Raw genomic sequence first — 72,089 nt, forward strand, 5'->3', positions numbered from 1 at the left:
CAGATATCTGTAAAAGTACAAAACTATTTTTGGACAATACAATGTAAAAATGGGCTATAGATCGCCAACAACTGAAGGTAGATCACCATACTAGGAACCATGGGGACTTACATTACTTTTGCTACCTGCATGGATCCTAGCTGGATTTACACCATCCCTTCAGCCGCTGGCGATTGTAGGAAAATTTAGCCAACAGTTAAAATAACAAAACTACTACGATTAAAATGTGATACTTTATATTTTACTTTGAAAGTTTTGGGGCTTACGAACCCTCTCAGGAGGACAATATTTTTACGCTACTTCAACCCCCTTTGAGGGTACAGCCACTAACAATCTCAGTTACTAATCTAAACTACCAATAATAAAATATGTATCTATTTACAAATCAGTTAACAAGTTTAATTCTTTTAAAAATGCAATAATTAAATGAGAACTTATATTACTAAAAAGATCCTTCATAGTTTGTGATTTGAAATAGATATTCCTTGTGATGGAATATTCAACACAGTCAAGCAAGACATGCTTGACCGTGATTCTTTCATCACAAGGGATACAAAACGGAGGATCCTCACCTTTAATAGGTACTCGTGAGTGTATCTTGTGTGGCCAATACGACATCGTCGTATGATGACCTCTTCAAATCTGGACTGACAACCCAAGTAGGTGTAACCGATAGTTGGTTTTATTGCATGTAATTTATTGATACCTACTTGGGCATCCCACTTCTTTTGCATCAGATCACGGATGTAAGTTCTAATGCTAGCTTTGTAATCAGAGTATGGATCAGAAATGGTGTCACAGATTTGTTGAGTGCTGCCTTGGCAGCAAAATCGGCCATTGTATTCCCAGAAATGCCAACGTGGCTGGGTAACCAACAGAGGACGATGTCGTATTGGCCAGTAGCAAGATCATTATATAATTCTATAATTTCTAATAAAAGTGGATGTTTACAAGAAAGATTTTTAATAGCCTGAAGGCAAGAGGAAGAGTCGGAAAATATTATATATTCTTTATATTTAGGATGTTTATGAATATACTTGAGAGCTGTTAGTATTGCGTTAGCTTCTGCTGTGAAAATTGAACTGTCATTGGGTAATCTGGAAGATATTGTTTTGGACCCAATGACAGTGGCACAAGCAACCGCGCCACCATCCTTGGACCAATCTGTAAATAAGGATTGATATGTATTATATTTACTTTTTAATTGATTATATTCTTGTTTATATTGTAATTCATTAGTTTCTGCTTTCTTAAACTTAGTCAGTGTGAGGTCGACCTGTGGCCTCACCAATTGCCAAGGAGGAGAAGAAAGAAGTCGGGAAGGAGCTATATTTTCAAGCTCAATGCCGGCAGCAGTAATGAATGGCTTAATCCTGAGCCCAAGAGGCGGAACAAGAGAAGATTTCTTGTTGTACAAGTCCTCATAAAGAGGATTAAAGATGCAGTGAAACGCAGGATTAGACTCGTTAGAATATAGCTTGGTAATATACTGTAATGATAATTTTATACGGCGTTGGATAAGAGAAGGCTCATCTGCCTCGACGTAGAGACTGTCAACAGGAGATGTTCTGAAGGACCCAAGACAAAGTCTCAGACCTTGATGGTGGACTGAATCTAAAAGTTTTAAGTTGCTTTTGCAGGCTCCACCATATACGATGGAGCCATAATCAAGCTTCGAGCGGACAAGTGATCTGTAAAGGTGTAGGAGCGTAGCTTGGTCCCCTTCCCACCTTGAATTAGACACGACTTTCAATAAATCGAGTGCCTTCAGGCATTTAGTTTTTAGGGATTTAATATGCGGAAGAAAGGTTAAATGGGAGTCGAAAATCAGACCCAAGAATTTGGCCTCTTTTACAACCTTGATGGGAGTGCCATTTAAAAACAGTTCTGGGTCTTTATGAGGCTTATATTTTCTACAGAAGTGTAGACAATTAGTTTTTGATTTAGAAAATTTAAAGCCGTTTTCAAGACACCATTTATTTAATTTATTTAAACACAACTGCAGTTGCCGTTCAATAGTATGCATATTCTTACCGCGACAAGAAATGTTAAAATCATCCACAAAAAGTGATCCATCAATTGAATCGTTTAAAACCTTGGATAAACTGTTGATCTTAATGCTAAATAAAGTGACAGACAAAATACTGCCTTGTGGGACACCCTGATCCTGATTATAATGGTCAGACAGGGTTGAACCCACTCGGACTTGAAATTGCCTGTCTTTTAAAAACTGTGATATAAAAAGAGGTAAACGACCCCTTAAACCAAAATCATGTAAATCCTTTAAAATGCCATGCTTCCAGGTGGTATCGTACGCTTTCTCGAGATCAAAGAATAGCGATACTGCAGGTTGTTTATTGACTATTGCATTTTTGACAAAGGATTCTAATCGTACCAAATGATCAATGGTACTACGATTTTTCCTGAAACCACATTGAATATTTGTTATGAGATTATTGGTTTCAAGATACCATGTTAATCGATTATTTACTATTCGTTCCATGGTTTTACAGACACAACTCGTTAGAGAGATTGGTCTGTAATTAGACGGATCTGTATGATCCCGGCCAGGTTTTGGTATAGGGACTACAATGGCATTACGCCACGAAGGTGGGAAATTCCCTGAAGTCCATATTGTGTGTGTCAAAAAATATTTAGAAGAGTTTCCAAACATGATTCCGGTAAATGCTTCAAGAGCTGATAGTGTATATTATCAGCTCCTGTTGCTGTGTCGTGAGCTTGCTCAAGGGCAGTGTGGAGCTCATGTAATGAAAATAATTCATTATAGTCTTCGCCATTGTCCGAGTTAAAATTTATTGTCTTCTTCTCCTGTTGTTTCTGATATTGTTGAAATTCAGGGACGTAATTTGACGAAGAAGAGTGTTTGGCGAGTGTTTCACCAAGCTTATTGGCAATGTCAGACTTACCAGTTAATATATTGTCACCATCCTTCAGATGGTGAACAGTAGATTTGGAACCTTTGCCCTTAATTCTTTGGATCATGTTCCACACCTTTGAAATCGGTGTGCGTGAATTTATTTTAGAAACATATTTCCTCCAAGACTGACGCTTATTCTGTTTAAATGTACGTCGAGCCTTGGCATTTAAAATTTTTACTTTATTCAAATTATGGACAGTGGGATGTCGCCGAAAATATTTTTCAGCTTTCTTCCTGCTCTTTCTGGCCTGTTTACATTCATTATCAAACAGTGGCTTGCGAATATGTGGAACTGCAGAGGACTTAGGTATAGTTTGGTCAGCAATGTCATTGAGTAAATCGGAAAACAACTGTATCGGATCTTCACTGTTCGCAAAAAACATCATGTTTTAAGTGATCAGCACATAATGTCTCATAAAATGGCCAATCAGCCCTTGCGAAGTTTCTTCTCGATAAAGGTGGATCATCACCAGGGCTGATTGTCTTGAGAATGGCAGGGAAGTGATCACTCCCACATAGATCATCATGTACCATCCATTCGAATTCATTATACAAGATGGAGTCAGCAAGTGATAGATCCAGGGAAGAATATGTTCCCGTAGCTGGATGTAAATAAGTGGCTGAGTCATCATTAAAAATACATAAATTATTATCGGAAATGAATTCCTCAAGGATTTTACCTTTAGTGTTGGTATGGACACCTCCCCAAAGTGGGTTGTGTCCGTTAAGATCGCCCATGATAACACATGGCTTAGGGAGTTGATCGTACAGATTTTGAAGATCTGTCTGACGGATATTAGAAGAGGGAGGCATATATAAGCTGCATAATGTCAGGGCAACGTGCAGAGTCAGGCGAACAGCAACCGTTTGAAGATCCGTATTTAGAGTGACAGGGCTATGAATAACGCTGTGATGTATCAAAATAGAAGCGCCTCCAGTTGCTCGATCCTCCGGAGGAGAAAAAGAATGATAAGCATTATACTGCCTCAGATTAAAAGTATCTGTATTTTTAAGATATGTCTCTTGGAGACAGAATGTTGACGGGTGATGATCTTGTATGAGTAATTGTATCTCGTTGAAGTTATGTTTAAAGGTCACATAAACCCTAGGGGGTAAAAATACATAAATCACTAACTGGCATCGTTATAAATGAAACCCCGTCATTAAAACTACTCATTTCGACCATTAATTGACTTAAATCGACCTTTTTGACAACAGTGCACAATTCTCACCCGCGAACGAAATTTCAACCAATCAGAGCGGCGCGACTCTGTGACGTCATATGAGGAATAGCTTTGAGGGCCAATGCAGAATTCATCTACATTTTAGGGGGTAAATTATCTTGTTTATAGGCTTGTATAAACCTGAAATCGTGACAATTGTTGTGGAAAATGAAAGCTATATGTTCTCACAATCTACTGGCATTTAATTTTGTCTCCTGCTTTGCCTAGTTTCCGAGTTACAACTTGTTTTCATAGACGCTTCTGTCACAATTGATTGGTGTCGTTAGGCCCTATTTGTATAATGACTGATCTAAATTGATCCCATTTCTGTGTTTTTTTACCTCGATATTTAATCATGTCATGTAAAAATCTGTTTGTATTCTCAAAACAGTGTCGGCCCATAAGTTTTCACATGCAATACAGCAATTAATACTCCCTTGTTGTAACCCGTGTTAGGTGGTATAAACCTACACATGTTATTTGTCATCATTCACTTGATGGTCAGTTAATGAATTTATAACAGGTATAATTAGTGGTAACACACTTAGATTACCCGACAAAGGTTCCCATTTGGCATTTCTTGTGTCTGGAGTAAATATTCAACATTATAAACATTGATCAAAGGATTAACCGATAACACGCTGATTGATTAATTACTTTTATCTTACACAGCGGAATTGTCAAAAGGTAGTGTTTATGTATGTAGATTTACTAATCTATACTGAATACACTCTGCCGTGTCGGTGTCTGTGTAAAAACAACGTCCTTCTTTCAAAGGATTAACCGGCAATACATTGATTGATTGCCCATTATTGGCTAACTAAATTACTGTTTTTAATGAAAGGCGGACATTATGCAATTAGTTGCCAGGTGTGATATCTTGGGTGACCAATGAGACTATACACCAATACCTGAAAAGGTTTATCACTTTTTCGTATATTAAACTGTTAAAAGACACATCATTTGGAACAGTTTTGTGGATATTGATGGATACATTCCTCAAACAAGGTAATGGCCTGATATTGTTCCTATAACTTTAATCTGTTTTAATTTTAATATTTGCATTTTGTTTTTTATTCATTTGTCGTAGCATTCAACAGAATCATTGTTTTCGCCGTGAAGTGTAATCAGACAGACAACATACACTAGGGTGTGTGTGCGAATTATGATTCACACTGGCAAACTATAAAATGTCTAGATATTACAGTTCTGTTATAAATTCACTATAAGTATCAGCAGATCGTCAGCTTTTTATTTAGTTTCAAAATGCATAAAAGTATGATAATAAACTAATTAGGATTATAAGACCAAATATAAAGACGCACATTGACTAGTATCTACATACTGGTGAGTGGACATTAACCATGTGAATGTAGCAAGAAATTTATCGCAAGTAGTATGTGACTCGACCTTCACCTCGCTTCCGTGGAAGAAATCGTTATGTTATAAGTTGTGTCATGCAAAATCCTTTTGGTTATGATTCCAATACATATTTAACTACGAGTAGAAAGTAGTTTTGATTTTCTAACTTGATGAAAACAAACTATAATCTCATTAATTCTAACAGACTTTACGATTTTTAAAATGGCGGGCGCCCTGTCGGGGAACATCCGCCAGTCTGTGGATAAATGCTATTTAGGTCTGTTTTCACCGAGTTACAAAATCAAAACTACTTTCTACTGGTAGTAAAATATGTATTTTATTGATGGCCAATAGGATTTTGCATGACATACATATAACATAACAATTCTCTCCCTGCGCAGCTGCAGGTGGGTGTCAATATAATACTACTTACAATATTATTGTTACTTCGACCACAACCTCACTTCCGAGGAAGAAATCGTTATGTTACAAGTTGTGTTATGGAAAATCTTTATGGTCATCAATCATATACATATTTTACTATAACTAGTAAGTAGTTTTGATTCTTTAACTCCGTGAAGCGATCTGAACACAAGTAAGATATCGTTTCAGGCTTCCACAACGCTCGCTTCGCACTCACAAACATAACCCATTTAGCACGAACTGCGGGGTCCTGTGGAAATCTGTGCATGGTGACACCATCACCCGACCCCCTAGGAGCAATTGACGACAACGCAACGATTCGGCATGTCGTCGTTCATGTCGAGAAATCATCAAATGATGAGCGTGCTACTACACTTTCTATACAACTTAACTGAAAATCGTTCCTCATATGACGTCACTGCAGTGCTCTGGCGACAGAGTTACGTAACCTGTCTGTGGTTTCGTTGGCGGGCGAGAGGGAAGCAGCAGGCGACTTTGGCCACTTTTAATCGCTCGGTATTAATTAACCACAAGTTTTTAAAGAATAAATTTGGTGTTCCGCATAAGACTAACCACCTCTGCAGTTCCATTGGAATTATCCATTGGCCAATTGACTCATGGTGGCTCAATTGGCGATCTTTCACGAGAATGTGAGGGGGGTAAGCCCCTCTGCTTATCCTGTGAATACAGGGTCACCTCCATGTCTAGAGGCCCAAAAGTGTTCTGTAAAGGAACCTCTAAAGGTAAAGGTACGACAGGTGTTTCTTTCCTATTTAATTGTTTTTTCCTTTCTTTTTTTTCACTAGATCAGTGGCTGGCTGTGATGACACTATTTGCGAAGCAGTCATCTGTGATGACTCAGACTGAATTTCTGTCTGAGACTCAGACGTTGACATAGTTGATGAGGCAGTAGGTTTTTTAGGTGGGGAAGAAGGTTTGTTAGAAGAAAACACAGGTTTGTCTGACTTGACCCAGGTCAAGTCAGTCTGACATGCAGCTGAGGACATTGCTACAGAGCGTTTAACTGCAGCGGAATATGTGATGTTTGATGGAGTTGAAGATTGACTGGTGAAAAGGTTTTTGGCTTCAAAATAGGAAAGGTTTTGTTCACATTTTATTTTCATTATCTTAGAGTCCCTTTGATATACAGGACATGACCTAGAAGAAGCAGGATGCGTCTCCTTACAGTTGACACACTTGGGATCATTCTCGCAGCCTGTGCCGTCATGGTGATCTCCACAGCGATAACATACTGCAGGATTACGGCATGAGTAAGTCCCATGACCAAACTTTTGACATTTATAACACCGGAGTGGATTGGGGACATACACATCCACCCCGATATTGAAATAGCCTGCTTTTATAGATGCTGGAAGTGAAGAGCGAAAAAAGGTCAAGAGATAAGTATTGGTTTTTGTAATAATGCCCTCTTTCTTAAAGGTGAACCGTTTCACTGCTGAAACGCCCTGATCCTGTAATTCTAAAGCAATGTCCTCCTCAGACATATCAGCGAAGCAACGTGCCCTGTAGCGGATGATGCCACGGCAAGAGTTTAATGTCCTGTGTATGGAGACACCAACCACTACATTTGCAAATGTTTTGATAGACAATAGATTTTCAGATTGTTGTTTTCTTAAACATTCGACCAAAAGTGAGCCACTACGGAGACGAGTAACATTTTTCACCTCTCCGCAAATACCAGAAATAGCCTTTGAAATGGCAAAAGGATTGAGTTTGAGAGGAAGAAAATCCGCAGCTTCTATCACAAGAAACCGAGCCCATGAGTCAACATTTCTCTGAATGTGTTCCGGGGAATGATCTATTTCGTCAAGACGTCTCTTCTTTTCGTGACGAGATGAACCAGCTTGTCAGCATCCTTGCTCCCCACCCACCATGGAGTGTCAACGAGGACGATGTCAAATAGCACCGGATATCCAAGATGCTGACACCAGGGATACAAGGATGTTATACTCCAGCGAGTATGACGCAAATAGCAATATTTGTATACCAAATTAAATGTCAGGGTGGTTCTGCCCATGACAAGAAATAGGATACATACTGAATTTGGAGGTCAACGTCCCCAGATTGGCCCATGAGCCACCGCCTTCTGGCATAGGACTCTAGGCAATTAAACAGATCAATAATTTATAAATACAAATCAAAATGGCCAAAACCCAAAAGAGTTAAATGTGCAAAAATATTCACTATGCACAGGGCATGGCGTGAACAGCCGATTGGTAGAACCGGGCCAGTTCTAGGTTTTCTAGGCTTATCTTATTCGAACCAAAATGGGCAGGATAGTATTACTGTTACACAGTTGAATGAAGTTCGGTTAAATTGAATTCTGCGCCATGATACTTTCATGTATTTTAACCTTGTACTTGCAATATAAAGAAAAGCGGAAAAAAATGAAAATATTTTCGCTCATGGGCGAGATGTTTTAATAACGCTCTACATCTGTCGAATCAATTCAAAATGAGTTGAATTGTGTGCGATGATACTTATAAAAATACTTTCATTCATTTACAACACCAAAAGCATGAAAAACATTCGTAATGATATATCTCACCATTTTCCAGACAATCATGAAATAAACGAATCAAGATTAACAGAACGAATCTTCTTTTGACAGGAAAGGGGATGTGTTCAAGCCAAGGGTTTTGATTACAATAATATAGTCCTGGCTTGTGAATTGAGACAGGGATGTATTCATATACATATTTGATGTAATGCCAAATTGTATAGAACGGGAAACGCTTCACATATTTAAACCCTGAATCATGCTGTGAAAATTATGTAATAAAGTAATGCGGGCAGCAACTGTCCTCTTCCAATTATGTACCAATTCTTCTTCAATTGCATGCTGTTGTTAATGTCAATCTGCTGTTTGTCATAACATACCATGTATATATGCATCTCCCCATTTGGTTGTATCCACTTTCAGCTTTATAACGATATAGGAATCTATGTCAAAACGTCGCTCTATGCAATAAACAAGAAGTTGTCATCCATATAGTTGTATGTTTGACTCACAGACTTCTAGAATGGCGATCAAACACCGTGGGCGAGATTTTTAATACCGCTCTAAATTAGTCGAATTAACTCAAAATGATTTAAATTTTTCGGTCATGATACTTAAGAACATACTTTAATTATTATTTACAACCATTTACAACATGAAAAAACATGTATTGTGAGCGAATGTAAATATTCTCGTCCATGGTCGAGCGAGTTTAAATTTTGAGTTTTTGAAATATTTTATTTTTCCTTTTTTTTCATCCTTAGCATATGTTCATGATAACTGCATGTTGGAATTTATCAAATCCTTTGTCAGAAGGGGTGTTTCTGCAATTGGGATTTTCCAGAATTAATTTGTGACGTGTTAATACTTACTATTCAAAACAAGAAACGTATAACCAAGAAATCTGTTGCGAAAATGTTGTATTTTGCAACATGTATAACTCGTCCACAAACAGATTTAGTACATCAATTTAGAAAATAGGAAACGTTTATACAACTAATTGGATAAATTTAGATAAACTGTCACAAGTTTCGCAAGCCTTCAAAGAAGTGTCAATACCTGTTGTGCCCACCACGCGCACGAGTAACAGTTCTCACACGCTTTGTCATAGACTCGATCAGAACTGCCAGGGGAATCCTCCGCCACTCCTCCTGCAGACATGCAGTTAGCTCCTGGAGGGTTTGGGTTTGACGTTAACGCTGACAGAGACGGCGACCAAAGGTGCTCTATTGGATTAAGATCCGGAGAACGAACGTTAACATTGGTAGCGGCAAAAAAGTCCATTGTGACACGTGCAGTGTGCGACCTGGCCTTGTCCTGCTTCCTCCTCCACCAAACCTGTCCACTTCAAGCACACAGTAAGGGCCATAACGTTCATGGACCCGTGTATAGACCCTGTTCATTCCGTCACGTTTCTGCAATAGGGACCCGGATTCATCACAAAAGCAAATGCATCGCCAGTTCGTACCCGTGAAGATCCGGGTTAGAATTGATCTTCAGTAACCAATGCTTGTCATAAGAGGCGACTAACGAGATCGGGTTGTCAGGCTCGCTGACTTGGTTGACACATGTCATTGTATCCCAGTAGCGTAGATCGATGCTCATGCTGTTGATCACTGGATTGTCTGGTCCAGACTCGATTATTTACAGGCCGCCGCCATATAGCTGGAATATTGCTGATTGCGGTGTAAAATTAAACTCACTCACTCACTCAGTTCTGTAGGTTCCGGGCAGTCATGCTGTTACACCAACGGAGACGTTGAGTGCGATGGTGACGATGTAGCACGATCCTCCAGGCTCTCAGTCCAATCTCTCTCAACTTGTTCCGGACATCCTCCGAAGTCCAGGCACCCTGGCTGGTGTCCTTTTACCCGTGGCAGTACGATCATGCAAATGTAGTACCCGAATGTAGCAATTTTGGGCTGCAATGGGGACTCCAGATCTTCCTGTACGGGTAAGGCCATTACTTATGCCTGTTTGGTTGTAGAGAGCTGCAAGCCGGCATATCGTGCTCACACTATCATTCAGACGCCTGGCAACAGATGATCGAGACTCTCTAGTCTGCATTCTTCCAATGGCGACGTTCCGTGTCGCAGCGTCAAGACGTGATTTGGCCTTGAAACTCCTTCAAAACGAATGTCGATTTCCGAAAGTAAACTGACTTTTTATAGCCAGACACTGCAACCAAATTCTTCCGAATGTAAACTGAAGACTGTTCGACCGTAAAATTATAAAATCAAGACAACAAATATCTGTATCATAGCCACCTTTACGTATATCCCTGACCATGTCGCAGTGTTCGACGCCAGGAAACTCCTCAGAAAGTCCGCAATAAGTATACAGACCGACCTACCATCCTTCTTGAAAAAGAAACGTGCGATCCTGAGTCGTCAGGCTGATTCCCTTCGTCAAGACACAGGCGTCTGGACACGAGTCAGAGTTGTGTCCTCCGAAGTGGTTCTGGAGACGCGTGACCCTAAGAAAGCTGGATCTCCATGGACCAGACATGACAATCAATAGATTATCGGTGACAATCATCCATGTTTTTGTTGACATTCTGGAGGATACTATTTTCCTCTTACTATCAGTTCTAAAATACAAACTGGAGACTTATCCATAACGGCAGCAATGGCGTGTTGATAGTATTCTATAAATTTAAAGATAACAGCTCTATCCCGAGTCTGCTTTCTATATTAAATGACAGAGCTTCAAAATCCATCATAAATCAGTTGTACTCCATGCCCTCTGAGCTATTTTTAGAATCTATACGCGTCTGAGTGTGTCGGGTTTACCGAGTGCGCGGGGCTAACGTGAGCACGTGAAACATGTCCTTGTGTGGGACATTGAAGCACGTGTTGGTGTTCGTTTTGGATCCTCAAGTATCGGAGTATGTTTTAGCGATTCGTTAAGGATTCGCAAACTGTAAGTAACTTTGAAAACTTACTTTGATTGTAAATACTTACCCATTCTAGCACCGATATATACTAGGACAAAAAAAAAGTGAAAACATGTCACTGTTACAACTCTCTCGAGCCATGTCATGCAATTTCTATACTTTGAATTTTATAAAATAGATATCATACTATGTACTTGAACTTTTATTTCCCCAAAAATAAACTTGAATTAGGTTTGTTTCACGATTTGATCTCCTTAGTTCCTGGGGGAGGGGAGAGCGGAAGGTCGCGGGTTCGATCACCGACCGCGTCATACCAAAAGACGTTAAAATATGGTACTTGTTGGTCCCTGCCTGGCGCTCGGCATTAATGGGTACAACAAGGACTGGTCGGTTCGGAGTCAGTATAATGTGTCTGAGTGGGGTATTCATGCTTCACTGCGGCATGGTATCTCAGTGGGCTAGCACTATAAAACCAGCTTCAGTCTGGGCTAGTACAAGCAGCCGCACATACACATACACGCATGCACGTCGTCATATGAGCGAAATATTCTCAAGCACGACGTTAAACCCAATTTCACCTCACCTCTCACCTCACCTCACCTCACCTCACCTCACCTGGGGGCGGGCGATGGCCTAGTGGTCTTGGCGTTTGATCGTTCGTCGCACCGAGGAGCCTGAGTTCGGCTCCCCGCGTGGGTGCGGCGTGTGGAGCCTATTTCTGGTGTCTCCCCGCTCGTGTTGCGGCGTCGAGCTAAAACTCACTCAATCTTCACCTACTCACTTCTTAGTTCTTGTGTTAACCATGGGGGAGGCAGAGCCTTCTGCTCCTTCAGAGAAATTGCTCGTGGCAACCACGGAATTTTCTTTGTTCTTATTTTCTTTATTGCCTTATGTTATAATAAAACAAAAAAAACACTTTCACTTGGATACAGAAACACCATTTACGACCAGGCAAGTTACGATTACTCTAAGATTCTTTGACTATGGATACAAATAACAAAATTAGCATAGTTTCAGGTAATTGTAGAGGCCTAGCCGAAAAAGGTAAACGTAAAGAAGTCATGAATTTATATAGAAAAAGAATTTATATAGAAAAAGAAATTCTCAATCCTCCACCAACACAGGGAGCAACCCACGGCAAACGGATTGGTGGACCATGGGTACCCCCGGGTCCACAACGGGGTTGAAGGGCGCTTAGCGTTGCAGCACCCACCACGAGGTGGTTTACAAGACATACATATTTCTGCAGAGTATGAGAACACAATGAGAAATGAATGGGGTTTAGAATGTGTCATTGCTCCATATAAGTCAAACTCAAGAGGTGTTGCCATTCTTCTAAATAATAATTTTGAATATGAAATACACAATGTTTCTAAAGACGAAAATGGAAATTACATAATTTTAGATATAACTGTTGATGACATAAGAGTAACCCTTACAAATGTATATGGACCGAACTCTGATAGTCCTTACTTTTATATATCTTTATTTGATAAGATTGTAAATATGGGTAACGATTCAATTGCAGTATGTGGAGATTGGAATCTTGTCTTAGACCCATCCATAGACCTTGAAAACTATAAACACATTAATAACCCACAGGCTCGTAAGACTGTCTTGGACCAAATAGACAATTTAAACTTAATAGACGCATTGAGAGAGTTAAACCCTAAAACAAAAAAGTATACATGGTGGAAAAAGAATCCTCGCCAACAAGCCAGATTAGATTTCTTCTTGGTAACTGAAGACCTCTTTAACATAAATAGTAATATATCCATCATACCTGGTTATAAGTGACCATTCTGCTGTAACGTTATCTTTATCAACACAAAAAAATAAGGAAAAGGGACGCGGCTATTGGAAGTTTAACACATCATTATTGAGACGAGAGGAATATATAACACTAGTAATTGACTTATTTAATTAATGAAACAAAACGAGAATACGCAGACCCTACATATTCAGATGAAGAATTAAACGAGATTAATGATGATCAGTGACACTCTATTTTTAGAGACATTTTTAATGAAACTTAGAGGAAAATCCATCTCATACTCTTCATATCTTAAGAAAAGCAGAACTGCAAAATATAAAGAACTAGAGGAGAATATATGTCATATAGAAGATGAAATAAGAAGTAACTTCCAAAACGTTAATGAAACACTTCTTGCTGATTTATCTAAAAGTAAAAATGAATTGGAAAAAATAAAAGAAGAAGAAATAAAAGGAATCCAAGTTAGAAATAGAATCCAGTGGTATTAAGAAGGGGATAAACCTACAAATTATTTCTGTCATTTAGAAAATAGAAACTATACAAACAAACTTATTAGCTCCCTTATTATTGATAATGGTGAAGAAATAGCAGATGGACGAGAAATAATAGTGGAGCAAAAGCGATTCTATGAAAACCTGTATAAATCAAATTGTGACATAGATGAAGACATTAAAGCTGTATTCGAACATATTGCTACTCCTTCTTTAAATAAAGAACAGTCAAATGAACTAGAGCGCGATATTAGTGTTGAAGAACTTTCGCATGCTGTTAAATCAATGAAAAATAACAAAAGTCCAGGTTTAGATTGCTTCCCTATCAAATTCTTCAAATTTTTCTGGAAAAATCTGAAAATTTGGATTCACCGATATATAAAAGAAACTTTCAACCAGAATTCTATGACTACGACAATGAATAGAGGAGTAATTACATGTATCCCTAAGCCAGGTAAGGATAGAAGATACCTAAAGAATTGGCGACCTATCTCCTCTCCTTGTATAAAGTTATAAGTACTTGTATAACAAACAGGATAAAAAAAACTTTGAATTTTCTTATAAACGAAAATCAAACAGGATTCATTCCAGGAAGATGCATTACGGAAAACATTAGACTTCTTTATGGCATTATGTTTGAAACTGAAAGGCAAAACATAAAAGGTTACTAATCTTAATTGACTTTGAAAAAGCTTTCGACACCTAGTGTAAAAATTATTCATTAAGATGGTCCTAGACAAGTTTGGTGTTGGAAGTAACATTCAAAGATGGGTTAACATATTGATTTCTAATGCATCAAGAATGGTCACTTGTCCACGTTTTTCGATAATGAAAGGGGATGTAGACAGGTTGATCCCATATCTCCATATTTATTCTTATTGGTAGCAGAAATACTAGGAATAATGATCAGAGACAACCACGGAATAAAAGGAATTGTTTTAAACGACATCGAACATGTTATTGGTCAATATGCAGATGACACTGAATTATTTTTGGACGGTTCCGAAACCTCTCTTAATGAAGCTATGAAAACTTTGCTTTCCTTTTACAAGATGTCTGGTTTGAAAATAAATATTGATAAAACAAAAGCAGTATGGCTAGGCTCAATGGCAGGTAGTAAAATAGTTCTATACCAGGACTATAAGCTGGATTGGCATAATGAGAATTTCGAAGTATTGGGAATCAAATTAAATGCTCATTTAGAAAACCTATGGGTAATCAATACAAAGAAGAGACTCGAAAATATAAAAAGAATTCTACTGAATTGGAAAAGACGCAATTTAACGTTGATAGGGAAAATAACCGTCGTTAAAAGTTTAGCTTTATCCACGATTGTCCACATCTTCTCTTCTCTCCCTAATCCCCAAAACATTTATTACTGATTTGAACAGATTATTCTTCAAATTTATATGGAATGATAAAATTGATAAAATAAAACGAATTAATTTAGTACGAAGAAGGTGGTCGAAGAATGGTCGACGTGAAAACCTTTATCGACTCTTTAAAACTTTCATGTTTGAAGAGATATATTTCAAAACCTAAGAACTATGCTCTCGTCGGTTTCCCTCTAGTAAACCTTCTTTTTTTAGGAGCCAACATCACAAAACATTATAAATATTAAAAATCCATTTTGGAAAGATGCTCTTGATGCCTGGCATAGATATGTTAAAAGATCGGTATGTAACAATAACGACATTAATGAAATACTCATGCAGCCACTATGGTTAAATCACCAGTGTAACCAGCCAAGTTTGATCATTCATAACTGGATTAAATGTGGAATAGTTTATATTAAAGATATTTGTAACGACCACGCATTTCTAACATTTGCAACATATATATCTGTGATAATCTAGTTGTTTTACTGTCCTTCGTTGGCAGAATTTTATAATTTCACTTAAATTGTTAATATATTTATAACTTGCTTTAGTCACGATATGGCTGAAATATTGCCGATGTGACTTAAAATCTTAACTCACTCACTCACTCTAACATTTGCAGAACTTAAGGCAAAATTTGGTATTAAAGGTACTGTACTTGACTTTAATCGTGTTCTCCTTAGTATACCCAAACAGTGGAAAGAAGTTATACGAACAAACAACAATTTTAATATACCGTCGTTATCTATGTGCTCTCCTTGGAACGATTTGATTAAACCTAGTAAAGGTTCAAGGATATTCTATGATAATTTTATATCTGACTATAACATTCCGAATGTGTGTCTCAAATGGAACGGGGAACTAAATGAGTTGATAAATTGGAAAATCATATTTTCACAATATAGACAATGCACTAAAGACACGAAACTCTTAGATTTTCAATATAAGTTTTTGCATAGAGTCATTTACACTAAACGAGAATTACTAAAAATGAAATTGATAGATAATGACCTATGTACATTATGTGGTTCAGTAAGTGAGGATATTTACCATGTACACCTTGATTGTCCAACCATCAAAATGTTCTGGTCAGAATTTAACAATTTTATAACTCAAGTCCTTGGTAAAACGCATGAAATGTCAAACCATGATATTCTATTTTGTTGCAGTTGTAACCACTTACTCAACCACATGATACTATTAGCAAAGCGCCACATTTTCGTAATGAATATAAAAGGACACAAACTTAGCTTCACCATCTACAGAACATTATTAAAAGATGTCTATGAGATAGAGAAATTTATCGAGAAGAAAAACGATAATATGAAACATTTTTACAGAAAATGGAATGTCCTAGATGCAGTCCTGTAATATATTTTTTAGTCTTTTAATTCTCTGTAATATTAGCTAGCATCTCAATTGTTAATCTATATTCCCAGTACCATATGTTATACATTGTCTGCTTTCTATTATGCAACCTGTACCATTCTACTCCACCCACATATCTTGTTCAAATGTAACCAAGTAAAGTGAATAAAAATACTTTACAAAAAACAAATATCTGTATCCTTTGCTATTTTTTTGTCATTGTATGAATAAGATCAGCCTTGAACTAATACCCAGAAAACGAACCCTTTGGTCTCAGTGTAAACGCCAAACCTCGATGATGGCCCTCGAATATATACTAGCCACATAAAGAAACTGTGCATTGTCAAAATATTATCCCAGTTGATAAGTACGATAACAATGTCAAAGGTACATATAAACTTGAATGAAGGGATCATGAGACCATAACAAGTCGGGAGAATTTCAATTGAAAAGTCAATTACAATGACGTCACGAGTCACAAATGTCTCCACCAAAACAAAGGGTATGAATAAGATCAGCCTTGAACTAATACTAAGGATGGTTCCAGAAAACGAAAGCGGGAGTACGATAACAATGTCAAAGGTCCACAAGCTGGACAGGGGTCAAACGATCTGATTGCAACCAGTCACTAATCCTGAACACTCGCACCATGAAAAGGCCGTATTAGAACAGAGGTTCGTAGGAACAAGTAACCTCTGTGGGAAGAGAATGCATGGTGGGTGGCTCGATATATTTTACCTGTATATTTTATTAATGTATATATTCACTATTGATATGTATCGAGGTGAGACTTAAATAAAAAATCTGTCTGTCTGTCTGTCTGTCTGTCTGCCTGTCCGTGATATTGCGTGACAAGCCGAATGGCGTTTACTCAAAGAGGCGATTGGTGGCGAATGATAAGAACCGTTCAAATGGCACGCCGAGACAAAGAAAAGAGTTGCGATTGAGAACAAGATAAGCTATTTACAGTGTCAATGCAGGTAATGGCTGCAACATTTCGAGTGAAATCAACTGATTTGTACATAGAATGTCAGTGTTTTGAACGCTGCCAACTCTCAACTCAAGTGTGTTGAACAGAGGTAAACTCGCACGACTCAAGGCGTGGACTCGATACAACACAATGATGGACATTCACTCAAACCTTCACTCGCTCAGGGCCGGTGCACTGGATGACTTTGCGATCAGTTGATCGGTGCGAGTTTTCGTCGTTGGATATTGGTCTTCCGATACCCATTGCCATGTTTACATAAATATTGCCAGTTATTGTGTGACAAGATACCGGACAGACAACTTTATTCAACTATGAAGTAGTTCCGGGAAAACATGTCAAATTTCTGTCACTGCAGTGAAAATATAACTTTTCTCAAATTCCGAATTTAATGTATATGGGGCGGAGGGGTAGCCTAATGGCTAAAGAGTTCGCAAAAGACCCGGGTTCGATTCCCCACATGGGTGCAATGTGCGAAGCACATTTCTGTTGTCCTACGCCGTGATATTGCTGGATTATTGCTAAAAGCTGTGTATAAATGATAGAAGTCAATATAGTAACATTCAAAACAATGCGACAATTTGTATGCTCATTGATCAGACATGGACCTATATTAAATACCCCTTAAGACCCGGATTTAGAGCTGGTCTTCAGCCACTGACGACAAACGGGATCAGGCTCACAAGTTTAATAGCCCCAAGTTTATGAAGGACTTCGGATATCACTTGCGCCACGTGAATCGTGTCGGACATTTTACATCCTACATTTGACGTGCACGTATTATGGCCCACTGCCACTCTCACTGACTTACTTACACATGTTCCATGTGTTACATAAATGTCATAACCAACCAAGTTGGTTGCGTGGAGCAAGTTTGGCATGCATACGTTCATGTGGCTTTGGTCTCGTTCTACTCCGCTCCTTCTGTTCCGTTGTTGCATGGCAACCAATGTAAACACTAAATCGCGTACACTAAATGGATTTCTGGCATGCATTCCTCGAGGAATAAAACAGTGGTAAAAAATGATTAATTTCCAATTGAAAGACCATTATTGAATAACAGACACAAATACAGACGTTAGTCAATGGAGAGCCGTAAAATATTTTACACCGGGCGTTGGAATGGAAGGGAGGCAACTCTGTCGTTGCTACTTCTTCATGTAAGTTACACAAAGAGAAATATTTCCCCATTGAACACGATTAAATAACAGCCCAAATACATACATTATTCAATGGAGAGTCGTAAGTAATTCGCGTTGTTATGGAAGGGAGGCAACTCTGCCGCTGCAGCTGATTCATTTAAGTTATAATAGTCCATTTGACTTCATTTTAGACCGATGAATCGCTATGTCTTACGAGGGAGGACCACTTGCTTGTAGAACAGCCAGATAATCAACAAGCGTGTGCAGTGAAATGTCACACGTACATCTCGCACATAGCGAAACGTGGCAACAACATAATGATCGTTTGTTAAACAACTTTTTTATTCGGGTGTCCAAAATTATGAGACAAATCATCAGAGTTGGTCTGTCGATTTCATGTAACTGTGCAAAGTTTGATTTCGTTGCATTTATTAGATTTTGTGTTAGTGAGCAATTCATCGGTCTCAAATGAAGTCAAACGGACAATACACAAAACCAAATATTTTCCCATTGATTTCTGTAGTAACGTTATAGATTTTGTTGATTAACTAAGCTATCAACAGCTATTACAGGTACATGTGTGCACCTTAAAGAAACAATAATATATATATTAACACCTCAGCCAGCTTCTTTTCCATGTATAGGAAGCTGAACAGACAAACCCAAGTTCCGCACATTCAGTATAAGTCATCTAATTCATCATGCTAAAAAAGATAGCACCAAATCTTAAAAAAATATGTTCAGTTTTAAATATGTTCAGTTTAATTATTGGCTGGATGTTCATTTACAAAACACACAAAAAAATACTACGCAAAATCACCCAATCACAGCTGTCAGGTGATTCCGTCGGCACTGAAGGCTCCAAACGATAAGTGCCTGTTAAACTACGGGTTTGGCATAGTATAACCTGTAACAACGACCGTGAAGACCCTCATCGAATTGTCCACAGATATAAAACATTCACACTATCTGTCCGTCTGTCTGCTTATCTGTCTGTCTGTGATGTCAACGGGTGTGTGCACCCGATCCATTTTGTCGACTCATGCAACCAGCATAATTTCTTGAAACACGCAATTCATGGGTCGTCTAACCGATCAACGTCACCCTCATATCTTAAGAGAGTCATTGTACACGACCCAACACTTGATAGCTCTTTACTTCTGGTGGCTAGTGGCTTGCTCTGGTTTGTTCAAGGTTAAGTTTAAACAGACACAAAGCCAATGTGCTCCGGTCGCATTGAAGCAAAATACACGATCTTGTTTCAGCGTTACTGCATTTACAGTTTAGTTGTTTGTTGAGTTTTGGCACAAGGCCATAACCTTGATAAGGAACACACACGCAAATCTCGCGACGCTCAATTTGCCTGGGCTAGTAAATAAACCTAGAGATATAACATCGATAAGTTTGACTGACTTACAGAAGCATTGATCTATGATCAGAAAGACCACAGAAAGAAGACCGAAATGATTATCTGATTCTCGGCGTAGAATTTGTCAGCACTTTACGTCTATTAGTTCGTTCATTATATTGAACAGAAAACATAATTTCAAAATCATGAGAGGTCACTTTATCGGAGGAGTATTGTGAGTCTTATCTTTAATGACACTGTTCAATGCTGAAAAGTAGGTACATGGTTTTATAGTTACCTCGAGGGAGCAACTTGATACGGATGTTGAATGATAGTTGGTTGTCTCTCACTTCAGCCAGCAGGATTACAGCTATGACACCTCAATACATGGCCCTATGGCGATGGGTAGCATAGTGGTTAAATCGTTTGCTCGTCATACCGAAGACCAGGGTTCGATTCTTCATATGGGTACAGTGTGTGAAGCTAATTTCTAGAGTCCCTTGCGGTGATATTCCTTGAATATTTCTAAAAGCGGCGTAAAACTAAACCCACTCACGCACTAATACATGGCGCGTTATACAAAGCAATGGGGCAAAGGTGATCGTAACTCCCTTACTTTGATACAGACTTGCGATAGTCTTAACGCTGTTGTCATGATTTCTCTCAAGGGCGCCCAAGAGTGAGTGAGTGAGTTAATATTTAACGTCACATCGGTAATATTTCAGCCATATCGTGACGAGAACACTTGACATTGAAATAGAATATATATAGAGATTATAAAACCTGCCGACGAAGGACAGTAAAGCAACTGGAGTATCACAGATATATATGTAAAACTAGTAATTGAATCTAAAACATTTTAACTATAGGGGACAACACAATATAAAAATGGGCAATAGATCGCCAACAACTGAAGGTAGATCACCATACTAGGAACCATGGGGACTTACGTTACTTTTGCTACCTGCATGGATCCCAGCTGGACTTACACCATCCCTTCAGCCGCTGGCGATTGTAGGAAAATTTAGCCAACAGTTAAAATAACAAAAATACTACGTTTAAAATGTGATAATTTATATTTTACTTTGAAAGTTTTGGGACTTACGTACCCTCTCAGGAGGACAATAATTTTACGGTAGGGCGCCCAAGACTGTAGATAGTCAATCTAGTGGTAATAAGCCCCTATCTTCATGACAAGGAAATAAGCCAATATGTGGTATATGAGAATGAGTGTGAGTTCAGTTTTACGCCACGCTTAGCAGTATTCCAGCAATATAACGGCGGGGGCACCGGAAATGGGCTTCACACGTACCCATGTGGGGAATCGAATCCAGATCTTAGGCGTGACAAGCGGACGCTTTGACAACTAGGCTACCCCTACAATCCAGTTTCGGTGTAGTTCACATGGCTTGCGTTTTGTTGGACAGATATGTACACGAACAAAAAGCTGAAATTACGCAGAATGTAATATATACTACTCGTTATGTAGAAACTGATTATCATATTCTGATTGCATATAAAACGCACAAAGGGTTTCTCAACTCTATCACTGAAATATGACCTACGGATACTGTTATGTGTTTACGTTCTCTTCAAATGTATCCTCCTCCTGAGAGGGTACGTAAGTCCCAAAACTTTCAAAGTAAAATATAAATTATCACATTTTAAACGTAGTATTTTTGTTATTTTAACAATCGCCAGCGGCTGAAGGGATGGTGTAAATCAGCTAAGATCCATGCAGGTAGCAAAAGTAATGTAAGTCCCCATGGCTCCTAATATGGTGATCTACCTTCAGTTGTTGGCGATCTATAGCCCGTGTTTTATATTGTGTTGTCCCCTATAGTTAAACTGTTTTAGATTCAATTACTAGATTTACATATATATCTGCGATACTCTAGTTGCTTTACTGTCCTTTGTCGTCAGGTTTTATAATCTCTATATATATTCTATTTCAATGTCAAGTGTTCTCGTCACGTTATGGCTGAATTATTGCCGATGTGACGTTAAATAATACTCACTCAAATGTATCCGTCTTAGTGACAAAGCGTGTTTGGTTGTGTGTTGTTGGTGTGCTTACTACAATTTGGGGGAACTAGCAGTAGCAGAGCGGTCAAGAACGATGTCTACTGCCTCTATATACGTGTGACACTCGTGAAGAGCAATCTCTCCGTGGTGAGTGCTGGGTAGCGCTAATAGCTCTTCCCCCGTGTGAACTCGGGATAGAATATGTCCACAGCACCCCATTGCTGTTTGTAAAAGGCGACCGAGATGGGCAATCTGTTTGCCATGGGTTGTGCCCCTGTGTTGGTGGAGTAATGGATTCTGGTGGTTGAGGGCACTGGTTCTTTTGCCACTTCGACCCTTACTTCACCTGGACGGGTAGTAAAATGGACCCGGTTCTATCAATCGGGTGGTCACGTCAAGTCCTGTGCTACAACTATGTAATGTTGCAAAAAAAATGATAAAAATGAGAACATGAATTTTTTCGTTCTTGGCCAAATTATGTTTATCTCAATATTTCAGAAGCATAATTTTACTTCTGCCTTGAGTCGTATCCCCAAAAGGCGGTGGTTCATGGGCCAATCAGGTGGTGTAGTGGTTAGAAGGTCGCGGGTTCGATCCCCGACTGCGTCATACATCAGAGAAATTGTGGTCCATCTGAGAAACATTTTGATTGTGAAATCTGTTCCAAATCATTCTTGCGCAGTGATGCATTACAAAGACATGTAAAAAGTCAACACAAAGACGGCCCACTCAGCACAGCTTCACGACAATCATTTAAATGTCATCACTGTTCAAACACATTTCCCACAGTGAAAGGTCTCACCAAACACACTAGACAGAATCACAACAGCAAGTGGTGGTGGGTCAGCTAAACGTAGGAGAGCTAATGGTGATAATCAACAATCATGCTCTAGACAAGCATTGAATGGGACTGTGAGGGAATTTGATTATATTCCCGGGGGTCAAGAAGGAAATGATCCGTACTATTATTTTGTGAAAATTCAACCTGATATAATTCAACAGTTGAAAACAAAAATTGAAGCAAAACGATCCATCAAGTGGGGACTTTGTACTCAATTTAAATTCAGCAAAACCATGGTCAAACTTCTTATTCTGAGAGGCACCCGTGAAGAGCCACCTCCTCGTGGTGGGTGCTTGGTAACGCTAAGCGCTCTTCAACCCCCCGTTGTGGACCCGGGGGTATATTTGGTCCACCAACCCGTTTGCCGTGGGTTGCGCCCCTGTGTCGATGGAGGACGGGAGTCTGGTGGTTGTGGGCACTGGTTCCAGGAGCAGTTCTCCTTTGCCCAACACACCACTTCGACCCTTACTTCACCTAGACGGGTGGGTGAATGGGCCCGGTTCAACCCATCGGCTGGTCATGCCGAACCCTGAGCACTAAATTTCTTTGCTCTAATATTGTTTGGCTTGGTTTTATTTGGACACAATATTGATATGTTTTGTTTTGTGTATCTACTATGTGATATATGGATTTTCAAATTTGTGAAAATTTGCCTAGATGCCGGTGCCAGAAGGCGGTGGCTCATGGGCCAATCTGGTAGAATAATTGATTTTTCATTTTTTCTGCTTGAGTATGTCATCCGGGTATCCCTGGTGCTGCAAGTCGGAGATCCACTTATTATTAGCACTGTCTTTATGATACTCCGTGGTGGGTGGGGAGCTCGGATGATGAAACAATTACTAACTCAACATGGCTTACCAAACTCCCTCGAAAGAGACCAAACGACAACTCGACAATGACAATGAAGAGAATGAATCCACACTAACAGAAAATTGCCCACGTTTCCTTGTTCTTGACACTGTTGACAAGACTCCACTCAAGTTGAACCCTTTTATTATTTCTAAGGGGATATAGGGCATTGCAGGCGACGTTAAGAACTACAAACGCTTGCGTTCAGGCTCTCTATTGATTGAGTGCAATAGAAAACAGCAGGCATCTAACCTATTGACAATGCAAACTTTTGCTGACATCCCTGTTTCAGTCACGGCCCATAGAACCTTGAACACCTGCAAAGGCATAAGAGACAGAGACCGTTTGTTAGCTGACATGTCAGAACTGGACATCGGAAATGAAAGATCAGGGTGTGACATATGTCAAACGATTTACCACCCGCAAAAGCAACGAACTGATTCCGACAAACACATACCTATTTTCATTCTCATCTCCAAGTCTCCCTCAGTCTGTTAAAGTGGGTTACTGTAGTATCACAGTTGCAGTCTACATCCCAAATCCATTGAGGTGTTTTCGATGCCAAAAATATGGTCATGGTGTTAACACCTGTACAAAGCCAGTGACGTGTGCTCACTGTAGCGAGACGTCTCATGTGACGGAAGACTGCACTAGTCCTTTAAATAAAGGCACAAATTGTTCAGGCAATCATTCATCCTTTTAATTTCCAAGGGTTGTAAAACATGGCAAAAGCAAATGGAAATAAACAAAGTTAAATTCATTCAAAACATTAGCTTTACTGATGCTAAAAAGATTGTGGAATCAACACTACCTAACGAAACTTATGCATCAGTCGTCAGATTACCTTCCGAAACCATGCCTAAAGTATCCACTTTGTCGATTCGTTGTCAAACAGACCTGACTTGGGTTAAAAATGATAACCCTAAACTTCTCACGCCTGAGCAATCTACTCAGACTTCAGAAGTAAGTGTTAACACTATGATAATATCTACAGTTCAGGATGAAGAACGCACAGTGTCACAATCTACAGAACAGACTCGTTCTGAAACAAGTTCGAAGTCAAAAAGTACAGCCAAACCGAGAACGGGAACTGGGAAAACGAGTGGCAGACCACCCAAGGGTTCAGAAAATCGAATAAAATTATTCAATAAATATGGTTCACTCGAGGAGATGGATGTGTCAGAAAACATCCATCCCAGGGCACATAGCTTGTCGCCATCCAAAAAAGTGAGGGGTAGGTCCCCTATCAATCCACCTAAAAGATAGGTCATTTTACTAGTATCGTGCAGTGGAACTGTAGAGGACTACGGACAAATTTTAACGAACTACAGCTATTAGTCCAGGATTTAACATCATCAGCATCTGTCTGCAAGAAATATCTGAAACAGACAGATAATTTAACTTTACGTCAGTTCAATGCCTGTCATTATTTTTCTCCTCTGGGTGACAGGGCCACTGGAGGATCTTCTATCCTTGTGCGACAAGATGTTATTAACAGTCCTGTTGTACTTAAAACTAATCTCCAAGCTGTTGCAGTGAGACTTACTCTGGATGTAGCATTTACATTATGCTCTCTGTATATTTCGCCTTCCTCTGCACTTCAGCAGACTGAACTTCAGTCACTCTATGATCAACTTCCGAAGCCCTGTGTTATTATGGGCGACCTTAACGGTCACAACCCCCTCTGGGGTAGTAACAACACTAATACTAAAGGTAAAATACTAGAAGATTTCATTTCTAATAATGACTTGTGCATATATACTAGGCACATAAATTAACTGTGCATACAAAAATTTAAAATCTAAATTTATCAAACCTGTGTAGACACATAAGGATTTAAACTCAGAGATTAGTGACATGTATCCAACATGCATGCACGTGCCACGTTCCATGACGTCAGTGGGTTCGTCCTTGAGACGTGCAATACGTTGTTGCACGTGCATTCCGGGAAAGAGAAACAGACCTAATGAATGCCACACAATACTGTCACTTTGGAAAGCTCAATCCCTGCCCTTGCGATCGTTCAAAAAATTAAACGGCTATTGAAACGCATAGCATGCCAAGGCTCACGTCTGCACAACGTCATGAGGCCATTGGGATGGTCCGTGGGTGAATGTCTCAACGACAAGTGGCTGCACATTTCCACTGCCACCGTAACACCATTTCTGCACTGGTGAGACGCTACCACAACACAAATGACGTCATCGATCGGCCACATTCTGGACGTCCACATGTAACAACGCCAAGACAGGACAGGTGGATAAGGGTGACCCATCGTCGCCACAGGTTTCAGACTGCAGTGATGACTGCCCGATCCATCCCAGGACTTCGCCGTATCCACCCCAACACAGTTCGACAACGTTTACGTCATCACGGGATCAGACCACGACGCCCCGCCATACGGCCTATCCTGACACAACGTCATCGGCAAGCTCGCCGAATGTGGTGCCGAAATCATGTCCGCAGACCCTGGTTTTGGTGGAGAAATGTTGTTTTTTACAGATGAGATCAGGTTTAACATTTCCCATAGTGATGGACGTCAACGTGCCTATAGACGCGTGGGAGAACGTTATGCACAAGCCTGTGTCTTGGAGAGGAATCGCTTTGGTGGTGGTTCCGTGATGATTGGGGGGTGGAATAACAGCACGCCAATAACCTCCTTTGGTGATTGTTCAGGGCAACTTAACTGGTGTGGGCTACAGGGATAAGATTCTTCGACCTGTGGCAATTCCTTTTCTGCAACGTCATGGCCCTGGGTTAACATTCCAACAGGACAATGCCCGCCCTCATACGGCAAGGGTTGCTATGGATTTCTTGCAACACCACAACGTTGACTTACTGCCTTGGCCTGCAAATTCACCGGATCTCTCCCCGATAGAGCATGTTTGGGACGAGATGGATCGACGTCTACGCCGTCTTCCTCATCCGCCAGATAACGTCCTTGACCTTGCAACAGAACTTGAGAGAATCTGGCGTGACATCCCACAAGCCTTCCTTGCACGTTTGATAGGCTCTATGCGTCGTCGATGCACTGCTGTTTTCAATGCCGATGGTGGACATACCCGTTATTGAGCTTGTGACATGGTTGTTTGACTTTTCAATTGAAATTCTCACGACTTGTTATGGTCTCATGATCCCTTCATTCAAGTTTATATGTACCTTTGACATTGTTATCGTACTTATCAACTGGGATAATATTTTGACAATGCACAGTTTCTTTATGTGGCTAGTATATAATGATGATTCAAACACTTATCTACATCCTGCAACTGGCACTTACTCTTCTCTGGATTTGTCTCTTGCAGATTCTAACATATTCAATCAATTTTATTGGTCTGTCCACAATGACCTTTGTGGAAGCGATCATTTTCCAACTATCCTTTCAGAAATAACTCCATCTGATTCTCCATCGTATACAAGATGGAATTTTTCGAAGGCTAACTGGGGCTTATATCAAACTTTCTTAAAAATGCTATAGTAAATAAACAACATGCTGTATCAATTTTCTTTGAACTTCAGAAAGCTTATGATACGTCCTGAAAGCATGGCATTTTGAAGGATTTACATGATTTTGGTTTGAGAGGCCGTTTGCCTCTTTTTATATCACAGTTTTTAAAAGACAGGCAATTTCAAGTCCGCATGGGTTCAACCCTGTCTGATCATTATAATCAGGATCATTATAATCAGGATCAGGGTGTCCCACAAGGCAGTATTTTGTCTGTCACACTGTTTAGCATCAAGATCAATAGTTTATCAACGGTTTTAAATGATTCAATTGATGGATCATTATTTGTGGATGATTTCAATATTTCTTGTCGTGGTAAAAATATGCATACTATTGAACGGCAACTGCAGTTATGTTTAAACAAAATAAATAAATGGTGTCTTGAAAACGGCTTTAAATTTTCTAAATCAAAAACTAATTGTATACATTTTTGTAGAAAATATAAGCCTCATAAGGACCAAGAACTAACTTTAAATGGCACTCCCATCAAAGTTGTAAAGGAGGCCAAATTCTTGGGCCTAATTTTCGATTCCAATTTAACACTCCTGCCACATATTAAGTCCCTTAAAGCTAAATGCCTGAAGGCACTAGACTTGTTAAACGTCGTCTCCGATTCAAAGTGGGGAGGGGATCAAACTACCCTCCTTCACTTATATAGATCATTGGTGCGATCTAAACTTGATTATGGCTCCATCGTATATGGCGGAGCCTGCAAAAGCAACCTTAAACTACTTGATTCTGTTCACCACCAAGGTCTAAGACTTTGTCTTGGATCATTTAGAACTTCTCCAGTTGATAGTCTCTATGTCGAGGCAGATGAGCCTTCTCTTTCCCAACGCCGTATTCAATTATCTTTACAATATCTTACTAAACTATATTCTAACGAGTCTCACCCTGCATTTAACTGTGTCTTCAATCCTCTTTATGAGGATTTGTATAACAAAAAGTCTTCTCTTGTTCCGCCTCTTGGGCACAGAATTAAACCATTGATTTCTGCTGCCAGCATTGAGCTGGAGAATGTATCTTCTTCTCGTCTTCTTTCTTCTCCTCCTTTGCAATTAGTGAGAACACAAGTTGACCTCACAATGACTAAGTTTAAGAAAGCAGAAACTAATGAATTACAATATAAACAAGAATATCATCGATTAAAAAATTAATATAATACATACAAATCCTTATTTACAGATGGATCCAAGGATGGTGGCGCAGTTGCTTGTGCCACTGTCATTGGATCCCAAACAATATCTTCTCGACTACGAAATAACAGCTCTATTTTCACAGCAGAAGCTTACGCCATATTAACAGCTCTTAAATATATTAATAAACACCGTAAAAATAAAAAATACATCATCTTTTCCGATTCTCTTTCGTGTCTTCAGGCGAGAGAAAAAATATTTCTTGTAACCATCCACTTTTATTAGAAATTATAGAATTATATAATGATCTTGCACCTGGCCAACACGACATCGTCCTCTGTTGGTTACTCAAGGCAGCACTCAACAAATCTGTGACACCACTTCTGATCCCATACTCTGATTACAAAGCTAGCATTAGAACTTACATCCGTGATCTGATGCAAAAGAAGTGGGACGCCAAAGCAGGTATCAATAAATTACATGCAATAAAACCAACTATCGGTTACACCTACTTGGGTTGTCAGTCCAGATTTGAAGAGGTCATCAAGCATGTCCTGCTTGACTGTGTTGAATTCTCCATCATAAGGGATAAATATTTCAATGTAAAAACAATGAAGGATCTTTTTAAAAATGTTAATTATCATTTAATTATTGGTTTTTTAAAAGAAATTGATTTGTTTGATGAATTCTGATTAATTTGTTTTGTACACAGACATATTTTAAAGATTGGTAATTTAGATTAGTAACTTGTTAGTGGCTGTACCCTCAAAGGGGGTTAAAGTACTGTAAAATTATTGTCCTCCTGAGAGGGTACGTAAGTCCCAAAACTTTCAAAGTAAAATGTAAATTTACCGTATTTTAAACGTAGTTTCTTTGTTCTTTTAACTGCCGGCTACATTTTCCTACAATCGCCAGCGGCTGAAGGGATGGTGTAAATCCAGCTAAGATCCATGCAGGTAGAAAAAGTAATGTAAGTCCCCATGGTTCCTAGTATGGTGATCTACCTTCAGTTGTTGTCTATAGCCCGTGTTTTATATTGTATTGTCTTCTTTAATTGGAATGTTTTAGCTTTGCTCGCTAATTTTATATTATATCTGTGATTATCTTCTATTTTTACTGTCCATCGTCGACAGGTTTTAATCTTCAAAAGGTTTTCACTTTTTACTGTATAAATTGTTTTCGTCACGATATGGCTGAGATATTGCCGATGTGATGTTAAATATTAACTCATTCACTCACTGAACTGAAATTTAATTCTTGATTCGTCATCAGTGTAAAACCCATTTCATGAGAGTGAAAACTTTGTAAAATGTCTACTGCGTGGTTCAATTGATAATAGTGGATGTATGTAACATAGGTTATATTTGGGATTACACTTTCTTAGTAAAGTACAGATTCTATTACTTTTTGAGTTGAGCCCCATCCGGGATTCGAACTCACACCCTCAGAGTCAGGCATCTAATCGCCAGCACACAAGGTCAGCCACCTAACCCGCTACCACGTGTTTCAAATGCACCTGGTCATCTTATGAAGCTGACGGGAATATTGTCTTTAGTTCACACCCGGTAAAAAACACATTGCAATAACCCTGGCTAGATTGATAACACCCGATGCGGTTGCGAGACGTGGTGAGTGAGTGAGGGAATATAGTTGTACGCCACCTTTAGCAATATCACGGTGTGGGACAACAGAAATGGGCTTCACACATTGTACCATGTGGAGAATCTTCTTAAGAGGGCGGTTTCAACAGATCAATGTGTTCATTTGTTATTCCTGAAAGTTGATTGAAAGAATATGTAATATCTTTTGAATGTGATGCCCACCTAGAAGGACTACTTTCCTCGCAACAGAAGTAAATAACCTTTAGCGTTGTGGTCAAATGTGTTCCTCAGTAACCAATGCTTGTACGAGGCGAGTAACGGGATCGGGTTTGCTGACTTGGTTGAGGCATTTCGTCGTATTCCAGTTGCGTAGATCAATTCTTATGATGTCGACCACTAGGTAGTCCAGACTCGATTATTTACAGACCGCCGTAATAGAGATCGAATATTGCTGGGTGCGGTGCTTGTAGTCTGGTTCAGACTCGATTATTTACAGACCGCCGAAATAGAGATCGAATATTGCTGGGTGCGGTGCTTGTAGTCTGGTTCAGACTCGATTATTTACAGACCGCCGAAATAGAGATCGAATATTGCTGGGTGCGGTGCTTGTAGTCTGGTCCAGACTCGATTATTTACAGACCGCCGTAATAGAGATCGAATATTGCTGGGTGCGGTGCTTGTAGTCTGGTCCAGACTCGATTATTTACAGACCGCCGTAATAGAGATCGAATATTGCTGGGTGCGGTGCTTGTAGTCTGGTTCAGACTCGATTATTTACAGACCGCCGAAATAGAGATCGAATATTGCTGGGTGCGGTGCTTGTAGTCTGGTCCAGACTCGATTATTTACAGACCGCCGTAATAGAGATCGAATATTGCATTGGGTGCGGTGCTTGTAGTCTGGTCCAGACTCGATTATTTACAGACCGCCGAAATAGAGATCGAATATTGCTGGGTGCGGTGCTTGTAGTCTGGTCCAGACTCGATTATTTACAGACCGCCGTAATAGAGATCGAATATTGCTGGGTGGTGCTTGTAGTCTGGTTCAGACTCGATTATGTACAGACCGCCGAAATAGAGATCGAATATTGCTGGGTGCGGTGCTTGTAGTCTGGTCCAGACTCGATTATTTACAGACCGCCGAAATAGAGATCGAATATTGCTGGGTGCGGTGCTTGTAGTCTGGTCCAGACTCGATTATTTACAGACCGCCGAAATAGAGATCGAATATTGCTCGTAGCGGTGCTTGTAGTCTGGTCCAGACTCGATTATTTACAGACCGCCGTAATAGATGTCGAATATTGCTGGGTGCGGTGCTTGTAGTCTGGTCCAGACTCGATTATTTACAGACCGCCGTAATAGATATCGAATATTGCTGGGTGCGGTGTTTGTAGTCTGGTCCAGACTCGATTATTTACAGACCGCCGTAACAGAGATCGAATATTGCTGGGTGCGGTGCTTGTAGTCTGGTCCAGACTCGATTATTTACAGACCGCCGTAATAGAGATCGAATATTGCTGGGTGCGGTGCTTAATATCAAAAAAGTCAGCGAATTGCGGGGTCTACGAATCGGCATGTCCCCCACTTCAACTCGAAGTCCTTGTATGGTGATTTACCTTCAGTTGTTGGTGACCTATAGCCTATTTTTATATTGTGTTGTCCCCTATAGTTAAAATGTTTTAGATTCAATTACTAGTTTTACATGTATATCTGTGATACCCTAGTTGCTTTACTGTCCTTTGTCGGCAGGTTTTTATACTATCTATATATATTCTATTTTAATGTCAAGTGTTCTCGTCACGATATGGCTGAAATATTGCCGATGTGACGTTAAATAATAATTCACTCACTCACTCACTCAACTCGAAGTGAAGCAGGTCTTTGACTTTTACAACTGAGGTGAAATCCACAAGCAAAGTGCTGATAACCTAAAAATATAACCGGGCCTATTTCAGGTTCTAAACCACAGCCCCTATGGTGCTTATCAAGGTGATCTACCTTCAGCTGTTGATGTATAGCCTGTTATTTATAACTGTATTGTCTATAGATTTATATGTACATGCTAGTTTTCTGCGATATTGTAGTTGTTTGTACTGTCCTTCAACAGGTTTTTATGTTCTGGATTTATGTGACATGAACGTATAATTTGTTTTAGTCACGATATGGCTGAAATACTACCGATGTGACAAAAAATCTTAACCCACTTTAAACCACGATAACTGGTTTCTGACACGCATAATAACCAGAACTCCTCACAGCGACTTATCACGCCCAGACGACTGGGGCCTTTGTGTTCCCGTTGCTACGAGGAACGAGCTCTTTCCCGTCCGAGCTTGACATTTGTTCTGAATGTTTGTTCATATATCGATTTTGACTCGTTCGGGGAATAAAAGGGTCAGACCTAGCCTATATTATACTAAAGGCAGGACCACTGGACCGATAAGACTGCTATCACAGGTTTTAATTTGGGGAGGGAGGTTAGTTTTACTCCGCTTTAAGTAATATTCCAGCAATATCACGGCGGGGGCCTACAGAAAGCTGGGTCTTCGCTACGCCACCGTCCCGTTTTAACTGGGTAAGGGGTTAGTTAGGGTTTTGGCACTTTGAACAGAATTACGTCGGATGGAATTTAGAGGAAAGAGTACGTTTTACTCGTATCCTCTTGAGCATGAACTAGCTACTGACACGCCCAAAAGTATAATCATTGTGCGATCAGGATTCGGATCAGGATTATAGGATCCTGGCCCGCCTAAGGGACTCAACTCTATATGGTTTACGTAGTTTAGGATACGCTCAGCTTTTTCGCGGACACGGTGTATCATCACTATTAAATAGTGATTCATAAATAAATGCTTGTGATAAAGTCGGAATCGATTGTACCTCGGAATCCAACAATCTATTCTGCTCTTGTGGAAACTATTGTGGCATGTACCACCATGGGGTACAAAAGGGTACAAAAGGGATAACGGTCTCAAACTGAAAAAAAATAGAAGTAGCAAAATTTGCAAATACTCGTGGTGACATGTTGGTTACTGACATATCTTAAGTAGCCCACAAAACCCGATCCCATGCTTGACTGACGATGGTGAGGTCCCCAGAATGCATTCATGCATATTATTGTATCCCAATTAGGTAGATGGATACGCTAACAGATTCTTGATTGGATGGCCCAGAATCGATTATTTACACACCAAAGTCATAAGGCGGAATATGGCGTGGTGCTTCCTTAAGCAAGAGCCAATCACAATCAGCACTGATTTTGAGTGATCCAATCATAAAACATATACCATTATTTTTCAGTTACACTGAAATATGCCGGAATATGCCGAATATTTGTGAATAGCTAATGGTGAACCCAATACATATTCAATATTCATGATTACCCGTGCAGGGAAAACTAAAAGTGAGAAGCAATGCATTAAGGCAAACACTGTAATCGTTGAGGTGATATGACTAAAGTGAACTACTCAGCACTTGATAAAACTAATATGATGACACTCGACATTAAAATTGTGTGAAAAGAGCTATCTGTAATCAAACATAATAACTTTATTCACGGGACTTTTTTGCAATGTTAATATGTATACACACACAGATATATGGGTACGATTAAATATTGTCTAATTTTATGAATATGATATTAATTCGTGTGGGGTGAGTTGTGGGGTTGTGAGTACATATCACGCACACACACTCACACACGCATACACACACGCAAACTATTAAAAACAGACACAGAACCACTCACATGAAGAAAACTATGAACCACACACACAAATAACATATACCTAAATAACGTGGCGACGAAAACAAAGACTTAGTCGAATGGCTTAGTCTTACTGTCCGTATAAGTGAGGTGAAATTGGGTTAAACGTCGTGCTTGAGAATAGTTCGCTCATATGACGACGTGCATGCGTGTGTATGTGTATGTGCGGCTGCTTGTAATAGCCCAAACTTAAGCTGGTTTTATAGTGCTACCCCACTGAGATACCATGCCGCAGTGAAGCATGAATACCCCACTCAGACACATTATACTGACTCCGAGCCGACCAGTCCCTGTTGCACCCATTAATGCCGAGCGCCAGGCAGGGACCAACAAGTACCATATTTTAACGTCTTTTGGTATGACGCGGTCGGGGATCGAACCCGCGACCTTCCGCTCTCCGGGCGGACGCTCTAACCACTACACCACGGAGGCGGTTACTTTCCGTATAATACTAGTCATTATGCTTTCAAACCCTGTGAATCTATCTGACTTTCAGTATGTAAAACAATCAACATCTAATGCAAGATGTCAGAAATTAGTGTTTGATAAAGACATATGAAGATTTTTAAGAACATATTACCAAGTTATTCATAGTCTATGACATAACAATGACATCATGTAATGTACCATTGATTTAACAATGATCATGTCTGGGTGAACATGTTCCGGCCCAACTGCAACCGTCAAATCCCAAAAGTCAAGGTAGACAACTCTGTCAGCAAAGGGAGCGAACTCTTTTCTGAGTATGTCTGAATAAATTAATCCCCAGTAAGACACGAGCTCCTGTGCAAAACTTCTGTAATAGGCATGTGGACCTCGAACAGCTATGGTCACTTTCGGAGCACGTGACAACAACTTGCCCACTGACCGCACCATCACACGAATATGTTCACGGTACACGTCAGGATGAACCAAATTAAAGTGGACGTATATGTATAGGACGACAATATCCTCCGTGTTATCTGGAAGACTGTCGAGAAGAAGATGTTGGGGTTTATTTACTGTGGGCGCAAATCGTTCAGCTCCGTGGAAAAATGGGAATTCATGTGCATACCAAGACACGGAAAAGTTATCCTCTTTGTCCGTGAGAAGCTGAGGGTTATGGCCAGTGCTTACGTCGGGAATACCGAGGGTGTAGTGGAGGCTTCTTTTGAACTGTTGACTCGTCGAGTCTCCGTGCAGCCACAGACGTTTGTTCTTCAAGCACCTGCGGTATGTCTTTGGAGTCAAGGACAAATTGTCCAGACACAACGTTGGCTGAAAGGCGCCACCAAAAAAGAGGCCGACTGGAGACACCATCCTCCACGTCATTTCCGGCGGAAGTCTGTTGCACGGGGTTGTTGGTCTGGATAGTTGTAAGTCCTTTAATGTATTTTCTGCAACAAATGTTTCATCATATGTATTGGTCAGATGATCAAAGCAAATATTGGTCTGTTTAATTTGACGATCGTGATCGAAATATGTAGAACTTGCACTGTATATATACTCACAGTGATACAAAGCATTGTAAGTGCATTATTACAATGTATTCATTATTGTTACTAATAGTGTTATGAAACTAACCTCATTCTCATTAAGATTTTTTCAAAACGGCTTATTTTGAAATGATCTTGACACTCAGCTACTTCAATTAAAAGAGTACATAACTACATGCATTTCTGTAGGCATTTCTTTAATAAATATCTTTACAAAGTGTCAGTGCAAAACCATATTCATAAAGCAATTTTGTTGATTTAAATTAGCTAAATAAGGAACGATATGATGTTGTTGGTTTCATTTTATTTTGTTTGTTTTCCATTTGTTTTGATAAACTGAAATAATCCATACAACCTCGACTTCAAACAATCTACTGTTTCCCGATTCACTTAAATTAGAAATTGGCGAGGCAAGTGTACGATGAACGATGTCGCTGCTTTTGTATAGCCCACTCTATAGTTTGTTAATTATTGAATTCATTGCATGAAGCATTTGCGGTTAAGAAGTATGTGCATTATAATTCTAAAATCAGTTCTTAAAATTGTCGGCATCACAACTATATGTCTAACATTCACATATTCAAAGACAAAGGTCCGAATACTTACTATAAACAACTGTGATATGAATCTTTGTCGGCAGATCATCGTCGTTTCCCTTGACAGATCTATAACAAATGACATGTAGTTTGATTCTACAAAAGTAGCAGCATCATTTGTTTGCCAGGCAAACGAAAGTATGGCCGTGCTGGTGGCTATAATTGGAAAAAAGAAGAAATGGTTTTGCGATAGTGACGTATTTAATAAGGGTGTTATAAATAGCTGTGTTTTGGACTTTCTGTTTGCAGTATTTCCGACCGAAAAACGTTTCACTAACGTATGCTTTCTTTTGGCGGTAATTTACTTGATTGATCTTCAGTTATTTTGCCTAGAACCTTGTTCATGCTGTTACCCACTAGTTTTCCTTGTGGAGATTCGATTGTTTTGCATCACATGTAACAGTTATATGCGGTTTGGTCCTAAGCGATAAGCAAGAATGAAAACCCAGTAGAATGATATAAGGGATCTGAAGATGGAATTGGAGAGCACAAATGCATTAGCCGGGCATAGACTACGCAGATACTTTGAACAGGTGTATTCTTCCCATCAAAAATATCAGATATCAATTATAGGTATCATTAAGCTACTAAATCAAACAATAACAATCACATATAATATTAATAAATTAAAAAATATATATATTATTATAATTACTATAAAAAAGTAGTGATAGAAGCAGAACTACTGCATCTAATACCACTAGTGCTGCTCTTTGCTATTACTACTAGTACTACTACTACTACTAATACTAATAATAATAATAATACTGCTACTACTGTTTTGCTTAAACAATATTCACTGACAGATAGTATATGCTCCTCTGGTAGGGGTCATCGGGTGGGTATCCTCTGTTCTCAGACCAGGAATTCTTCCAATCTTCACACTTTAACTTATTCGGCCTGGCACAGAACCATGGAAACCCATAGTTCATATCCGTAAAATTACAGTAGCTTTGGAAATTGTCAGGTTTAATAGAACACTCTGTACTCTCGACAAAACCATTGGAAACAAACTCCCTCTTTGGCACCCACAGTGCATGATTCTTCTCCAAGATGTCATAAAACATGGCAATTTCTTCTTTCCTCCTTTCAATGAAACACCTAATTGAAGCTGCACCTTCCCACAATGCCCTGATCACGCCAGTATAGCTTCCGTTGTTATGGTCGATGACGTGACCAGCAACGGAAGCTCCCAATCTTTTATCCTCCATCCAAAGTCGTAGGAAATCCCCTCCGCAATTTTTCTTGTTCCCATGGGAATCGTAAGTGTCAATATTAACGCGGATTTCATCGCCGATGACAAAAACAACTTTATCATTCAAGAGTGTCATCTTGGAGGTTTTGGCACTTGTACACTTCTTCGTGTCTGACTGCTTCCAGTCATGCATCATTTCAGATTGGGATAAATACAGTCTTTCTCCTTCAAGACGGATAGCGTAGTTGATATGGAGTTTGGAGAAATCAGCCGCCAACATTGGGAAGAACCTGGAACGAAACGTGAGATAGTGAGTGATATTTATGGCTCATTTCACTTGTACCAGCTAGTGGGATGTTGTAAATCCTGCGGGGATCCATGCAGGCTGCAAAGGCACTGTAAATCCCCATGGTTCCTAGTATGGTGACCTACCTTTAGTTGCTGGTGATCTATATTGTTACATACTAGTTTTAAAACAAAATATGTGACAGTCAAGTCATTTTACAGTCCTTTAATGACTGGATTTTGTAATACCAATATGTATTTACTGTGTATGCAAATCTTGTGTAGTCACGGTATGGCTGTTATACTGCCAATGTGACTCTAAATTGTAACTCACTCACTCACTCATACCACGACGCACCTTTTTTATATATGAGGAATGAGTTCAAGATTTTAGACGCCTGCTTCGATTGGGAAATAGAACAAACAAGCCTATGCATTATCATAACAAATCTATACCCAGATTGTTCGGATTCAAAAGCTTCTGTAATGATCATTTCCAAGTAGATGCGACTTTTGTTCCTGTTTAACTTATCGCTGCAGCTGTTCCCAGAAGATGAAGTCATGATGACGATCAGAGTAAGATGCATTGTATCATCACACGGGATTCTAATGAGCTATTGCCAAAACCCTTCACATACCTTCGTCATAAGAAGTCTTTATTAAAAGCAGATTTGTCTGAACGATTTTCTGAACTTAATTTAAAAGCATCTGCATAATTATGATTGATTACCAAATAGTTAGGATAGCAGGTGCTTGCAGATGAGCGTATCCTTCCCCACCGGTAGCACTTTCCACAAACACATACAAAGGAAAGTATAGAACAGACACATGATACAAGTTGGGAGGAATTACACCAGAAATCAGTGATATTGTCAGTAATACGTCTTATCTGTAGCTGTCTACATGAAATATGTTTACCATAAAACTTTCTGGAACATTTTTTTAAGGCATCCAATGTTGTAACTCTGGACGTAATGTAAAAATACATATATCATTATTGATAACAGCGTCTCTTTTATGTAATTTATGTTTATAGCAAGTTATTTGTTGAAATACATCTGTTGACAATGCTGTATTGAAAACATGTTTGTTTACATTAGCTCCGACAGGATTTTTTATGGAAAATAGTCAAATCTTTATTATTTTATTCACCAAAGTTACATCTCTGCAAATCACATGCTGATAAAACAGTCATTTAAATTGCACTGTTTTGATCATTCGCGTGATCTACTTTTATGAAGACCGTATGTAATTAGTATTCATAAACGCATAAGCATTCTACATGATAAGCATGGATAAATGTTTATGCAATATATGAATTTATGCATATGCATGTATATCATTGATTGTATGAGGGCCTGAGACCGTGAAATCACAACCCATAGAGTAAGTGAATGAGTTTAGTTTTACGCCACTTTTAGCAATATTTCAGCGATATCACGGCGGGGGACACCAGAAATGAGCTTCGCACATTGTGCCCACCTGGGGCTTCACCCAGATCTTAAGCATGACTAGCCATCGACTACCCACGTCAATAGTTAAAAAGTTTAGAACAAGCCCTCGTCATTATTTTTGCCCTACATACCGACGTGACCATGGGGACATTACATGTTATGAACAAACATATCGGACCATCTGATATTTGCTATTGGATTTCACCAGCACGGACACGTTCTACCCTGAGTGCCCGTCTCTCTTCACTAGTATGGGGCATACGACACTGTTATGTATTTACAAGTATACGAACCTTTACATTTACAAAAAAAATATATTATATTGTTAACAATAAGGGGCGGTGGGGTAGCCTTGACACTCAGTCAGTCCGTGTTAACAATACATTGAAGATATCTGACTGTACGTAGAACTACGTATATGGTGTAAAAATCACACTGGTGAACACACGTTCAGTAGATTGCAATGAAACCAGATATTTTTACAGATGTCGAGGTTAGATTATATTAACGTTCAACAAAATGCAATCGAACTGTTCTCTTGTACCATCTAATATTGGACTTCGCTTCAGATTACAGCAAACTAGGGTTTTCCAGGATTATTGTTTGAGAAATAATACATTATGAGTCAGTTGTGTAAAAAAAATATCTTAAAAAAACATTTTTTGTTTGAAAGGATCAAGCAGTGCATTTGACAACTTTCAGAAAGAACTGTGGATGACGATAAGTTATTGCTTATAAACTGAGACCATGAATTTTGAGATTTCTATTGCGTGATAACATGGATATGTCTAATATTTTTGCTTTGACAACTTGCTAATAAATGTTTGAACGAGACGTTAAATTTGTTCTATCTGTTTTTAACGTTAATACGTTTTATTCGCTTTTCTGTGTTTGAATGCAGTATAGTGTCTTCACCTGTACACAACAGACTTCAAAATACATATTCAGCAGCAATAATAGTCTCTCGCAATAATCATTTTATGTTTGGCCCATCAGTAGTGTGTGCATTTTGTAAAATATCCGTCAAGTACTGTAATGCACGCTGTTTGTAAAGTGAGTGGCAGGTGCTTCCAGTCGGAAAGGATTCTTTTAACTCTAAGGCCCTAGAGATTAGATCAAAATGGAATCGAAAGTTAGTCTAGAATGATTCAGCAGGTCTGTACTGCCTCAACTCCCGGGTCTTTTTGCCTTATAATATATTTTTGTGGCAGACATCTAGTTTTGAATAATCAAGCAGTACTTCCGCGACAAAATGTCAGACTTGAATAGGACCTGTTTGCCCTTTTTATAAATATTGGTTTCTTCGTGGATTCTCAGTTACATACGCACAAACACACGCGAACGCACGTACATACATGCATACGCACGCACGCAAGCACTCTCTCTCTCTCTCTCTCTCTCTCTCTCTCTCTCTCTCTCTCTCTCTCTCTCTCTCTCTCTCTCACACTCACACACACACACACACACACACACACACACACATACACACATACACACATACATACATACATACATACATACATACATAAATATTCTTGAAGATCTTACCCAAATGTGTTTGGCCAGTGTGTCGTCTGCCAAAAAATGAAAGCCCCGACTGTCAAAAGCAAAACGGGAACGACGAAGGACGCCAGTTTCCTCCTTCTCAGCATGGTGAAAACGTGGGTCTGGTGTCAACTGCGACATAGGGTACTTCGTCTTCCGCTGTGGCGAGAACGAATATTTATTCAGGTACTCTACCGCCAATTAACCGGTGGAGATCTATCCGCAAGCGTGACACATGCTCAGGCGATAACACGGGTATGGGCTGAAAATGTAAACACCGGCCTAACGGTAAATCATTACGGGCGAAGGAGAGAGTTTACATTTCCAACCAACCTGGGACGTATTTGCTTTGTGTCAAATTTTATAGTGTTGTTGGCTGATAATTTAGTGAGTGAGTGAGTGAGTTAATATTTAACGTCACATCGGCAATATTTCAGCCATATCGTGACGAGAACATTTGACATTGTAATGGAATATGTATATATTATAAAACCTGTCATCGAAGGACAGTAAAACAACTAGAATATCACACTTGGATTTAAAACTAGTGTGGAAGGTTAAAACTAATAGCACTATTAGGACAATACAAGATAAAAACAGGCTATAGATCGCCAACAACTGAAGGTCGATCACCATACTAGGGACCATGGGGACTTACAGTACCTTGGCTACCTGCGTGGACCCTAGTTGGATTTACACCATCCCTTCAGCTGCTGGCGATTGTAAGAAATGTTAGCTACAATTAAAATGACAAAAATGCTACGTTTAAAAATCCTGGTAAGTTTAAATTGACTTTCGAAGTTTTGGGACTTACGTACCCTCTCAGGGGACAATATTTTTACGATTCTTCAACCCCCCTTGAGAGTACAGCCACTAACAATCTAAGTTACTAATCAAACTACCAATTATTAAAACACAGCTATTTACAGAACATATTAATCAAAATTCATTAATGAAATCAATTTCTTTTAAAAAACCAAGAATTAAATGAACATGAACAGAATTAAAAAGATCCTTAACAGTTTTAACATTGAAATATTTACCCCTTATGATGGAGAATTCAACACAGTCAAGCAGGAGATGCTTGACCGTGACTCTCTCATCACAAGGGATACAAAACGGAGGATCTTCACCATTTAACAAATATTTGTGAGTGTACCTTGTATGGCCAATACGACATCGTCGCATGATGACCTCTTCAAATCTGGACTGACAACCCAAGTAAGTGTAACCGATATAGGGTTTTATTGCATGTAATTTATTGATACCTACTTGGGTGTCCCACTTCTTCTGCATCAGATCACGGATGTAGGTTCTAATGCAAGCTTTGTAATCAGAGTAAGGAAGAAGAAGTGGTGTCACAGATTTATTGAGTGCTGCCTTGGCAGCAAGATCGGCCATTGTATTCCCAGAAATGCCAACGTGGCTGGGTAACCAACAGAAGACGATGTCGCACTGGCCTGTAGCAAGATCATTATATAATTCGATTATTTCAATTAAAAGTGGATGTTTGCAAGAGAGATTTTTAATAGCCTGAAGGCAAGAAAGAGAGTCAGAAAATATTATATACTGGTTATGTTTTGGATGTCTTTGAATATATTTAAGAGCTGTTAAGATGGCGTTTGCTTCTGCTGTAAATATAGAGCTGTTATCAGGTAGTCTAGAAGATATTGTTCTGGCTCCAATGACAGTGGCACATGCCACTGCGCCACCGTCCTTGGACCCATCTGTAAATAAGGATTTGTATGTTTTATATTTGATTTTTAATTGATTATATTCTTGTTTATACTGTAATTCATTAGTTCCAGATTTCTTAAATTTTGTCAGAGTTAGGTCAACTTCAGGCCTAACCAATTGCCAAGGAGGAGAAGAAAGAAGACGGGAAGGAGCTATATTCTCCAGCTCAATGCCGGCAGCAGTATTGAATGGCTTCATTCTGAGCCCCAAGGGCGGAACAAGAGAAGATTTATTGTTGTACAAATCCTCATAAAGAGGATTAAAGATACAATGAAATGCAGGATTCGATTCGTTAGAATATAGTTTTGTAAGATATTGTAAAGATAATTTTATACGTCGATGGGCAAGAGAAGGCTCATCTGCTTCGACGTAGAGACTGTCAACAGGAGAAGTTCTAAAAGATCCAAGACAAAGTCTCAGACCTTGGTGGTGGACAGAATCAAGTAGTTTTAGATTGCTTTTGCAAGCTCCACCATATACGATGGAGCCATAATCAAGTTTCGAGCGGACCAATGAGCGATATAGGTGGAGGAGGGTAGCTTGATCCCCTCCCCACTTTGTGTTGGAAACAACTTTCAACAAGTCAAGTGCCTTCAGGCATTTAGTTTTAAGGGATTTAATATGTGGCAGAAACGTTAAGTGCGAGTCAAAAATAATACCCAAGAATTTGGCCTCCTTCACAACTTTAATGGGAGTGCCATTTAGAGAGAGTTCAGGGTCTTTATGCGGTTTGTATTTACGGCAGAAATGTATACAATTAGTTTTGGATTTTGAAAATTTAAAGCCGTTTTCAAGACACCATTTATTTATCTTGTTTAAACACAACTGCAGTTGCCGTTCAATAGTATGCATTTTCTTACCGCGACATGAAATATTAAAATCATCCACAAAAAGTGATCCATCAATTGAATCGTTTAAAACCTTGGATAAACTGTTGATCTTTACGCTAAATAAAGTGACAGACAAAATACTGCCTTGTGGGACACCCTGATCCTGATTGTAATGGTCAGACAAGGTTGAACCCACTCGGACTTGAAAGTGCCTGTCTTTTAAAAATTGTGAGATAAAATGAGGCAAACGACCTCTTAAACCGAAATCATGCAAATCTTTCAAAATGCCATGCTTCCAAGTAGTATCATACGCTTTCTCCAGATCGAAGAAAATTGATACTACGTGTTGTTTATTTACAATTGCATTTTTTTACATAGGATTCTAATCGTACCAAATGGTCGATAGTACTTCGGTTTTTCCGGAAACCACATTGAATATTAGTAATGAGATTATTGGTTTCCAAATACCACACTAAACGATTATTTACCATTCGTTCCATAGTTTTGCAAACACAGCTAGTCAAGGATATAGGTCGATAATTAGATGCATCTGAATGGTCTTTGCCAGGCTTAGGTATAGGAACAACAATAGCATTTCGCCAAGAAGGAGGGAATTTCCCTGAAGTCCAAATTTCATCAAAAATGTCTAAAAGCACTTCAAGACATGATGCAGGCAAATGTTTCAGGAGCTGATAGTGAATATTATCAGCCCCTGTTGCTGTATCATGAGCCTGCCCAAGGGCAGCTTGTAGCTCATGTAGTGAAAATACTTCGTTGTAATCTTCTCCGTTTTCGGAGTGGAAATTAATTTTTTTCTTTTCCTCAGTTTTCTGATATTTCTGAAATTCGGGAAGATAGTTTGATGAAGCCGAGTGTTGAGCTAATGTTTCGCCAAGTTTGTTTGCAATGTCGGAAGCATCTTCAAGAAAGTGATCTCCTTCCTTAATATGTTTAACACTCGGTTTAGAACCTTTGCCTTTGATCCTTTGGACCATATTCCACACCTTTGATATAGGTGTGCGGGAATTAATCTTGGAGACGTAGGTTCTCCATGATTGACGTTTATTTTGTTTGAAGGTACGGCGAGCTTTAGCTCTGGTTACCTTAACGTTATTCAAATTATGTACAGTTGGATGCTTGCGGAAATATTTTTCCGCTTTTTTCCTATTTTTCCTAGCCTGTTTGCAGTCGCCATCAAACCATGGCTTACGAATGTGTGGATTTGCAGAGGACTTAGGAATGGAATCGGTAGCTATAGCATTCAGTTCATCTGAAAACAACTGAATGGGGTCAGCAATATTCTGGAACTTTGCATGTTTCAATTTCTCAGTACATAACGAACTGAATTGAGACCAGTTAGCCTTTGAAAAATTCCACCTTGATGAGGGTGGAACGTCAGACGGGTTATTTACTGTTAGAAATGTAGGAAAGTGGTCACTGCCACATAAATCATCATGAACTGACCACGAAAATTCATGTAGAAGGGTCGCATCAGTGAGTGTAAGGTCCAAGGCAGAATAGCTACCCGTTGCAGGGTGTAAATATGTATGAGTACCATCATTAAAAATACAAAGACTATTGTCAGAAATGAAATCCTCCAATACTTTGCCCTTGGTATTAATACCATTACCTTCCCATAAAGGATTATGTCCATTCAAATCCCCCATGAGAATGCAGGGCTGAGGGAGCTGGTCATATAGAGATTGAAGTTCAGATTTCTGGAGGTTTGAAGATGGAGGGATATATAAAGAGCATACAGTAAATGCAATGTGTAAAGTTAGTCGGACTGCAACAGCCTGAAGATTCGTAGTAAGTTGAACAGGGCTGTGTATTATGCCCCGCCTCACTAAGATAGAGGAGCCTCCATTGGCTTTACACCCGGGGTGAAAAGGAATGATGAGAATTGTATTGACGTAAGTCAAATGTATCTGTCTGTTTAAGGTATGTTTCCTGGAGACAGAAAATTGATGGCTGAAAATCTTGTACTAATAATTGTAGTTCATTTAAATTGGCTCTAAGTCCTCTGCAGTTCCACTGGATAAGTGTATTACCCTGACTCATGTTATATTAGGTGGTAGTATTAGGGATCTGGACCGTGGCGAATGACTATTGTGACGCACACGGTGATGTGGAGTGACATCCATGTCCTCCAGAAGTTGATATTTGTTAACATTTGTACCGGATCCCGTTGACCTTTCGGTACTCGATCCGATTTTTGGAATAGTTGACTGACTTGCTGGCATTTACTATTACAGGTGACGGTGAACGAGATTGTTGACGCGATGGTGATTTTGTTTGCGTAGATGCAACATTTTCGTTTCACGTATTGAATATTTCGCAGTCTTCACCCAGGTGATATCGGTCTGGCACTCTACAGATTTAACAGTCTTAGTAGGCTGACGGGTAACTACTGCAGAGTATGATACAGATGCAGTTGGAGTGTTAGCAGATGTTACCAAACGTTTAGCCTCTGCAAAAGAGATACTCTTTTCATGCTTCAGTTTAACAATTTGATGTTGTAGTTGCCAGACTGGGCAGGATTTTGATGAAGCAGCGTGGTCCCCAGAACAATTAGCACATTTAGGGCTGTTTGGGCAGTCTAAAGTGTCATGCGCAGGTTCTCCACAACGGTGACATTTCTTGCTTTTGGTACATGAATGGGCACCATGACCAAACTTTGACATGAGTAACACCGAAGTGGATTTGGTATGTACTTGTCTACACCAATATTACAGTAACCTGCTTTGATGGATGGTGGTGGAACTGGAACAGAAAAGGTAAACAGATAAGTATTCAACTTAATAGTTTGACCATTCTGCCTGCTTGTAAAACGTTTCACAAACGTTACACCCTGGTCGTTCAGTTCAGAAGCTATCTCATCCTCAGACATGTCTGCAAGACAACGGTCTCTATCTCTGACAATGCCCTTTGAACTGTTGAGAGTTTTGTGTGGTGACACAGTAACTGGTACGGAAACAAGATGTTTGACAGCCAATAGTGTAGCTGATTGAAAGGCTGATTTACATTCTAGTAAGATACAGCCAGATCGCATCCTTTTCATTGACACAACATCACCAGCGATACCATAAATCGCTTTTGATAGAGCAAACGGATTCAATTTCAATGGACCATCATCCGGAGAAGAAATCACCAAAAATCGAGACCAATGGTCAGATTTGTTTTTTGAGACGGTGTCATCATCAGAAGATGTACTATCTTCTAAAGTACGTTTGAGTTGTTTTGGAGGTATCATGGTAAGTTAATAAAGGTTCATCATCCCAGCTCCCCACCCACCACGGAGTATCAGGAAGACAATGCCATATGCCAGTGGGTGTCCAACTAGCAGCACCAAGGATACTGGGATGATATACTCCAGCAGAAGTATCAATTCAAGATCAATAAATCCACCAGATTGACCCATGAGCCATCGCCTTCTGGGCATTAAGACTCTAGGTAATTACATTTTGATCTATGTAGAATCAATATATACATTGTAGGTCTATAAGTGATTTGACCAAGACCCCATGGCAAGCACTAGAAAATATCAATATTGTGCAAAAACAAGTAACATGCACAGGGCTCGGCATGACCAGCCGATTGGTAGAACCGGGCCCATTCTACCACCCGTCTAGGTGAAGTAAGGGTCGAAGTGGTGTATTGGGCAAAGGAACACTGTTCCTGGAGCCCTTGCCCTCAACCACCAGAATCCCGTCCTCCACCGACACAGGGCGCAACCCACGGCAAACGGGTTGGTGGACCTAATATCCCCCCGGGTCCACAACGGGGGGTTGAAGGGCGCTTAGCGTGACCCAGCACCCACCACGAGGAGGTGGCCCTTCATGGGTGCCGCTGATAATTTAGTCCCCAGCACTCGAACTAGTAACCAGAATTTGCACATACTCGTGGTTACACATTTTATACATTCTTAAATACCTCACCTATAAGATGTGTACAGTCTTACTTCTTGATTTAAAACGTTTACTACAGAGTCTTCGTTTCGAACGCTTCTTAATTCGATGTTTGATTGGCATTTTAAAATATGCAATTTGATTAACGTAGAGAATTTTCTGGGTTTCATCTTCTTTTTATTGTTGGTACAACGTTTCAGGGCTTGTTTGCTTTCTATACATTTATAAATAAGTACCTGTACATTTCTAAGTTAATCCAATAATTTTGCAGTAAACAATATGTTTTATATATTCATGACTGCATGTATTCATATAACCCGTGTTATCTCTCTCCATTATGTCCTCCATTATGACCTCCAAATATATGACCTCCGACATAGCATGGTGAGGTCATAAGCATTGTGACGTCACGGGCAGATTTAACAGTTACCGTTCTTTAGTTCTACCTGGTGATGGGGCCAGAACAAGCCCTGAAACGTTGTACCAAACAATAAAAGACGATGAAACCCAGAAAAATTCTCTGAGCTTCTTAATTAGCCCCAAAATTTCAAACCCATTCATAACTGACGATACTGAATCCAACATGTTTTTTGATACATGTCATTGTGTCCTAATATGTAGATCGATGTGCTATCAGTTGTTTGATTGTCTGGTCCAGAACCGATTATTTACACAACACAGTCCACAGCGGGATGTCATGAGGTGCGGCGTTAAGAAACCGCACGCCGGAATCAGCATAAATTATATGTGGTCATATAACCTCCACCACTAATTTGCAGTCGCAAATACATAATCAGTATTCATGATCACCTGTGTACGTGGAAAACTGAAAGCGAGGAGAAATGCAATAGGCGAACACTGCAATCGCTGAGGCCAGGTGACTAACGTGAACTTCTCAACACTTGATAAAACTTCCTCCTGAGAGGGTACGTAAGTCCCACAACTTTCAAAGTCAATGTCGACCTACAAAACTATTTTAATCGTCGAATAATTGTTGTTTTAAATAATGGCTAAATTTCACTACAATCTGCAGTGGCTGAAGGGATGGTGTAAATCCAGGAAGGGTCCATGCAGGTAGCCAAAGTACTGTAAGTCCCAATGGTCCCCAGCATGGTGATCAGCCTTCAGTTGCTGGCGATCTATGGCCCAATTTTACATTGTATTGTCCAAAAATAGTTTTCTTCTTTAAAGATATATGTCAGCTAGTTTTAACTCATTTTGTGATAATCTAGTGGTTTTACTGTCCTTCGTTGACAGGTTTGTATTTTTATATGTATGTACTATGAATTTAGAACTAGTTTTAGACACTATATGGCTGAATTTAGAACTAGTTTTAGTCACTGTATGGCTGAAATATTGCCAATGTGACTTAAGATTTTAACTGACTCACTCACTTGATATAACTAATATTGTGACACTCGATATTAACATTCTGTGACAAACACAATCTATGATTAATGGAAATAAATTAAAGACACGTCAATCAAAAGTCAAAAGAGTTTATTGTATTTAAGGTCACCGGCCCACATACAAATATACATTTGTGAAAACAATATACAGAAAATATACTGACTGACTGAGTTTGGTTTTACGCCGCTTTTAGCAATATTCCAGCAACATCACGGCGGGGGACACCAGAAATGGGTTTCACACATCGTACCCATGGTAGGATTCGAACCCGGGTCTTCGGCGTGACGGGCCAACGCTGTTACCACTAGGCTACCCCACCGCCCAAGATAATATACAATGTGTGAGAGAGACAGGGATGCACACAATGGAGAGAACAAAATGACGGGCAGTTGTAAAATTTCGTCCAAGCGTTTTCCATTGTTTAACAGTTCATTTCTTAGTCTTATACTATGTTTGATAAATCGTAACAGATTACGAAAAACATTATCGTTTTGAAAAGATATTAAGGATGTAATAGCTGGAGCAGGTGCTTTTGACAAAAACGATTGTGGAATGCATTTGCTTCTGAGAATGGAGTAGGATGGACAAACTAGCATAAAGTGGATTTCATTCTCAACTGCTGATTTACATGATGGATAAATCCTCCTGTTCTTTTCTATGGACATTTTCCTGCCTTCGTTTATCATTCAGTCTAACAAACCAAGTCTAAATTGGATAAAATTATTGCTTAGATTTTTAGACTATATATATTTCAGGCTGAAGTAAACTTTTAAATGTCCTGTAACAATCATACCTTGATCTATCGTATAAGGATAGAATGTCAATCCTGATAGAACATATAGCTAGCTTGGTTTTTATTTATATAAAAAGCGATTGATATTTCCAATGGTTTGGTTCATCCAAATAAAAACAAAACCATGAGATGACAAAATGTTTCTTACATAGGATGCCCTTGTGATTTTACCAATGTTGTCCAAATGAAGAAAAAACAACATATTATAAGCCAGGTTTGGAATTCTATTTTCATGCATACCAATAGGTTTAATCAAATATTTATAATGTGTGTCTTCCACATTCGCTGTAAATCATACATTTGGTGTAGATAAATAATACAGCGGATAAATATCTTTTACATGCTAAAAGGTGAAGCTTTTCTAACAATCATGTCTTTGGTATCACCAAATATCAGATCCATATAACATTATTGGTTGTACTTGCAAATCAAAGAGTTAAAAATATTTAAGGCGAGGTAATTCCAGTTTTATATGAAACAGACATAACTTTGAATAAGGCATTCTTTGCTCTTGATACTAAATCTTCAATACTTTTTAAAAAGTTCATTGTAAACAAAAGACCCAGATATTTATAATGACTACTATGTCCCATTTAGTGCCCACTTTTAATTTACGGATAACGACACACCCCTTCTGAAAAAGAGAATATTTGCTTTCCCGTAATTAACCGATAACTTCCATTCTTTTGTGTAACGTCCAAATATATTAAGCTGATTTTGTAATCCTACAATAGTGTCTGAAACTAAGATGACATCATCAGCAAAAAGTAGCACTAGTATTTCAATCATATCCGGGAACATTTGAATACCAGGTTTTCCATTAAAAGCAATTGAAATAAGATATAAGTCTTTCGATTACCTCAGTGTGGCAATTAACATGTACAAGGGTACGGTTCTATAGTGCCTGTTCTATATTGATGAATAGTACGTTCAGAATTGTGAGGGGTGAGTTGTGGGCATGGTACATGTGGGTGTTTTTGTGAAGTACACAAATCACGCACCCACACTCACCCACAAATCAAAACCTATTAAATACCTAAATAACGTGGCGATAGGTCTTCAACGAAAACAAAAAAAGTAATTGCCTTAGTGAGAGAGAGAGGTTTATTTCAGTAAAGGGGCCACGGGCCCATTATGCATGTTGTACCATGCGCACAGATTATCAAGCGCCAATATAATGATTAACATAGATGCTACGGGGCAGGATACACATCAGGATATATAGATATCACAATTGCAAAACATATTGCGTTTTTTTAAGAGCTAGGTATAAATATTTTCCCAGATCATTAATGACAATTATATTCCTGACATGAACAGTTGAAACAGCTTCTCATGTGGTGGGAGATTATAGTAATATTTGGGAATAGTATTTTCTCTAATACCATTGTAAAATGGACACTCAGGCCAGAAATGATATTCATTTTCAACTGTGGGAATGATACAGAAAGGACACAAGCCGTCTACCGTATTCAATAATCAATATATGACTGGAGCTTCGGAATTTACTTACAGCAATACTTTAGTCTTGATATGGCTGATGTAAAACTCATAGGAGACATTACCTTTAATGTTATGTAGAAAGTTTTGAAAAGCACAGAAGATCATCCTTCCATGACTGGTTGTCGTGGTCGATACATCTTTGTTTAAATATAGAGATGAAAACAGTGATATTTCCCACATTCTGGTAAAACCAAACATTTGCCTTAGTCTTAGGTTTCGTATAATAAGAGACTTTGTGCTTTCACACCCTATGTATCTATGTGCTTTCACACCCTTTGTATCTATGTGCTTTCACACCCTATGAATTTCAGTATGTAAAACAAACAACATATAATACAAGATGTTAGTAAAGACTGCTTGGGAAAGATACATAAAGATTGGTAAAAAAACATAATAACAAGTTATTCATATTCTGTGACATAACAATGACACCATGTAATGCACCTTTGATTTAACAATAGTCATGTCTGGGTGAACATGTTTGGGCCCTACTGCAACCATCAAATCCCAATAGTCAAGGTAGATAACTCTGTCAGCAAAGGGAGCGAACTCTTTTCTGAGTATGTCTGAATAAAGTAATCCCAAGTAAGACACAAGTTCTTGCGTAATAGGCATGTGGACCTCGAACAGCTATGGTCACTTTCGGAGCACGTGACAACAACTTGCCCACTGACCGCACCATCACACGAATATGTTCACGGTACACGTCAGGATGAACCAAATTAAAGTGGACGTATATGTACAGGACGACAATATCCTCCGTGTTATCTGGAAGACTGTCGAGAAGAAGATGTTGGGGTTTATTTACTGTGGGCGCATATCGTTTATTTCCGTGGAAAAATGGGAATTCGTGTGCATGCCAAGACACGGAAAAATTATCCTCTTTGTCCGTGAGAAGCTGAGGGTTGTGACCAGTGCTTACATCGGGAATGCCGAGGGTGTAGTGGAGGCTTCTTTTGAACTGTTGACTCGACGAGTCTCCGTGCAGCCACAGACGTTTGTTCTTCAAGCACCTGCGGTACGTCTTTGGAGTCAAGGACAGATTGTCCTGACACAACGTTGGCTGAAAGGCGCCACCAATAAAGAGGCCGACTGGAGACACCATCTTCCACGTCATTTCCGGCGGAAGTCTGTTGCACGGGGTTGTTGGTCTGGATAGTTGAAAATCCTTTAATGTATTTTCTGAAACATCTGTTTCATCATATGTATTGGTCAGATGATCAAAGAAAAATGTGGTTTGTTTAATTTGACGAACGTGATGATCGAAATATTTCGAACTTGCACTGTATATATACTCACAGTGGTACAGACTATTGTAAGTGCTTTATTACAATGTATTACTTATTACTAAATAATGTTATTATATAGGAATCCTCATTTTCACTAAGAATGTTTCAAAACGGCTTATATTAGTTTGGGATGATCTTGAGACACGTCTGCTTCAAGTTAACGAACATGTAAATACATACATTTATGAAGGCACTTCATATGTTCAAATATGGCGTTAGTACAATAACATTATTATAAACAATTCCGTTCCGTGGATTTGGATTTGCTGGCTGAACAAAGATATATATTTATATTTGTTTTGATAAACTGAAATAAACCATAAAGTGATTCATGATTGACTGTTACTAGAAATGGGCAGGACATGTGCCTATTAGTGAGTAGAACGATGTCACTGCTTTTGGACTGACCGCCCTACAGTTGCTTGTTAATCATTGAATTGAATGCATTAAGCATTTGCGTTAAAGCACTGTGTACGTTAAAATCCTTGGAGCACAAAACGTACAGAAGTCAATTCTTAAATACCTCGGCATCCCAACTATATGTATAACATTTACACAATCAAAGACTATCGCCAAGGTCCGAATACTTACTATAAACAAGTGTGATATGAATCTTTGTGGGCAGATGGTCGTCTTTTCCCTTGACAGAGCTATAACAAATTTATAGTATGATTTTAACATTAAAAAAGTAGCAAAGTATCATAGTTTCTTTGCCAAGCATCAGAAACTATAGCGGTGCTGGTGGCTATAATTGGAACAAACAACAAATGGTTTCGCGATATTGATGTATTTTAAAGTGGTATTTAGCTGCGTTTTGTGTCTGCAGTGTTTAAAATGGACTGACTCATGCCGAGGAGTGAGTGAGTTTAGTTTGACGCCGCACTCAGCAATATTCCAGCTATATGGCTGTAAATAATCGAGTCTGGACAGGGCAATCCAGTGATCAACAGCATGAGCATCGATCTGCGCAATTGGGAACCAATGGCATGTGTCAACCAAGTTAGCGAGCCTGACCACCCGATCCCGTTAGTTGCCTCTTACGACAAGCATGGGTTACTGAAGACCAATTCTAATCCGGACCTTCACGGGTCAGATGGAGCTGGAGAGTATTACTGCTACTACTATTGCTGCTGCTACTACTATTACTTATACTAATGCTGTATGGGCGGATGGGTGGCCTTAGGGTTACAGCGTCAGCTCGTCCAGCTGAAGACCCCGGGCACTACTACTACTACTTTTGCGTAAATAATATTGACTGACAAATAGTATATGCTTCTCTGGTGGGGGTTATCGGGTGGGTATCCTCTCTTCTCAGACCAGGATTTCTTCGAGTCTTCACACTTTAACGTATTTGGCCTGGCACAGAACCACGGAAACCCATAGTTCATATCCGTAAAAATTACAGTAGCTTTGGAAGTTGTCAGGTTTAATAGAACTCTCTGTACTCTCGACAAAACCATTGGGAAACAAACTCCCTCTTTGGCACCCACAGTGCATGATTCTTCTCCAAGATGTCATAAAACATGGCAATTTCTTCTTTCCTCCTTTCAACGAAACACCTAATTGAAGCTGCACCTTCCCACAATGCCCTGATCACGCCAGTATAACTTCCGTTGTTATGGTCGATCACGTGACCAGCAACGGAAGCTCCAAATCTTTTATTCTCCATCCAAAGTCGTAGGAAATCCCCTCCGCAATTTTTCTTGTTCCCGTGGTAATCGTAAGTGTCAATATTAACGCGGATTTCATCGCCGATGACAAAAACAACTTTATCATTCAAGAGTGTCATCTTGGAAGTTTTGGCACTTGTACACTTCTTCGTGTCTGACTGCTTCCAGTCATGCATCATTTCAGATTGGGATAAATACAGGCTTTCTCCTTCAAGACGGACAGCGTAGTTGATATGGAGTTTGGAGAAATCAGCCGCCAACATTGGGAAGAACCTGGAACGAAACGTGAAATAGTGTGTGAGCTTTATGGTTCATCAGACAACATTTCACTTGTACCGGCTAGTGGGATAATGCAAATCATGTTGGCGTCCATGCAGGTAGCACAGGTACTGTAAGTCCCCATGGTTCCTAGTATGGTGACCTCCCTGGTGGTGATCTGTAGCCTGTTTTACATTGTACAGTTACATTCGATGATATAATATAGTTTTAGAACAACATTTGTGATAGTCTAGTTATTTTACAATCCTTTGATGACTGGATTTTATAATACCAAAATGTATATTACTATATATTTACTGTGTATGCAAACTTTTGTAGTAGCAGTGTGGTTGAAATACTGCCGATGTGACTTTAAATTTTTACTCACTCACTCTAGTGTACCTCGGCGCACCTGTTGCATGTCAGGAGAGAGTTCAAAATTTTAGATATTTCTATTTTAAAGAAACAAACATATTCATAATCGTAAGAAATCTCCATCCATATTGCCCGGATTCAGTAGTTTCAACAGCTTCTGTAATCATCAGTTCCTAGAAGATGCGACTTTATTCAGTTTAATTTGTTCCAAGAAGATTAAGTCATTACGATGACGTACAGAGGAAGGTGTATTGCATCATCACACGAGATTCTAAATATTCATGGTCGACATATGGGTCATTTAAGAAACGTTGCAAAACCCATCACAAATCATAGGAAATCTTCGTTAAATGCAGATTTGACTGAATGTGTATATACCTCTCCGGCCGTATTAATACCATTTGCATAATAATGAATCACCACCAAATAGTTAGATAGCAGGTGTTCGCAGGTGAGCGAATGCTTCCCCACGAGTAGCATTTTCCACAGGCCTTACTGGCTTACTTAAACATAGCTGTAACATGATTACATTCACAATATCAAAACGTTTAAGGTCAATATACAAAACAAAATTTATGCTGAGAATTCATTCATTTATTCTTATTTACAGCTTTTTTTGGTACAAATTTATAATTTACAATTGTGTAAGTCAGGGCGGATGTGTATACACCAACAAACAAATCGCCATTTACATACAAAATGGAATGGTCCAAATACAATTCAAGGATAGCAGTTGTACATTTAATATTAACCCTTCTAATAAGTAGAATGTTTTGTTTTGAATCCATGACTTGTTTCCACACTTCTTTCATTATTGGACAAGTAAGTGTGAGATAATTTCTAGTGTATGTTTACAAAATGTACATTAATTTCCGTTTATATAATTCATGCTTCTTCACATACATCTGCAAATAATGCTGTTTTGAAAACAGTTATGTTTACAGTTTACCAGAGTTCCGACAGCAGGTTTATGGACAATTGTCAAGTCTATATTGTGTATTTATCAATGTCATATCTCAAATCACATGCATATAAAGCACGTATTTAATTTGCACTATTTTGAACATTTGCGTAATTATTATTCATTAACACATAAGCATTCTACATAGCGTATATGCTATGCACTGGTAAATGTACAATGTCATGCAATCTATGAATTTCTGCATATGCACGTATATCATTGATTGAATATGGGCCTGAGACCATGAAATCACTATCCATTGATCTACCATGTCAATAGTTTAAAAGCTCAGGATAAGCCCTCGGTATTATCTTTGCCCTAAATACCAGCGTGACAATGTTATCAGCAAACATATCGGACTGACTTATGGTTGCTGTTGAATTTCACCAAGGGTGAGAACGGACACGTTCAACACGTCAGCTCCATGCTTTCAATACAATTGTGTCATACCATTATGTATTTATAGGTGAGGTGAGGTAAAATTGGGTTTAACGTCGTGCTTGAGAATATTTCGCTCATATGACGACGTGCATGCGTGTGTATGTGTATGTGCGGCTGCTTGTACTAACCCAGCTAAACTCAAGTACAAAAGAAACGCTACCAACTTTTCAAAATTACCCTGTGAAGAAACCACAAACACTAGAAACATGCAATAAAGTTTATTGAGACGACTGACATAAAAAGTTATTTGATGATTGTCAACAATTATAAATAACGATATGGTACCAATGTTACAGAGGATTCTTTTAACGACACTTCAGCAATTTCATTTTCATTTTTTTTTACACATAAACTTCTGCTAAAGAAAAGTCTATAGCAATGACTATGGTGAACTCTAGTAGCGAGTATGGCCTCCTCGCGCCTCAAGACATGCATAGACCCTTCTACGCATTGATGACGTCAGTCGTCTGACGTCAGCAGGTGGAATGTTCCGCCATTCTTCTTGGAGGGTGTCAGCGAGTTCTTGACGGTTTGTTGGGGATGTTGACGGCGCCGAACACGACGATCAAGAGCGTCCCACAAGTGCTCGATTGGTGACATGTCAGGGGAGCATGCTGGCCACGGAAGAACATTAACGTTGTTTGCTTGAAGGAAGTTCTGTGTAATTCTTGCCACATGGGGTCTTGCATTGTCATGCTGAAGCAGGATGCCCTGTTGGCGATTGCGCAGAAATGGCAGTACTGTGGGGCGAAGAATGTCATCGATATACCGTCTGGCCGTCAGGTTGCCATTGACGATGACCAGTGGCGTCTTTTGTTCTCCACAAATGCCTCCCCACACCATCACACTTCCCATTCCATAGGGAACGACCTCCTGAACGCAACAGGCGGCCTGTCGTTCTCCAGTACGACGATAAACCCGTGCCCTGCCATCGTTTCGGTACAAGAGAAATCTGCTCTCGTCGCTAAAGAGCACTCGCTGCCATTGACGTCGCTGCCATCGTCGTACTCGCCGTACCCACTCCAGTCGTCTCTGTCGATGTGCCTGGGTCAGCCGCTGTCCCCGGAACGGTCTGTAAGCCCTGATGCCAAAAGCTCTAAGCCGCCTGGTCACTGTGTGTCGACTGACACGACGACCTAACGCCAACGCCGCCGATGACGTCACCGTCAGGAAACGGTTGCGCAAGTGCAATGTGCGCAGGTACCGGTCCTCGCGTGGTGTTGTAACCCTGGGTCGGCCAGTTCTGGGTCTATCAGTAGTCTGGCCAGTCTGTCGATATCGTTGGACGAGTCTGGACACTGTTACGCGGTGACAGCCGAGGGTTTGAGCGACGTGGTCGTGAGTGGCGCCCATCTCCAACATTCCCAATGCTCTTTCTCGCTGCTGCGCTGTCAATCTCGGCATTCTTCTGGTGTCGTTTTGAGACAATGATGCTGTGCTTGCCTTCTGCATCGAATTTATACCCCAGTCGAACGAAAATTGTATTTTAATGACTAAAAACGTGCATTTCATGTTTTTGTTTGGAAGTGTACAAAGCAAGGATTCTGTTCCAATTTTTGTTTGTAAACACCTAAGATGTGTTCGGGTGATATAGTTCCTGTACCTGGAAACTAAAATTTTTTTTTAGTAATTCATATTTTATAATTTTTTTGTTTGTAGCGTTTCTTTTGTACTTAAGTTTATATACATGACCAGAAAATCCAGTGATCAACAGCTGAGCATCGATCTGAAAACGATGACATGTGTCAAAAATTAACTGTATCTACAACCCACTGAAGATCCTTTCTCTTCCAGTAAAAGTTGCATCCGCACATGGGTACATGTATTTTGTGGCATATTAAAAGCGGCGCCACAGAGAGGGCTCGTCTGACTCTAAAGCTCATAGGCGGATCCAGATAGAATCTGACCAGTTCTAAGTCTAGATAGATAGAATCAACATGTCGAGATTGTCTCAACTCCAGGGTCCTTTGGGAATACTTTATTTATCTGTAGACATATTTTACTTTTGAATAAGCTATCTGTACTTCGGGGAATAACTGCGATTTTCGTTAACATGTAGTATCATCATGGATTTTAAGCTACATACACACAAACATACACACACACGCGCGCATACACATACACACACGCGATGTGTTGTAAAACAAATTCGTAACGTTGAAAAGTTTTTTATCATGAGTTCAATAAATGATGAAACTCAGTGAAAATTGGCGAATTTTCAGCAAGTCGATGCATGATCCTCGTGCAATTCATCTACATTAGGTTTGCAGTTGGTTCACCCAAGTTAGTGGAGAATTCATCTTTGATGTAACCACATGTATATACATAACATATAGTGAGTGTTTTAAGTGAGTCTAAACTTTTGATGAGTAGTATGTATTATGCATGCAGGCATACATACACACGCATACATACATACACACGCATACATACATACACACACACATACACACACGCATACATACACACACACACGCATACATACACACATGCATACATACGCACGCATACATACATACGCACGCATACATACATACACACGCATACATACATATACACACATACATACATACATACACACACACATACATCGATTTTATTTATTCAGATTTATCATTATATAAGCTATAACACCACAGTAAGTCGTGACATATAAGACATAGATGTATTCATACACTGCTAAATATTCTTGAAAATCTTACCGGTGTCTCGTCTTCCAAAAAATAAAAGCTCCGATCGTCAAAAGAAAACCAGAGAAAACAAAGAATGTTAGTTTCATCTTCAGCATGGTGAAAACGTGGTCCTGCTGTATGTTGCGACATAGGCTACTTCGTTTTCCGCTGTGGCTTGCACGACTATTTGATCATATTTGCGTCATTTGATCAGTTGAAAGCTGTGCGCCCCCCAATCGTGACACATGCCCAGGCGATATAATGTAAACCCTGGCATAAGGGTAAATCATAAGAGAGTTTACATTTCTAACCAAACTGGGGGGTGTTTTCTTTGTGTCCAGTGTTATAGTGTTGTTTACTGATAATTTGGCATATTAATATGATAGTCTAGTTGTTATATTGTCTATCTTGAAAGAGCGGGGGAGAGAGAGAGGCGGAGAGAGAGAGAGAGAACAAATAATACTAAAACAGACATCTTTCTAGCCAATACTCTTACAATGTATGTTTGGGTACTTTTATTATGTGCTTTTAATGCACTTTGTGATAAGCAACATATTGTTATTTTATATAAATATCGTTTTACATCGTCTCTCAAAACCAATCTTTGGGTGGCTCGCTGTACTTTTAAGTAAATTCTATGTTTGTATTTTATATTAAGAGGTGAGACGAAAATAAAACATCTGTCTGTCTGTCTACCACCCTAGCCCCCCTTTCCCCACACCCATCCCCACCACACACATACAGCCCTTACACACCCCACTCAAACCCTTCAAACATTTAATCCCTATACTCCTGCCGCTAATGCACACACTCATACCGCGTACAATCACCCCTACCCTAACCCCCTGTCAACACACTCCAGCACTCATCACCTCACTCTCACATTATACTAAACTGTTAAGCCCACTCAGACCTTTTACCTCAACATACACACCAAATGAATGCTAAAAGCTAACACATCCATCATCACTACACACATCCCAATCCCCCCACTGCACCCCACCCCACCCCACCACTACACTATACCACCCCACCCTTTACAACCACCCCCACCTTTACAAAAAAAACACACACACTACCAGCTATGCACACTTTTACATATTTCCCCATTAAGCTAAACTCACAATCACAAGAATACGCTCATCACATTTTACAAATTCATCATGAATCATTTATTCGTTCATTCATGCAAATAGATGTATTCCTACATAAAAAGTTACAGGACCATAAAAAGCTTTAGTCTGGCAGTCCCATTTCTGGCAGTGAGATTATCACACCTTTAATTAGTCCAGCGAGTTGTCCCATATCTGGCAGTGCGACTTCCGTGAGTCCCATTTCTGGCAGTATGCTGTTCACACCACTTAATTGATAGGTAATAAATTACTAATTGGACTTGAGTGACTTAAGTAGGCTAATTAAATGGATTAACTTAATAAGTTCATAAATGTTCAAATGGGGTTTAACTGCTCGCTTTGCCAGACGACTGTCGAGCCTTCACATCCGTTGTTCGTCCTGGTCCTGGTTCCAAATTCTCACGGGAAAGCTGCCATTAATCCAAATATCCATGAAGTATCCCAACACGAGCTGAATTCGACGTTCTGGGCCCCGTTCCTCAAAGCGATCGTAGCGCTACGACAGTTGTAAGTATATGTTAAAGTATGGGAGTTACGATCATCTTAGCACTACGATCGCTTTGAGTGAGTGAGTGAGTTATTATTTAACGTCACATCGGCAATATTTCAGCCATATCGTGACGAGAACATTTGATATTGAAATAAAATATATGTATATTATAAAACACCTGCCGACGAAGGACAGTAAAACAACTAGAGTATCACAGATATACATGTAAAACTAGTAATTGAATCTAAAACATTTTAACTATAGGGGACAACACAATATAAAAATGGGCTATAGATCGCCACCAACTGAAGGTAGATCACCATGCTAGGAGCCATGGGGACTTACATTACTTTTGCTACCTGCCTGGATCCTAGCTGGATCGATCGCTTTGAGGAACGGGGCCCTGGTGATTTCGACGATTGCATTGCTCGCGCTGTATCGGGTGAGTATGTTTGTGCGATGGAGCGCACAAACAGTTTCACTGCATTCGTGACCAACTCGTGTTATTCCGGGACAGGCCGAATAGCGACTCGTGCCCCTCTGGAAGTATTTCATATATTGGCGCATGAACATCAGAACTACTTTAAACAAGAACGATTACCAGCTGTTCACCTTATACATGTATATCAATTATGTTATTTTTTAATAGGGATTAAAAATCAAAAATGGGAATTGTTTTATTGAATATACAAATAAAATCATAAAAAATGACTTAAAAATGTTTCTCAAACTGAACATTCGTGTATCCTTGCTGTCACACCCCTTGTGGAATTCTTTAATTGAATTCGATGATAAAAAAATATGAATGACCAAAACACAGTGAGACTAAAATATCCCCAGAGCTGTGAAATATAAGCCCAATGTTAAAGATTAAGGTTGATCAGTTACATACAAGTACGATATTATTGTTTTGAAACTCGAAGCGATTATAATTACATGTCCTAAAATTGGTCGAAGCGCACGTACAATCTCCATAACAAGCCCGCAAGATCGTCAGAAATACACTCCGTTGGACCCATTTTCACAAACGCCACTTTCCTCCGAGCCCATGAAAATTCGTGTTATGGGCGGTACTACATTACCCAATCAATTTTATAATTTCAACAAAATGTCAACTTTATCTTGGCAGGAAACTGCAACCAATAACGTTAAAACACAACATCACACGTTCTTATTTGTACATGTATTTATTGTAGAATAGGACCATAGATCTATATGTATTACTTCAACCATTTAGATATTCTTTTATTAGAAACGCAGTAAATGTGAATATCAACTGTTGTAAATAAACACTAAACTGAATTTGAAACTATGACTAAAGAATATATTAATTAATTAAAATATTAAAACATGATTAACTTGGTGCAACACAAACTGCATAGTTATGTTGTCTATTTAGGATTTAGATTGTAAATGAAAAACATAAAATCATACAAATCTGTACACAATCTTAAAATAACTCCGTAAACTGATATTTAAATATCCATGAAGTGTATTATACATTGGATATATATTTCCATAATTTCGTCTCATGTAATTTATTACATGTTAAATTTGATCATTTGCGACCCTATTATGGATGCATCTCAGTAAGGTTCAATAATTGGTCAAGATCTGATCCAAATTGCAAAATACCTCAGTGGAGATTCTGATGTCATAAACGATTTTATAATTATTGTGACACCAAAGTTCACCATGTGTTCAAGGGGTTTGGCCATGGGAGCTCATTATCAAATGACCGAGAGATAATTTGGAGTAGGTATCATCAGATGTGAATACAGGAAGATTGTATTTCAAGCATGCACACCTGTATAGAAGAAGTCAGCAGCCATCACATTAGACTTATTCACATCTTCACCCAGAGTTTGCACATCATTCAAAGGCTCTTTCACTTTCTTTCGGCTTCGATGAAGACAGCTGATGAGAAGCAAGTAAACCATCTATTATATGGTCTCTGGTCCCTGAAACCCTTAACAAACACAAGCCATGATGTGCCCAACTAATTGGCCAAGCTAACCATCCAAGATAAAACCTGTGTGCGTCTTCTCTGACAAATGAGGGATGAATTTACCTAGGTAGTTTATCATACCCAAAAACCTCTGGACATCTTTCTTACAGGTAGGTCTCTGCATAGATTGTATTGCTTCAACCTCTCGGACATCTGGCTTCACACCATCATTGCTGATCAGAACGCCAAGAAATGTCAACTCGGTGATCCCCAAAACACATTTGTCTGGGTTAAACTTCAAGTTATTCTGACGTGCGATATCAAGAACCTGAGAAAGATGTTTATCATGATCTTCAGGCGTTGAACCTGACACAATAATGTCATCCATGGAGGTATCTACACCTTCTACTGAATCAAACAAGGCGTGTATCGTCTTGTGATATATTTTGGGGGCAGAAGATATGCCAAAGGGGAGCCGTAAGAATCTATATCTTCCAAAGGGTGTGGTGAATGTACAGAGCTTAGAACTCTCCTCATCCAGCTGCAGCTTTAGTTGCCAAAATCCAACTGATGCATCAAGTTTACTGAAATACCGTGCATTCGAGAACTTTGCAGTGATTTCCTCTCGTGTAGAAAGTTTAAAATGTTCCACGTTTAATGACCTTATTTAAGTCTTTAGGGTCGAGACAGACTCTCAATTGCTTGTTTGGCTTTTCAACAATTACAAGAGGACTCACCCAGTCTGTTAGCTCATTCACCTTGGTTATGACGTGAAGCTTCTCCATGCGGTTGAGTTCTTCCTTCAGTCGGTCATGCAAAGCAAAGGGTACTCGACGACATGCGTGCACAACAGGCGGAACATCATTGTCGAGCTTGATGTGGTGAACACCGGGCAGATCACCCAGACCCTGGAACACGTCTGCATAGTTCTGAAACACTACATCTCCGTCTAAAGGTAACTCAGAACCAACAGAGAGAACACGACGTACCAAATTCAGCTGGTCACATGCTTTCAACCCTAGAATAGACTGAACATTTTCTGTAGTTACAACAAACATGAGATCAATTTGTGTGTTCTTGTGACAAACTGTAGCTGTAAACTGACCCATTACAGGAATATCAACCAGAGTAACCAGTGGGTTTAGTTCTGGAGGGACGCAGTCTTGGCTTGTCAAGTAGCCTGTTGAAATCTTTCTCAGAAAGGATATTAGCTTGAGCACCTGTGTCAAGTTTTAAGTGGCAAGAACACGTTATTGACTTGTAAGGAGACTATCCAATCTTTGTCAGAAACGACATCTGTATCAATTGAATCCTCAAAGTGTTCATCTTGGGTTTCCTCAAACAAACTCTAGCAAAGGGATTCTTTTTCTCACATTTATCACATGGTTTTCCAGATGCAGGACATCTTCTAGGAGCGTGTTTAAATCCACAATAGCCACATGTATCAGATTGCTCAGACGAACGGGAACCAGAACTCTGGGGCTTTTTTGTGTTAGATTTTCGATGGCCAGATTTTGATTTTGACAGAATGTACCGATGGGGAGTCTAGTGGATGAAGTTCCTTAACTTGGACTTTACTAGCTTCAGCAACTCTGCACATAGTGACAGTCTTATCTAACGTTAAATGATCTTCACGCAAGAGCCTTTCCCTGAATGCATCACTTGCAATGCCACAAATTATCCTATCTCGGATGAGAGAATCATGCAAATCTCCAAACTCGCATGTTTTTGCTCTGCTCTGTAACATACTGGTCTATTTTCACCCCTTCCCTCTGGCTACAGGTAAAGAATCTGTGCCTTTCAAAGGTAATGTTACGTTTGGGAATGCAATAAGCTTCACATTTATCCAAAATTGGCTGAAGTTTCATAGCATCCGCGTCATTCTCAAAATGAAATGTGTTATAAATCTCCTGTGCATCTTCTCCAATAGTAGACAATAAAATAGACGACTTCACCTTGTCACCTTTCCCGTCCTTGTCAGAAGCAGTCATAAACAACTGAAACCGTTGTTTGAGCTTACGCCAGTTCTCCGCAAGATTACCAGTCAACAGCAAAGGTGAGGGTGGATGTAGTTTGTCCATTCTCTGACGAAACCACTCTTGACACCATGTAACAATGTGACGCTAGGACGAGGACCAACAATAGACGACTGAACAGCACAAGTTTAATTGAGACACTGAATGCGATGTGTACAAGGTGACACGGTTCGCGAGAAGCACGTGCGAGGCAGGCACATCCGGGTAGGGGGGCCGGTCCGGCTCGCCTGGCTCAGTATACATGTAGACTGTGTGCCAGTCTCTTATCATTACAAGGAGGACAATAATTATTACAGTACTTTAACCCCCGTTGAGTATACAGCCACTAAAAATCTGAGTTATTAATTCAAACTTCCAATCATAAAATATCTATCTATTTACAAATGTTAACAAATCTAATTCTTTTAAAAATGCAATAATTAAATGAAAACTTATATTACTAAAAATATCCTTCATTGTTCGTGATTTGAAATAGATATCCCTTGTGATGGAATATTCAACACAGTCAAGCAAGCCATGCTTGACCGTGATTCTTTCATCACAAGGGATACAAAACCGAGGATCCTCACCTTTTAATAGGTACTCATGAGTATATCTTGTGTGGCCAATACGACATATGATGACCTCTTCAAATCTGGACTGACAACCCATGCAGGTGTAACCGATAGTTGGTTTTATATTCATGTAATTTATTGATACCTACTTGGGTGTCCCACTTCTTTTGCATCAGATCACGGATGTAGGTTCTAATGCTAGCTTTGTAATCAGAATATGGAATAAGAAGTGGTGTCACAGATATGTTGAGTGGTGCCTTGGCAGCAAGATCGGCCATTGTGTTCCCAGAAATGCCAACGTGGCTGGGTAACCAACAGAAGACGATGTCGTATTGACCAGTAGCAAGATCATTATACAATTCAATAATTTCGATTAAAAGTGGATGTTTGGAAGAAAGATTTTTGATAGCCTGAAGGCAAGAATGAGAATCGGAAAAGATTATGTATTGTTTATATTTAGGGTGTTTATTAATATATTTTAAGGCTGTTAATATTGCGTTAGCTTCTGCTGTGAAAATAGAGCTGTTATCAGGCAATCGAAAAGCTATTGTTCTGGATCCAATGACAGTGGCACAAGCTTCTGCACCACCATCCTTGGACCCATCTGTAAATAAGGATGTGTATGTATTATATTTATTTCTTAATTGACTAAATTCTTGTTTATACTTAAATACATTAGTTTCTGATTTTTTAAATGTGGTTAATGTTAAGTCAACGTGTGGCCTCACTAATTGCCAAGGAGGAGAAGAAAGAAGACGGGAAGGAGATATATTTTCCAGCTCAAGGCCGGCAGAAGAAATGAATGATTTAATTCAGAGCCCAAGAGGTGGAACAAGAGAAGACTTCTTGTTGTACAGATCCTCATAGAGGGGATTAAAGACACAGTTATATGCAGGGTTCGACTGTCTAGAGTATAGTTTAGTGATATATTGTAAAGATAATTTGATACGGCGTTGGCTAAGAGAAGGCTCGTCAACTTCAACGTAAATACTGTCAATAGGAGAACTTCTGAAAGTTCCAAGACAAAGTCTTAAACCTTGGTGATGAATAGAATTAAAATGAAAAGTTTAAGGTTGCTTTTACAGACTCCACCATAGTGAGTGAGTGAGTGAGTTAAAATTTAACGTCACATCGGCAATATTTCAGCCATATCGTGACGAGAACAATTAATTTTATGCATAATAAGCAAGGGCAAACTATAAAAACCTGTCAACGAAGGACAGTAAAATAACTAGATTATCACAGATTCGAATTTAAAACAAGCAATCAAATCTAAAACAGTCTAACTATAGGACAATACAAGGTAAAAACCAGCTATATATTGCCAACAACTGAAGGTAGATCACCATACTAGGGACCATGGGGACTTACAGTACATTGGCTTCCTGCATGGACCCTAGCTGGATTTACACCATCCCCTCAGCTATTAGCAATGTTAGATAATCTAGCCATAAATTAAACGAACATATATTCTACGATTAAAAGAGTAGTAGGTTTAAATTTACTTTGAATGTTTTGGGACTTACGTACCCTCTCAGGAGGACAATAATTTTACGCTACTTCAACCCCCTTTGAGGGCACTGCCACTCACAATCTAAGTTACTAATCAAATCTACCAATAATTAAAATACATATATGTACAGAATATATTAATCAAAATTCATTCATTAAATCAATTTCTTTTAAAAAGCCAATAATTATATGAAAATTAACAGTGTTAAAAAGATCCTTAACTGTTTTCACATTGAAGTATTTACCCCTTATGATGGAGAATTCAACACAGTCAAGCAGGACATGCTTGACCGTGGTTCTCTCATCACAAGGGATACAAAACGGAGGATCCTCACCTTTCAATAGGTATGCATGAGTGTATCTAGTGTGGCCAATACGACATCGTCGTCGCATGATGACCTCTTCAAATCTGGACTGACAACCCAAGTAGGTATAACCGATATAGGGTTTTATTTCATGTAATTTATTGATACCTACTTGGTTGTCCACTTCTTTTGCATCAGATCACGGATGTAAGTTCTAATGCCAGCTTTATAATCAGAATATGGAATAAGAAGTGGTGTCACAAATTTGTTGAGATGTGCTGCCTTGGCAGCAAGATCAGCCATTGTGTTCCCAGAAATGCCAACGTGGCTGGGTAACCAACAAAAAGACGATGTCGCATTGGCCAGTAGCAAGATCATTATATAATTCGATTATTTCAATTAAAAGTGGATGTTTGTCCTATTATTGAGGTATGAGACAAACCATCCAAGAGAGATTTTAATCGCCTGAAGGCAAGAAAGAGAGTCAGCGTCTAAGCCAGAAAATATTATATATTGTGTTTATGTTTGGGATGTCTTTGAATATATTTAAGAGCTGTTAAGATGGCGATATTTGTCGAGTAACAACCCATCAAGGGTATGTCCTGATCTAGAAGAAGCCACATTCTGCACAAGCTCATGAGATTCCAGGAGCTTAATCCACTTTTCGTTTGCTTTGCTGTAAATATAGAGCTGTTATCAGGTATTCTAGAAGATATTGTTCTAGATCCAATGACAGTGGCACATGCCACTGCGCCACCATCCTTGGACCCATCGGTAAATAAGGATTTGTATGTATTATAGTTATTCTTTAATTGATTATATTCTTGTTTATACTGTAATTCGTTAGTTTCGGATTTTTAAACTTTGTCAGTGTTAGGTCAACTTGTGGCCTCACTAATTGCCAAGGAGGAGAAGAAAGAAGACGGAAGGAGATATATTCTCCAACTCAATGCCAGCAGCAGAAATATATTGTTGGATTCTTATCCCAAGAGGTGGAACAAGTGAAGGTTTTTATTATACAAGTCCTCATAAAGAGGATTAAAAAACGCAAGTGTGAGCAGGATTGGATTCATTAGAATATAACTTTGTGAGATATTGTAGGGACAATTTGATACGGCGAAGTTTTAAAGACGGCTCATCGGCCTCAACGTAGAGACTGTCAATGGGAGAGGTTCTGAAAGACCCAAGACAAAGTCTTAGACCCTGGTGATGGATAGAATCAAGTAGTTTGAGGTTGCTTTTACAGGCCCCACCATATACGATAGAGCCGTAATCAAGCTTCGAGCGGACAAGTGATCTATACAAATGAAGGAGGGTGGTTTGGTCCCCTTCCCACTTTGAACTGGAAACGACTTTCAACAAGTCGAGTGCTTTCAGGCATTTGGCTTTTAGATTTTTGATATGTGGCAGAAAGGTTAAATGCGAATCAAAGATGAGACCAAGGAATTTAGCTTCCTTGACAACTTTGATGGGTGTGCCATTTAATGATAATTCAGGATCTTTATGGGGTTTGTATTTCCTACAAAAATGTAGACAGTTGGTTTTGGATTTCGAAAATTTAAACCCGTTTTCAAGACACCATTTATGAATTTTGTTGAGACAAATTTGTAATTGTCTCTCAATAGTTCGCATGTTTTTACCACGACAAGAAATATTAAAATCATCCACGAAAAGAGATCCATCAATTGAATCACTTAAAACCTTTGACAGACTATTTATTTTAATACTAAAGAGTGTGACAGATAAAATACTGCCTTGTGGGACACCCTGATCCTGATTGTAATGATCAGACAGGGTAGAACCCACGCGAACTTGAAATTGCCTGTCCGTTAAAAACTGTGATATAAAAAGAGGCAAACGGCCTCTCAATCCAAAATCGTGTAAATCTCTTAAAATACCATGTTTCCATGTGGTGTCATATGCTTTTTCTAAATCGAAAAAGATCGACACTGCATGTTGTTTTTTAATAATGGCATTTTTAATAAAGGATTCTAAACGCACTAAATGATCGATAGTACTTCTGTTTTTACGGAAACCACATTGAATGTCTGTTAAAAGGTTATTAGTTTCCAAGTACCACACAAGTCGATTATTTATCATGCGCTCCATGGTCTTGCAAACGCAGCTAGTTAATGAGATTGGTCGATAATTCGAAGGATCAGTATGATCACGTCCAGGTTTAGGGATGGGTACAATAATAGCATCGTGCCATGAAGAAGGAAATTGTCCAGAAGTCCAAATATCATCAAAAATGTTTAAAAGGGTTTCTAAGCATGAATCCGGTAAGTTTTTCAGGAGCTGATAATGTATGTTATCAGCACCTGTAGCCGTATCATGAGCTTGATCAAGAGCAGTATGAAGCTCATGAATAGAAAACAGTTCATTGTAATCTTCCCCATTATCTGAAATGAAAGTAATAGTTTTCTTTTCCTGTTGTTTTTTATAATTTTGGAATTGAGGTAAATAATTCGATGAGGAAGAGTGTTTGGCCAAAGTTTCTCCAAGTTTATTTGCAATATCAGATTGACTAGTTAATAATTCGGCTCCATCTTTAAGATGCTTAATGCTAGATTTAGAACCCTTACCTTTTATTTTCTGGATCATATTCCATACTTTTGATATCGGCGTTCGTGAATTTATTTGTGATACATAATTTCGCCAGGATTGACGTTTATTTTGCTTGAAGGTACGCCGTGCCTTAGCATTTAAAATTTTAAATTTATTCAAATTATGGACCATAGGATGGCGACGGAAATAATTCTCAGCTTTCTTCCGTGCCTTCCTAGCCTGTTTGCACTCATTGTTGAACCATGGTTTTCGTATGTGTGGAATTGCAGAGGATTTGGGGATACACTCATCAGCAATATTAATTAGTTCATCAGAGAAATCCTTTATAGGATCAGTACATTCTATAAAGAGGTCGGGTTTAAGTCTGCTACAACACAGAGCTTGATACAAAGGCCAGTTAGCTTTTTTAAAGTTCCATCTCGAATATGGAGTAATATCAGTTGGGTTTATAGGTTTTAGAATAGTAGGAAAATGGTCACTTCCACATAGGTCATCGTGGACTGACCATTCAAATTCATTTAGTAATTCTGAATTCGTGATTGATAAGTCGAGAGCAGAATAGGTTCCTGTACCAGGGTGTAAATACGTGTTGGAACCATCATTATAAATACATAAGTCATTGTCTGAACAAAACTCCTCCAGTAGTTTACCTTTAGCGTTTGTATTGACACTACCCCAGAGTGGGTTGTGCCCATTTAAATCTCCCATAATAATACAGGGCTTCGGGAGTTGGTCATATAGAGCTTGAAGATCAGTTTTGTGAAACGTTGAAGACGGAGAGATATATACAGAACACAATGTAAACGCAACATGTAAAGTAATTCGCACTGCAACAGCCTGCAGATGAGTAGTTAGTGACACTGGGCTCTGGATAACATTCTGTTTGACTAAGATGGAAGATCCGCCAGTGGCCCTGTCACCCGGAGGTGAAAAACAATGATATGCATTGAAAGAACGCAGGACAAAATCATCTGTCTGTTTTAAATAGGTCTCCTGCAGACAGAACGCTGATGGTGTTAAATCCTGGACTAAAAGCTGCAATTCATTGAAATTAGTCCTTAGTCCTCTGCAATTCCACTGTAGGATATTATGCTGATAACCTATCTTTAGGGGGATTTATTGGGGATCTACCCGCACTTGTTTGGTGGGCGACAAGCTATGTGCCCTACTACGGACGTTTTCAGACACGTCCATATCCTCAAGAGATCCATATTTGTTGAATAATTGAATTTGATTTTCTGACCCCTTTGGGGCTCTGCCACTGAGTTTTTTGGTAACATCTGGCTTTTTAGTTTTGGTTTTAACAAGACCTTGTTGAGACTTTGTTGACAACTGAGAAGATGGTTCATGATCAGGGGATGTCTCTGATTGGGTTCGAGATGTACCGGGAAGTGAGTTTACAGTTTGTGTAGACGTAGCAGGCGAGACAGGTTTAGGAGATTCTGTTTTGACCCAGGTTAAGTCTGTCTGACAACTAGCAGATACTTTGGTTACTCTAGATGTTGCCTCAGCCGTTGTTCTGGCAATGGAAGCATAACTGTCTGTCTGTTCTGAGCCGTGGACTAGTTTCTTGGCATCTGCAAAACTAATGTTTTGCGTGAATTTTATTTGATTGATTGCCATTTGCTGTTTCCATACGGGACAGTCCTTAGAGTAAGCTGGGTGGTTCCCTGCACAGTTGATGCACTTTTTTGACAGTACTGTTACAATCTTCTGTTGTGTGTGTCTTTTCACCACAGTGAGCACACACAACAGACAATGTACAAGTATTTACGCCGTGTCCAAACTTCTGACATTTAAAGCACCTGAGAGGGTTTGGAATGTAAGTCTCCACATTGAGGTTACAATAACCTGCCTTGAGAGATTTTGGAGCAATGGGTAAAGAAAAAGAAAACAGATAGGTATTGGTTTTGATGGTTGTATCGTTTTTACGTGTAGAAAAACGTTTAACATAGAGTACACCCTGATCCTTCATTTCGGAAACGATATCTAGTTCCGACATGTCAGCCAGCAATCGCTCACGATCTCTTACGATTCCCTTGCTCGTGTTAAGGGTCTTGTGAGCCGTAACGGTGACGGGAATGCCGACAAAAGTTTCAGTGTTCAGTAGGTTGTTTGATTGGTGCCTCTTGCCACACTCAATTAACAATGCACCAGAACGTAATCTTTTAACATTCTTCACATCGCCAGCAATGCCTTGGATACCTTTAGACACAGCAAAAGGATTTAATTTTAATGGTGTATCATCTTTGGTCTGAATTACAACAAAACGTGGCCAGTAATCAGTTGGTTTGGGCAGTCTAAGTTCGTTGTCAACAGGGTCATTGTCAAGAGGACGTTTGGTTTTTTTGTTTGGAGTTTGATAAGCCATGGTTAGTTTTTTAATGGTTCATCATCCGAGCTCCCCACCCACCACGGAGTATCACAAGGACAATGCTAAACACAAGTGGATCTCCAACTTGTAGCACCAAGGATACTCGGATGATATACTCAAGCAGAAAAACTAAAAGATTAATTTTTCCACCAGATTGGCCCATGAGCCACCGCCTTCTGGGTATAGTACTCTAGGCAAATTACAAAATTGAAATATTTACAAATGCAAAAACATAAACATGAAGCCAAGTCAATTCAGAAAACATTTTCCAAAGTGTCTAAAACGTGTGTATCAAAATATGCATACACAGGGCTTGGCATGACCAGCCGATTTATAGAACCGGGCCAGTTCTACCACCCGTCTAGGTGAAGTCAGGGCCGAAGTGGTGTGTTGGGCAAAGGAACACTGTTCCTGGAACCAGTGCCCTCAACCACCAGAATCCCGTCCTCCACCGACACAGGGGCGCAACCCACGGCAAACGGGTTGGTGGACCAAATATCCCCCCGGGTCCACAACGGGGGGTTGAAGGGCGCTTAGCGTGACCCAGCACCCACCACGAGGAGGTGGCCCTTCATGGGTGCCGACTCCACCATATATGATGGAACCATAATCAAGTTTTGATCGAATGAGTGATCTGTATAAGTGTAGGAGGGTAGTTTGGTCCCCTCCCCACTTAGAATTGGAAACGACTTTCAACAAGTCAAGTGCCTTCATGCATTTAGTTTTAAGGGATTTAATATGCGGCAGAAACGTTAGGAGGGAGTCAAAAATTAGACCCAAGACTTGGCCTCCTTGACAACTTTGATGGGAGTGCCATTTAAAAATAGTTCCGGGTCTTTATGAGGTTTGTATTTACGGCAGAAATGTATACTATTAGTTTTGGATTGAGAAAATTTAGAGCCGTTTTCAAGACACTATTTATCTATTTTGTTTAAACACAACTGCATTTACCGTTCAATAGTATGCATATTTTTACCACGGCAAGAAATATTAAAATCATCCACAAAAAAGTGATCCATCGATTGAATCGGTTAAAACCTTGGATAAACTCTTGATCTTAATGCTAAATAAAGTAACAGACAAAATACTGCCTTGTGGAACACCCTGATCCTGATTGTAATGGTCAGACAGGGTTGAACCCACTCGGACTTGAAAGTGCCTGTCATTTAAAAAGTTGGATATAAATTTAGGTAAACG

At 39.4% G+C, this 72,089-nt stretch overlaps 1 protein-coding gene across 1 annotated transcript; it reads right to left on the reverse strand.

Moving 5' to 3' along the window:
* Nucleotides 1–24,923: 24,923 nt before the first annotated feature.
* Nucleotides 24,924–37,689, reverse strand: LOC124256993 (NXPE family member 4-like). Its single transcript, XM_046690958.1, has 5 exons — nucleotides 37,583–37,689; nucleotides 36,451–37,131; nucleotides 35,657–35,715; nucleotides 34,203–34,951; nucleotides 24,924–24,947 (listed from the first exon to the last, which is right to left on the reverse strand). The coding sequence occupies exons 1-5, from the start codon at nucleotides 37,687–37,689 to the stop codon at nucleotides 24,924–24,926; spliced, it is 1,620 nt and encodes a 539-aa protein (XP_046546914.1).
* Between the last annotated feature and the right edge of the window lie 34,400 nt (nucleotides 37,690–72,089).

Source organism: Haliotis rubra, unplaced genomic scaffold, assembly GCF_003918875.1.
Source record: "Haliotis rubra isolate DU_JTF1 unplaced genomic scaffold, ASM391887v1 Scf647, whole genome shotgun sequence".
NCBI lineage: Eukaryota > Metazoa > Mollusca > Gastropoda > Lepetellida > Haliotidae > Haliotis > Haliotis rubra.

Coding starts and splice junctions, on each gene's coding strand:
- LOC124256993 (XM_046690958.1), bottom strand. CDS start 37,689: ATGACTTCATCTTCTGGGAACAGCTGCAGCGATAAGTTAAACAGGAAC. Junction 34,952..35,656: donor TCATATCACAGTTGTTTATA/GTAAGTATTCGG, acceptor CATTTGTTGCAG/AAAATACATTAAAGGACTTA. Junction 24,948..34,202: donor TGATCATTGTTAAATCAATG/GTACATTACATG, acceptor TGTCTGTTTCAG/ATATTTCTTGCAGACAGATG.